The sequence below is a fragment of the Chroicocephalus ridibundus genome, chromosome 7 (assembly GCF_963924245.1).
Source record: "Chroicocephalus ridibundus chromosome 7, bChrRid1.1, whole genome shotgun sequence".
NCBI classification, from domain to species: Eukaryota; Metazoa; Chordata; class Aves; order Charadriiformes; family Laridae; genus Chroicocephalus; species Chroicocephalus ridibundus.
Genome location: NC_086290.1, coordinates 38,768,813 through 38,840,901, shown reverse-complemented (window position 1 = coordinate 38,840,901; position 72,089 = coordinate 38,768,813).

Here is a 72,089-nt window from a genome sequence, read left to right as displayed (position 1 = left end):
AGTTCTGTTTTATACCATCAGTTGAAAATTTCAAACACACAGAGGATTTGCCCCACTCATTAATGAACATTTTAGTTAGTATTAAATTGCAAATCTCTCAATATCCCCTACTGTACTTCTGCCTTTGAGTTTTATACAAGACTTGTAAGGAGACAAAGTCAAAGAGTAGATGGACTTCAAATTGACATTGGAGAGATTTATCTCGAATGGAAAGCCTTGTGATTTCATTATATACACGTTGAGAAGAGCTATTAAAATGTACGGAACTATAAGCCACTGCATTATCTTCACACCATGTTGTGTTTATACAGTAGCAAACATACTCCATTTCTGTTCAGATATTTTAATTGTGAGCTCTTTGGGTCAAGCGTTACCCTTTGGCAGCATGCTGTCACAGTTTTTAGCCCCAAGAAGACAATGACCTTGACTGGATACAAACACCACACATTATACAAATTATCCATTAAGAATTTAGGGAGTCTCTCTTTGGCATCAAACAAATGCCCTGATCATTTACATATTTAAACATCATCACCATGTTTGAAAAAATAAAAAAGTAAATGTGTCTCTTACCCACAAATAACTTAACAATTAATTTTTTGCATCCGAATTTTCATTAGTGATCATCCTCTAAATTGCTATGTAAATCTACCTCAGTGATGCTGTTAAACACAGTTCACCGACACTGAATAATTATGTCTCCAGCATTAGGTGATTAGTCTAAAGTTCTCACATAACACTTTACCTTACTTATGAATACTTAAGCTTCTAACCTAATATGTATCAACTATACCTTCAAAATAGATGTTTCTTAATATTTTTAAGGAAAAATCAGTAAGTTCAAAAGCAAGGAATGCTATCCTGAGCAGCCACGTGACAATAATGTGTAGATTGTAAGACAAAGACTCCAAAAAATTTTTTACCTTTATGTTCCTACATTAGTGTATGATATTAGACACTACCCCTCCCATAAGTTTTACTAAGCTGGAAACAGCTTGGAAGATGAAGAAAAACAATCTCTAAAAGCTAAACCAAGGGGCAACCAAGATGATTACGGGACTGGAGCACCTCCCTTATGAGGAAAAGCTGAAAGAGCTGGGACTCTAGCCTGGAGAAGAGAAGGTTGAGGGGGGACCTGATTAATGTTTACAAGTATCTAAAGGGTGGGTTTAAGCAGGACGGAGCCAGGCTCTTTTCAATGGTTCCCAGTGACAGGACAAGGGGCAATGGGCACAAGCTAGAACATAGGAAGTTCCGTTCAAATACATGGAAAAACTTCTTTACAGTGAGGGTGACAGAGCACTGGAACAGGCTGCCCAGGGAGGTTGTGGAGTCCCCTTCTCTGGAGATTTTCAAGACCCGCCTGGATGCAGCCCTGAGGGATGTGCTTTAGGCAATCCTGCTCTAGCAGGGGAGTTGGACTAGATGATCTCTAGAGGTCCCTTCCAACTCTGAAGATTCCGTGATTCCGTAAAGAAATATAATTAAAAGTGTTGGCTGGCTCTGTCTTTTTAATGTTTTCAAAGACTGAAATATAGTGTCTAAAATTAAAATACTGATTTGAGCTGTCAACAATGCCAACACATGCAGGTAAAACTACTTCTCATATAACAGTATCTAATTCCTGCTTCTCTCTGGGTTTTGGACACAAAACTAAGTGACAGAATCCGTGCTGTAGTTATATTAAAACATCACCTCCAAAAGCACAGATATTTCTATTTTTTTTATACTATTAAAAGCTAATAGTGTTAAAAACTAGCACATATATGAGAAAAACAATGGTTTGAGACTATTTATTTTGCCAAGTTTAGAGTATGAATCACATAAAAGCATTAGAAACTGATACTGCAGCACTTCATAAAATCAGAAAATGCTAGAGTGAAACACCTGCAAATTTAATGCCTTTATATATAGATATTGCCATCATCTACTACTTGAAACAATGAAAACAGTAAAAGAATTTTACCTTAAAATAAGTAGCAATCTACACTGGAATCAAACTGAATACATATGTCAATCCTGTGCACTATTTGAATTTATCCATTCAAATGATATTTAAAGAAAATCATTAAATCATCAACATTCTCAAATTGAGGAGGGAAAATTCATTAAATAATCCCTGAGTATATACGGTATTGCAATTAATACAAGTAATAATATGCTTATGCTTTTAATCAAGTGTAGGCTTTTTTTTTTTTTTAAGCATACACAAAAGAATATGCAAGAGGGAAAAATTATCACAAGCTGAAATGCTAAGCTTGTGTGGTCTCCTCAGTGTATTCTAGAAATCCATTACCATGCAATGGACAGGCTTGGATACTGCCATCATTCTTATTTCTCATAGTATCTTTTGGTGAGATCTTCCTAATCACACTCAGAAAACTAATATGCTGCTGAGTGTATTTTTTTTTCCCTATTACAGGTGATGCTAACATGTTTGAAGGATTCTCTTGCACACTGTCTATTAAAGTCCACAGGCCAAACAGCGGCAGACACTTGAGCTTCCCTATATGAAATTGTTGATGCTATCAAAATTTTTACTGTCATCATACCTTACATCCCACACAAGTTAATTACTTTACTATCTAAAGTACAGTAACTATTCCAGATATTACATGGAAGGACTAAAAGGAAAGATCTTTACCTCTAGATTCCCTGAACTTACATGTCAACTATCCAGAATATATGAAACACTGAAAAATGTCACTTTTCAATGGAAAACAAGAGGGAAGGATAGACAAAGCAGGTTTTGACCTTAATTCTAGGATGCTTTTGAAAGTAAACATCTGCAATTATGATGCGGATGGCATAACATACTTGGGGCTTTTATATCATATTAGAGAGTTTCATTTTTTGTTAGAAATTGTCACGTTACAAGGCACTCCACATTACCTCAGCAGCTTCCTATAATTTCTTTCTTTATTCAGACTGCATAGATTTTCCACAATGGAGGGAAAAAAGCCCCACCCAAACATTACAGGATGGAATGAAATGTAGGAGATGTAGAAGAATGGCAGGGCTTTTTCCTTGATACTAATATTTCTGACAGTCCTTAACGTGATTTCCTACATCAATAGGAACCACTAACGTAAGTATTTCCCATGTTTATGTTTGGAGTTTTCACTGCTAGAGTTTGTTACCTGTTCTTTTCAGTTCTACTGAAGGGACAGGTAATGTAAAGGGCATGAAGGAAAACTGCTCTTTGCTTCTTGTTGTTGGCTGTCCACCTGGTACAGGATATTTGCAGATATGATCAGACAGTATTGGTGGGGGGTGGGGTGGGCAAAGACTGGCCAAATTTCTATTAGGAAGGGTTCCGAACGCAATTGAGATCAGTCTACAGTAGCTCAGAGTGTCACTCTTAGTCTTACACAGGGATATATCTCAGAGATCCAGGTTCCTCTTATCCCTGTACCCATCAAGCTGCTGGCAATTTTGAATTAACGTCAAAATGGAATTGCCAAGGGTTTTTGCATTCTTAAATATTTTATCCCTTAGCACTTCCATCATATGGCAAAGAGATGAGAACTATAGGTGGTCTTGCAAAGTATTTCCAGAGTAAAACAACAGTGACCTATTGATGCACTTGAGAAAGCATCACCCACTTAATTACTGATGCATTTGAGAATGAAAATATATCACAGAGGCAAAAGACACCGATAAGGGGACAATTCATTTATTTGAACTGAGTATGCAGTTTGAGTGTGGAAATTTTATCTGAGTTTAGAATAAAGGAAATTATCTGACCTAAATGTTTATGGTATTCTTATGATTACTATAATCAGCAAAAAAAAGCTGAAATATAAGAATTACCCAAAGACTAACACAGCGTTTACTAAACACAGTAAGAACACCAGACTAATGATGCCTGTTCATTCTCAGCCAGCATCACAAACAAACCCTCAATCTGAACCAATCTGACGCTCAGCGTTGCTTTTTGTGGCACTTTCTACATCCGGTCTCTCTGGTGTTTTTTTAATCAACTTAGCATTTTTCATGAAGTTATAGGTGTAGTCAGATAATGGAATAAAAAACCCCAACATCTTGCTACCAACCAACAGCTGCCAATTTTTTCAAAACTAAAAATGACAGGATCCATTCCAGTAACTGACAATGGAGGGCAGCAGAGATTCCCTAATTCCCACCCCCCCACCCCCCTCCCATTACACGCTCTACTAACAGGGCATGTCTAAAATAGGCCATCATCCCTATGCTTCCCAAGTTCCTACAACATATCACACCCTTTGAATCGGGGTGCTGATGCTGTGCCCTGCCCCTGCAGCCTTTGAGGAGCGGAGAAGTTGCAAACCAAGATCTTTTATTTCCCTTAGGAGCATCTAAAGCTCTCTTCTATTGTACAGGCATCTATCTTGTGGCAGTTATAATATTATTTGAGGTTATCTCCCTATCGGTCTTATCCGTCTCCTTTTCACAGGAGAATTAAGCTACTTAATGTATGGGGCAAAAGCCTGCATATATTTGGCTAACTCACAGCAGGAAACATCAAGGCCTTTTTAGGATTAGCCATGTCATTTTAGAGTACTATCTATAAAAGGAACCAAGAAATTGCTTGGACTGCTTTTGCACTGTAGAGCACCTATTAGTTTTTAGGCTAAACCTGATGAGTAAAAGGGTTTCCAGTCTATCCACAAGATGTTAAATATAAGTAGGCAGCCATTCCAAACATTATGAAATGAAACGTCCTCCTCTATTCTGCATAATGAAACCAAATTGCTACAATGGTGTCATTAAATGCTAAACGCTGCTAGTATGAAAAATTGGAGCAGCCTGGAGATTTTTCTTGGGTTCTGTCAGCAGCACACGTCTGCCTGCAACAAGGGATACCTATATCCGTATGCTGTCTGTCAGCCTTGATGACAAATGCAGCACAGCCTTTGTGCTTCCAGCAAACAGAAAAAGTAAATGATATATAAAGCCCCTCTTTGTTCTGATTCATGGATAGAAGGCATTACACAGACAAAGAAAAATGTAATGTCTGCATGCCGATCGGGGATATTAAACTACTGCAGCTGTGAGGTGATTTAGAAAAACCACTGTTTTATTTTATATTTATGGATTTGAATCCAAGCTAAATGTATTTGTAAATGACTGGGGCTCAGTTGTCACTTGGCCTCCATCTACTTATGCAAGCAATACAACACTTGGTCTGGGCATGACAGTGCTGTAAGCTCTCAAGCCTCACAGCAGCAGCGATTCCCTGCCTCGCCACAGCTGAATCAGCGACTGAGGGTGAACAAAGGATCCAAACTCTTTGCTGTTGTGGACAAGCAACCTCCATTACCTGGAGTAATGGGTGGAAATTGGGAGGAGGCTGGTTCCGGGGGATTGCTCTTTCTTTCTAATGATTTTCCAGTGGTGTAGGACTTTCCCTATCGCTATGTCTAAAAGGCAAAATTTTCAATTGTACAATGCCAAACACCTGTATGATTATAATTTTTGCAAGGCTCAGCTTCCTGTATTGTAATGAAGGAAAACAAAAGGCCACGCCAAAGTAAGGTCTCTCTTGTGCTCCTTCCTACTTGCTCTGTTCCCTTCTACTTCCCACATTCTAGCGAAGAAAAATTACAGGCTTCTGTAGAAACATATGCTGATGTTAGAAAAACATTTTATACACATAAATATATCAGAGGAAATTAACATTATTAGGCTCATCCCCAGAAGAAAGGTAGAATTCATGTCCCTTGAGTCCTCTAGATAATTAGAGGAAGATAAGCAGCCCCTAAAGGAAATTATGACCCACTAGATGTCTTATAGACTTATTTTACAGCAGTGTCCATAAAGTTCTTCCAGTGATACCTTATATATTTGGCTGACTTGAGAGTCTACGTAACTAAGTTACGTTAGAGGTTTCACCTTACCCTTTTTAGATGGCTAAACTTAAAGAGTTATTAAACCAAAAAAAATTAGGCTTTTAAACTCATACATCGTGTTCATCATTGAACCACTATTTGTCTTGCTCTATTCTAAAGCTGACTTCAGGTAATCAACAAGCACACAATTTCAGAAATAAAATCTCATAACTGTTAGGCAACTGTGGCAGCAATGACCATTCCAAAATAATGCCACTGAAACAGGAGGTGCTATTTGCTTTTTTATCATGGGGACTGTTTCCATAAAGCTCCTATAAAATCCATATGCACAGTAACCCATATTTGCAAGTGAAAACAGTTGCTGATGTGTGCAATTATTTATTCTGAATACAGAACAGACATCTGCATGGGTAAATGGATGTACATGCAAATTTTCTCCCAAACTTATAGAGACAGGTTTGATGCAAAGCCACAAAGCTTTTTGGAATATTCCTGTTGATTTCAGGGATTTTGCCCACAGATATTATTTCCACGCCATTGACATTACTCCATTGCTCCTAAATATCAAGAAGCAGCTTAACTTTTCTTTTACTTATAGCACAGTTAAACTGATACTGAGTCAAATCAAGCCCAAATACTCTTAAGGAGGGATAATCTCAAGAAGTAAGCTTGATAGTCACTATGTAATTAAGTGTGAATCGTACTGTTACGTATCTTCTCCTGCAGTGGATATTTGCAAGCAAAAATCAGGGATTTCTTTCCCCCCCCCACCCCCTCCAGGAAATCTGTTAAATAAGGAAAAGCTCCAAACTTCTAAAATCCATGTGTATATGTTAAAGCTTTCCACTAAAAAGAAAAAAAAACAAAACCCCTCAAAAACTGAACACCCTTCATAAAGCTCAAAGCTCAAACACCTTTCACGGTTACATTTTGCTGCTGCTGAAGGATCAAAATAACTAAGAGTAAAAATAAGATATTCTGAAAATCTTTTGAATTCCATAATTGTGTTCACATTGCAATGTGGGTTTTTTTGTTTAAATCCAAAGGCTCTCAATAATTAGAAAGCTTCCAGGTTGTCCTCAGGCAAAAGAGTACCACCAACTCTCTATTATCATTCAAAGAACCAACAAACACTTGAGGCATCTCTGTATTATACATTTGGTACCATACAGGGTTTGGGGGCCCTACTGTTCTGTGGGCACAGGGGTACCTTCTGCTTAAAATGTTCCCAGACACCACAGGGCAGCACATCTGTGTGAACCAGGATCAAATTAGTGGTCAGGTCTCAAACAGAACTGAAATGTGCCCAAACCAGCAGCAGTGACCTCTGGCACTTCACTGGGTGGCCGATCAGTGCAGGAATGGGCACTTGTTTTGCTTTGACAAATCCTCTCAATTTCTCTTGAAAACCTCAATTTTCCACTCTTTTGGATTAAGGCGCCGCACTTTAAAGAAACGAGTTGTTGTTAGAATCATAGAATAGTTTAAGTTGGAAGAGGCCTTGAAGATCATTGAGTCCAACTGTTAACCTAGCACTGCCAAGTCCACCACTAAACCACGTCCCTCAGCACCACATCTACACATCTTTTAAATACCTTCAGCGATGGTGACTCCACCACTTCCCTTGGCAGCCTGTTCCAATGCTTGACAGCCTTTTTGGTGAAGGAATTTCTCCTAATATCCAATCTAAACCTCGATCACTTCCCTAGTCCTGCTGGCCATGCTATTCCTGTTGTTCTTGGTTCGCTGATTGATAAGGTTTGAAGCATGTTTAATTTGCATTCAGTTACATGTAATCTTGCAAGGGGCTAGAAGGAATAATTTCTAAAGGAGATAAATTTGTATAGATTAGCCAAATGCCTACTGAGTGAGAATATACCCATCTACAAATATTTAGAAGACTTAGACAGCAAGGAAAAATAAATATTGTTGAAAATAACACATGTAGTAGGCCACTGTAGTATAACTAGTTATAAATTAAAACAAGCAAAGAAAAAGGCTAAGAACACAGAGGAAAGGCTTAGCAGCATAATCAGGTAAACAGAGAAGGGTCATAGCTCTATATCTATACCTCTGTCATCACTCAGTCTAAATTTATAATCTCAAACGTATTATGCCTTAACTATAAGATGATAGCTAACTACTTAGATTAATGACCTTAGTGGGTCTACGTTCCTAATTTTCAGCTGAGCAGCTTGCGACATACCTCGTCTCTCTCCATTTACGCTACCCGTGTTAAACTAACAATAAAAATACTTATTTCTCTTTCCTCATACTGTGTAATGTATTTATATTTTGTCTTTGGGTTAACATGTATTTAGCTACAGATTAAGACCAGTACCTACAAATGTCTGTTCTACCTGTATGTTAGAAAACTCTATCTGGTTAAAGTAGCATACCAGCTCACACCTAATTAAAACGGATGTTGCTACACTTCAAAAATCCTTTTATATTAACAGCATGCTGAAGATGTCAATGCATCTGTGTACTGCTTTATATTCCTATCACTCCCTGTGGACAAACCTATATTTGCATTTATATACATATATATGTACACATACTCACTATATATACCCACACACTATATATATGTATATATATGTATATATATGTATACATATGTACACACACCTCATGCAAGGATTGTGTGGTGTACCCATCACTTACCTTGGAAAAGCAAGCAAGGAAGCTAGATTCATTATTGTTAAAATAATGAACGGTTCCAGTCTGCCCCCCAATTCCAACAATTTAAGAGTGGAAAAAAAGTATTGCTCTCATTCTGAATAAATCGTCATGATAAAGAATGGCTAAGCACAATTTTGCTAGTCTTTCCTACAAAATTTGCACTGCTTTTGTGGTGAGTTTTTTCCCCCTCTCTCCTTAATGGGGGAAAGAGGATCTCCAGACAACATGACCCAGCAAGTGGACATTTATTTAGTGGACCAAGTGGGAGATGGGCTGGACCAGGGCAAGCTTCACTCTTTGCACGGGTGCAGGGGACTGGGACCTGCCCCAAGCACTGCTCGGCAGTCAGCACAGCGAAGCCCTGGGGAAGCCCACGCTCTTTCCCCGTCAGTGTTGGCACCATCTCAATCCCAACACGCAGCCTCTCACTGCACACACTCTGCTCTGCACCACATCAGACATCTCTGCATGGTGACGTCACACACACACGCTTGACTATTACTGGGGGTTTTTCTAGCAGGATGTTGGCACAGATTGCCACTCGCAAACCAGTCCTCACTGATATCACTCTGCATTTTCCAAAAAGAACTCTGATATCAGACATGCCAAAAAGATTTACAGGCTGCCCGGGTTTGCACTCAAGCCTTTCCTGAAATTGCAAGAGGAGCTCATCTTGTACAAGGAGATTGTCACAGCATCTCTTAGGAGAGAAGTCTGCTGGTTTTTTAAAGAAATTAAAATTGTATCCCCTCAAGAAGTAATCACGTAATTATTGCACTGTATCATATCCTTACTTCTTCCCAGACTGCAGAAAAGGTTGTACAGAGAAAACCTTTGTAGCATCTAAATACTTCCATCAGTATTACTTTCAAATTTTTTGAAATAAAAAGATAAATCTACTTACTCCTCAATTTTCCACTTCTGGATGAAAAGAAGACTGAAACAACAGGAAAGTGCTAAAAAAAAAATGAAAGAAATATTAAGTGTAAGTGAACAATGTTGATTTCTCCCACTAATCATCTCATGGGATTTTGAGAGATAGATATTAAAAGTATACTCTGTGAATAAGAAGCATCTCTTCGGTCTTTCAGAAGAGCAGTGTTTTACTGACACGAGTTCTTATCTCTCTATTATTTATGGAGGTCTGAGTGGGGTAATTAATTTATATTAAAAAATGGTTTTTCGTTCTTATTTTAATTATTTGAGTAATGCATACTTTGTACAGTTTTCTTTTTCAAATATAAAGTCTAAAATCTCTGGAGTACAAAGAGCTCTGAATAATCCCAGAGAGAGCTTGACTTCACATTAATTGATCTGCTAAATCACAAAGTGGTTATTGCCTGTATATATTTAAAAATAGATAATAAGATCTTAATCACTACTCAATCTTAAAGTTCTGCTTTCTTGGGTAGCAAAGTCTGTAATCCTATGTGATTTATGCCTTATCTCTTACTTCTGAAAGTTATTAGATTCCCTCTCAGACAAGTCTGGCTTGTTTGCTTTGTTTTGCGTAAGTATATGTAAAAACACACTAAAATATCAAAGAGAATTTAGACGTTTTTATAATATCTTTAGAAAACTCGTGACTATTTAAAATAATCTCATTATTCTCATAAAATCATAATAATTTCCATTTTAGGTCCTTGTTACATGGAACATGTCAACTCTACTTGATAGAAAATATCTATTTTAATAGGAAAGAGACCAAAACAAAATTCTAGCATAGGTAGCCAGCTAAACTAGACAACATTTCAAATAAAATGGTTCTTTCTCTCTACTGTAGGCACAGCCTGAAAAAAAATTATATATCTTTGCTGCTGCTGTTTTTCATTTGTCAGCATGTATTAAATTCATGAATACACGGCAGAGTATTCCTAGCCCAAAATGACTTTTATAAAGCATGATTTTGTCCTGCACATTTGCTCCAATCCTGTCTTTGGTTTGCCTGTTATTTTGACCTTATCCAATGAATTCCCAGGTTATGATTGTACTAAGTAATTTACTGACAGAAGTTCAGAACCAGTTATTTGACCTTTCCAGATTAAGTGTATCTAAATTAAAGTATGAGGAATTAATGTGGTATTTAAATTTTCCACCTTCCCTTACTGATTTCTTTCCCCCCTACTTCAGTACTTCTATTAGTACCAGTTAATTTTTGTTTGTCTCAGAAGTTAATCTCTAAATTTCAAAAACCAACATAGAGGAATTTTCTGAGCTGATGTTGTGAGGTGAATTTTACAACCAAGCATCATTATGATTTCGGTCTGATTTCAGGGAAAGACAGTTCTACAGACTGCAACGAAGAACAGATCGTTCCATAGACTAAAGACCAAGCCCCAAAGTATACATGACGACAGCTGCAAATAAACCAATATATTTTCAGTCTATGCAAAACACTAGCTTTTCCCAGCTGAGTAATGGAGTAAGAAGTTATGGGATATATATTATGCAAGTACGTTTTCAAAGTCATAAAGAAAATATCCACATTTCATATCACTAACACTACCGCAGTATACCAGAATACTTCTATTTGATACGGAGTCCATTCAGTAAAAAAGGTAACGATATTTATTGCATTCAAACTAATTTATGGAATTTCATCTAAGTATTTTTAAGTGTTTCACAGAAGTGGCTTATATTCCAGCCTTTAATGGGCAAGACTACATGGTACACACTTCGAAAAGAAAAATCCTGGCTGTACTGAAGATGATGACAAACTTACCAAGAATGCTAAGACTTTCAAAGGGAGTTGATATTATTGACCCAAAAAGACACAGAGCTAGACAAGGAAATCACATTCTTCAATTCCTAGTCTCATCTAAAACCATTACAATACAAACTTACTGGCTGTTTTATCTGCGTGTCATCAACTGAACCAAGAAGATGGCCATCACTTTATCCCACTGAAGCACATGCTTCCATAGCACTTTTAAATTATTAAAATTTTAAATTGATAAAAACATACTCTTGGTACCACAGCTGTTAATTTAAAACAACAATCCATTTGAAGATTTACTGACACCTTGATGCAGTGAAATGCCGAAGTTAAGACTCGATAGCCTTGGTGACTCTTAAGCAGGTATTCTCTATTGCAGCGCCGGGTGCACAGGGGATTGCTCCACCTAATGTGCGCGCCGACTGATTTAGAGGTACAGTTTAAATACATACTACGTATACATATTCACTAGTTTTCCAAGAAATGATTACTTATTCATTAACTCATTATTACAGGCTACTGCCCACTCCCGCATGCGCACTAGAGTCTCTCGGTGGTCTTCAGAGGCATCTGGTGGTCATTTACCTCCCCCACTCCTCTTCATCGTTGTGACCTTCTGGTGAACTGCAGGCCTCTACTCCTTTATTCTTGCTGGCGCATCAAAAGTGTTAGCTTTGACTAACCTCTGCATACCTCAGTAATCCTGGATGCCTTGTTTTGAGAGATAAGCTTCTACTACAAGGTTATATTGTCCTAAAGCATTCTGTCTTAAAAAATAAGAGATAAGTTCTGACACTTAGTACTTCAACTGTTGCATCTGCTCTTTGTACAGCCTTAAGGCGCCTAGTCTCCTAAATTAAGCTCCTACTCTAATTTACAGTTCTAATATATTAAGCCCCTACTTCAATTAGTTTACAGCTTTAATATATCAAACCCTACTTCAACCTAAAGTGCTGATAAACCTTCATTCCCCGTCATCTGTTTATGAAAGGGATTGGACAAATCAGACTAGAACCCTTTAAAGACACTAGATCAAAATCAAAATGGAAGGGAATTTTTTCTTGACATGTTTATTCATTTATTCAACTTTTTCATTAAAAATAAATTGCATGTTTCTTTTCCTAGACAGCACCTGCTGGATTAATAGTTTCAGAACACTACAGCTAATCACAAAACCAGCTAGTTCAGACATAGTCTTTTTTTCCCTGGGCTGCATCAAAAGAAATGTGGCCAGCAGGTCGAGGGAGGTGATTCTGCCCCTCTACTCCACGCTGGTGAGACCCCGCCTGTAGCACTGCATGCAGCTTTGGAGTCCTCAGCACAAGAAGGACATGGACCTATTGCAGCAAGTCCAGAGGAGGGCCACAAAGATGATCCTTAGGGCTGGAGCACCTCTCCTATGAAGACAGTTGGGGTTGTTCAGTCTGGAGAAGAGAAGGCTCTGGGGAGACCTTATAGTGGCCTTCCAGTACCTAAAGGGGGCCTACAGGAAAGATGGGGAGGGACTCTTTATCAGGGAGTGGAGCGATAGGACGAGGGGTAACAGTTTCAAACTGAAAGAGGGGAAGATTTAGATTAGCTATTAGGGAGAAGTTCTTTACACTGAGGGTGGTGAGGCACTGGAACAGGTTGCCCAGGGAAGCTGTGGGTGCCCCATCCCTGGAGGTGTTCAAGGCCAGGCTGGATGGGGCTTTGAGCAACCTGGTCCAGTAGGAGGTGTCCCTGCCCAGGGCAGGGGGGTTGGAACTAGATGATCTTTAAGGTCCCTTCCAACCTTTCCAACCCATTCTATGATTTGAACTAGTAATTTAATTTGATGCTTTGTGGGTGATGAATTTTTACCATCTTTCTTAGTTATGGTACTTACGTACCAATTCATATTGCCACCATGTGTTTGCTCTGGTGACATCTTTAGTAAAGCAACTAGTCTTTATGAAAAGGGACTTAGAGACAAAACCAACGATTGTCACTGGCTGGAGCTGCACTCAAAGGGACGCGCTAATTTATCTCAGTTGATTGTTTTATTTATTCTGTATTTTTCTATTAAATTGGTATGAGATAGACTCCTTTCTTTAGAACTGTCCCTCTCCTAGAAATTAATTTCACCTAATTGTTGATGTTTATCAATAAATAAAGAATCAGCTAGTTTTTAAGATACTGTTGCAACCAATAGCAAGCTGTTGGGAAAGCCAACTAGGCATAATAGAAGCCGTGCTTTCTAAGTGAAGATAAAAGCATACTCATTTATTCAAAACCAACGGAGAGGAAATAAAATGGAACACTATAACATACCAAGTGTCATCACCATTAAGTTAACATTACACACACTATCTGTGATGCTGAAATGCCTGAGCGTGGAGAGCACAGTTTCTCATAAGTATTTAGAAATATTTTCTGTCCACTCATGTACAAAATTCTACTTCATGTTAAGCTTTTTATGTTATATGTAAAAGAAAATTTCCCCCAGAGAATATATGCTACTCAGCTTTGAATTACTATAAATTTTTCAAGTTCATTTGTTTTCCCGTTCTGGGATTGTATGGCTATCTTTTCATTGCATGGTCATTTTCACCATGCATTGTTTGTTACACTCATCCTACCAAGTCATTTTTGATTCACATCAAGCTTTAGATAAATTCCTGGGGTGATTTTTCTTCCTGAATTCACTGGGTTTCAGCAAAAAAAAAGCATCACTTACTACATTTAAGTGGTATCACTTGCTATCTTTAGGTCATTTAAATTGCTAGGAGGCAGGGGAGAAGATTTCTGAAGCTGCTGTAACCCTTGAATTTTTTTTTTTTGTGTATCTGCATGTGTCACAAAACAAAAAAAAGTGCTGCAAGATTCAGAAATCAGCCTTTACAGTAGTAGGAATTCCATCACAAAAAAAATACCGGAAGCAATCTTCCATTACTGATACATTTGACAATTCAAAAGCACCAGGAAATTACCTCAGTTGTCGAGTAAGAAGATGTCTTTCATGTGGGGAAGGTCACAACTAGCAGAGAGCTCCAAAAGTCTTCCTTACTGTGCTCATCTGCTTTATTTTCATACCTTGCTATCTTGCTCAGTAATAGCTATTTTCACTTATGCATCTCTTAGTTCAGTTTTCTCACAATACATTCAGTAGGATGGCATCATACACAGCAGCTTCTGATCAGAATCAAAACCCTTCACTGTACTGCTCCAATCATTTTTGTGTCAGACATATCCACCCTCCCACTTATTCCAAATCAGCTGGACTCCCTCTCCCTCACTAAAATCAACTTGTTTCATAGGCATTGCTTTAGAGGAAGATGCTATAAAACCTCTGAGCCTGTGCAATTTCTCTGCTTCTACAGTTCTATCACATCATCGATCCCTGAATAGTTTAGATGCTAGTAGGTCAAATTTCTCTTGCCCTGACAGAACACCTTGTAATTTTCCTGAAGGAAAGGGAAGAAAGAAGAAGATAAAAATGATTCTCCAAACAAATATTTTATAGTCTTACCAAAAATGGTGAGAATGGGTCTGAATTGCCAAACTTTAGGTGCATTACTGCTTTTAATAATACAGCCAAACTTCTTAGAACTTGACTCTTCAAAATGCAGATTTGTACACCTGGAAAGTGGGTGCAAAAAGGAGCAACATGGGAGTCTACTTACTGTTTCTCTGCTTATTAGTTTTGGGTTCTTATGGAACTTACATCTATCTAAACAAGCAGACAGTAATTGAAGTACTCTCTAACTCTTTGTGGAAGTCATTTAATGTAAATTTGTCTGAACTTCCACAATGCATACTATCACCTTTCACTTCCCAGCTTTCCAAAAGTATAAAGCATAGCATAAAAATACTGCATGAGGGTGTCATGAGGGTAGTTGCACGAACAGATTTGTGGAACGTGTGTAATAAAGCCTATTTTCAACTGTAGCAAATGCTTCTCTTCCCTATTGTTTTGTAAGCATAGCCTTGAAAATAGTAACTTAGCTAAGTATTTGCTTTCCAGGATGGGAAGATATGAATCTAAATTACGACAAGAAACCAATTTTGGTCCAGAACTTCAGCTATTGAAAGCTGCAGATTTTGCAGGACCTTTCAGCTGCTCTTGCTTGAGGGCCTTTCAGTGACCTATCTGAATGGTTGGGCCATGTACATCAAGATGACTTTGCCCATTGTGTACATCCCACAGGAGCTTTTGCTCTGCAAATAGAATGCCCCGTTTTTCCTTCCAGTGCACTTTCACTACATAATTACTCATATTCCAAAAATCATTTATACATTTCCAACAAGACAGGACTTGTCCTCCGGCATGCACACAAGTTCTTAATGTGAACTAAGAACCTGATGAAGTCATATTTCATGTTTAGTCTCACATTGGAAGGGTCAGGGAGGTTGATGAGGCTGGGATCTGTAGCCAGGTCAGAAGACACTGACAGCCAACACAATGAGTCGTAAGACCAAGAAAACGAGAAACACAAATGCTATATGCAATCTTATTTCTGTTCTGCAATTCGACACAGTATCAAATCACAGATTCAACCAAGTTCACCTTGAAGCACATGTTTTCACCTGTATTCGATGCTTGCCATATTAATAACAGACTGGTATCACTTGTGAATGAGGCTAAGGATGATAAAATATGATAAAATATGAAAATACCCTGATAAAATATGAAAGCACATACAGCAGCCTGCATTATTGCTTAGAAAGACTTTCAGTCTGGCACTACACCTCAGTGTCACCACTTGCCAACTTGTAACAGGTGAACATCTTACAGGGCAACTGCCCTTATACACGTAAGATGTGCTGTGTGTCCCAGGACTTTCCCAGATTCCTTCCTCCCTCCAAAACAAAGGCTGGATGTCTGAAGAGGCAAGCAAGTCAAGAGGCACACAATGGTCTTATAGCCAGTTGGGCCAACAACCATCATGCAGCTGACAGACAAATGCAAGGGTGGTGCGGCGGGGTCATGACTGTTGTCCTCAGTGAGCAAGTTTTCAATTATATTCTTGCATACCCTACGGAGCAGAAACTTTCAAAAATTCTGTTAAGTGTTGATTACAACAATCAAGCCTTATTTCAAGCCTCTAAAGCATGTTCAACCAGCAAAAGAATAAGTACACAAACCAAAATTATTTAGCAAGTGGAAAAGATATTCTGTCCCAGATTTCTGGTGCTCCCTGTTACTATGGTGAATACCAGTACCTACCGACAGAAACAAGAGAAAATATGGCTTTTTCCCAAAAAAACCTACAGCTAATATTTTAAAACCTTTTTTAAAAAATACTAACCAATCTCTCTTATATATCTTATGCTGTGACCAAGCTTTTGATAAAAGGTTCTAGAAATCCTATAAAAATTGTATTTTTTTTTCCCAAGCCACCTGTATTTATCAAAGAATTGAAGCTGGTTACAGATTAGCTAGAAGCACCAACCAAAGCTTCACTATTTTTTTCCCCTCTGTCTGTTATGCAGACAGACTCAGTAGAGGTCAGTTTCTGATAAAACCTTAGAAGATAGGAGAGTTAATGACTCACATCTGCAATTTTAAATTATTCAGTTACCACTCGAGTACTAACCACAGGCGCAATAAACAGCAGCTAATACAAGTCATGCATGTTTCATAAAGGGAAACTGTACCCTCTGGAGGATATTACATTTATCTCTGAAAAGAGCGTCAGTGTTTTGAAAATCATTTAAGACCAGTTTTTCCTGCTACTACTTTAACTTTCTGCAGTAAAACCTCCCATTGATTTGAATAGGAGTTTTATTCAGATAGAGGAGACAGATTGCAATCTATTAAAAAAAATATTTACTGTTAAAGTCATAAGTACAGGGGAAAACTTTTTACAAACGGGTTGGCTCTGTTTCCCTGTAGCTTATGTAATTTTCCTTTGCCTGGGCTGCAGATCAACAGGCATCATGTCCTTTGAATTCTGCTGGGACATCCAAAAGACTGAGCACCATCCAAAAGTCAGACACATTCACGAGGAACAGGGTAGCTTTCACCAGTGTTACAGCGACTTTGCACACTGCAAGGAAAGGCTTTTCTTCTTGGGTGCCTGGGAGCAGTCAGGCACTCATCACCCTTCAGCAGGGAGCTTCTTGTGTTGCCTGAGGAGACTGAATGTGACCTAAGTACCTTCTCCCGCTGTTAGAAAAGGAGTCTAGCATAGAAATACTCTACAGAAACCCAGAAAAGGGAAGAAAATAGAAAGTACTGAAAGGTGCATAATTAAATACAATTTTAGGCAACTCACTGGCAGCTAGTAGTCTTAGGAACCTGGGTCCCTTTTATATGCCCCATTCAGTCATGATCTTCTTTAAATCAGGTATGACTGAGGAAACCTGTACAAACCTTACTACAGTTGTTATTTAGTTATCCAGGAGAACTTACTAGTGAGATTACTTGCAGTGAAGTCTCTGCAGTTACTGTTGGCAATATTATTAATAGCAAAGCTTGTGAGACAGAGAATAGCAAAGCAAACAAGCAGGATTAAGAGATAAACCCCAAACATCCACAGAAGTGCTTGGCACGAAATAACAGTCTGCTAAAGCATAACCTAAGGAAAAAAGAACATTTCACTTTAAATAAGCACATTGTGAACACCTCAGATAGACAGAGGCAGGCACCACCAGAGTATAGCCGCAGGCTGTTAACTCCAGACCTGTTTTTAGCTGGACCTGGCAAAGTCACTATTTTCATAACTCTGCTACACTGAAACTGCAGCTCACTGAGCTGTTAGCCATTTCCTTACACTTATCTTTTTTTTTTTTTTTTTGTTCTATAATTGGTTCCCTATCCTTGACTTGGGAAGATAGTAACATGTAACATCATTCTGCCAGCAGAATATTTGTTCCTCTAAGGAATTAATGGTACTAGTGTCTATAAAAACATCTCTATTGAACCAATACAGCTGCTCTTTTAACTCAATTACAGAGCAGTCATCCAGGAATAGAAGATGACTTCTAAGGCAGGAGAACTCATGTCCCTCCAGAAATGCTACCTTTTCTTCAGCTGTGGAGCCATGACCCCTCAGGATGCAAGCCATTAAAAAGCGCCCAGCTATCACAGGATCTCTCATCCGATTACTGCACTCTGTCTTCAAAGGAGCTCTTTCATTCACAAAGATATTAGCAGGGAGTTTAAGTGCCATCAATTTCTCTCTGCTATCTCTTGGACAGGGGTTTCGTCTCTTCCAGTTAATAAGGTTAAAGAGGTAGAGATTGTCAGTGAAGTCACAGTAAATTAAAAGTGAAACTTCTGCCATCAGTGCTATTGCAGAGTTTCTGCCAAATTCACCATCTTATCCTTGTGATTTCACTTTAAATGAATGACAATGAAATTTTTGGACAAATAGCAGCATTTCATGCACATTTAAAACCCTCATCCTAACCTTTCACTCAAAAAAATGTGTACAAATACTCATGAAAGAGCTCAAAATAATTTTTATTTTAAAAATGTGCTGCTTTTATAGTAAGATCTTACAAAGACTCCAGCAAATGACATTATTCTGCAAGCCCCTCTCACTAGTTTTCCTACTTTCTTCATGGAAGAACGTGTGTCGCCTTTCAACGTAGCCATTTCTAACTTTGGCAGGTTATTCAGAGAAACAACAAGTCCCTATTTTTAGCCTAGTCATATGACTATCCATGCATCTGTCCACAACCAAGGTCCCTATAACAGCAATAGCACAGGGACTGGGATGGGTATGTAAAATACCCATCTGCCAGTATATTTCCTCTCTTCACTTCCCCGCTCTTCTCACCAGGTTGTCAAGTAAATGAGAAGTTCACAGGGGACAATATTACAGAATCAGCCAATTGCCTTTTCCCTTACTCCAACCATAAAGACAGAGGAATTTACAGGGAAATCAACACATGGATTTAGCGTTGATAAATAAATTCATAGTTGAACACGTCTCCTCAAAAGGTACATATCCCTCTTCAAAGTTTGACAAAATTCCAGCTAGTTTTAAATTGTTTACGTGTAAATAAAATGTACACTTGTCTCACATCTTTTAGTTGGAAGTGGTGAGTCTCTACAATGACACAATGGATTTTGTTCACATGTGGCTTGTTTTGCTGTTCTGAAGAGCAGAAAAGCCTGTTTACTAGTTTTAAAGTATGGAATCCTGGTGGTTCCTTCCCAAATACGTAAAAACCAGAATTTTATTCAAGATTTCTTTGATGAGCTTAAAACTCAACAGAACAGTCTTTGACACATCTAAGGAGGTTAAAACAAACCAAACCCAAAACAACAAAAGAATGACAACAACAATCCTCCAAACCACTGTGGCACTACAAATTGCTTTACTCCATTAAGCAAACAATTTAGGAACTCAGGCAAAGGAGAAATGTCCTTTAGTGCTATAAGTTTTGCTTATGTAAATAACAGATATGGTAGACCAGAACTTTCCTGAATATAATTTTATTCATACCTTTACAACATCTAGTATAGTAAACCATTATTTACTATAGTGATCAGTCAACTTAGGTTACTGCCTAAAGCGGTGAAATAGTACTATTCTCACTATGCCTACAAAAAATTTGAAGTGGTTTTTGACACATATTCTGACAACACAGCATATTTTTTTAAAAGGCAGAGATAACTATCAAGTCTGCATTAAAAGATATTTTTGTGATCATGATGCTATCACAGTTTCATGCAGAAATAAAACTAGCATAAGCAGAGATGTGATTATTAGCATAAGCAGAGATGTGATTCTTATTAGCAGAACAGGCCAGACACATCACTACTGCCAACACCATGAAAAGAAAAATCAAAACTGCTGTAGGTTAAACATGTGAAAGAAATTCATGAAACTAGGAAAATGCCTTAATACTATAAGCAGTAAAAAAAGAAAAACGTACACATTTTAGAAATGGAGATTAAAGATAATCTAAACAGAGCTCAAATTAAATTAAAATATCACCTTTTTAAAATACCAATAAGGTGGAATACAAGTGCAAAGTTATACAGAAGAGGAAGACCAGAGAAGCAAACTACTGCAACCAAATTTGAAACAACATGGAAAGAGGTATTATGCAACCCTTCAAGGTAAAATAATCTGAGTCCATGAACCTGGAAGAACTGACACGTGCTTTTGCACATGCAGTAATAAATTCTGCAATAAATATTTTAAAGAGGAGGATTTTTATTTTTTTACAGCTAACTAGTACATCAAAAAGATCTGGAAAGGGTTTGGGTAATTAGTTTAATGTCAAACATATGGAAGACCATAGCGGGAATTTTGGATTATATAATAATTAAAGATATAGATATAAAAGGAATGTTTTATAAAATGCAACAATAGGTAAGCGAAAATACATCATTTTGGACTAACTAAGCATCTCTAAAAGAAAAATTTCCCCAATTAAAGAATAGAAGGCAGATATTGCCCGTCATGTGATACAACCACTTTTTGTCATTTTCGCAGTCAGGTGGATGCCCTTGAAGAGAGCAAGATCTATCTCAGCTACACAGATTAATCGGTGGCAAACCATGACCCAGAGGTATCATCAAATATGACTCAATGGTGTCATATGTAATAGTTCTAAATGCTGCCTTAGGATTCCTCAATTAATTCATTTCCAATAAATACTGGGAAGTAGCAGATATTTTCAGGTATTATAATGTTTTCATTTACTGTTAAAACCTTATCCAGAATTCTCTATGCAATTCTAGACATTTAACTTGAAGGAAAAAAGTGAATTTGAAATGAAAGCTTATGCCAAGAAGGGTCACTACAATAATAAAGAATTTGACTGTGGAGAAACCAAATAATTTCTGATTAATTTAATCTACATTTTGTCCATTCTTCAAAATGTTTTAATGGACATGAAATTGTATCAGCCCCTACACAGTAAAAACAGCACCTTTTTTTTATTGTTAAGTACAAAATTCCCATCTCTAACTTGATTCCTTCCAAGTAGGCACCACGTACCACCAACTCATACTGGTCGTTGCAAAAAAATCTGCTACAACTATTTCCTGAATTTCAAATTCAGACCTTCTCATAAAAAGTGTAAACAAACCCCTGTCCTTTATTCTCCTAGTGCCCCTACATCAAAAGTAAGTACACTGCTAAGACTGCAATTAAACTTTAAGAGTTCTCACCATCTATTTTACAATTCACATACCTTAAAAAAAATAATCATATATCAAGTCTACTGCTAATTATGACCCATAGCCATAATTTTTTTCCCTTCTATCCAACATAAACCTTGCAGGACCCATTATCATAGTAAATTATTTACAGCAGAGCTGCTGAATACAAAAGCTAGGCTTATTGGAAATTCTGTTGGTACACAAAATAGCTTTACAATATATTATACCTTCCTACTTCTATTAGACTTATTACTTCATATTTCAAGCAGAAGTAAATATTTCCCTTGTGGGAAAATACTATTTGTGTAAGACTTAATGACATACGGTAAATTGTGCTGTTGGCTCGAGTTAGACATGCAATACACTTCAATAATGTGCTATTTCCTTTTGTATATGATGCAATCCTAAAGAAAACATGATTAGAAAACCCATTTGTGTTTGAAATTTCCTTTGATTGTTTTAAGGGCTATTACTCACATCAACATTGTACTATTTTTCCCTCAATAATTTCCATTATCAGTTTGATTTAGGGTAATGCTGTCCCAGTAGGTTTCCCAAACCGATTTTAAGTGAATACAGTGTTCTGATAAAAAAGCAAAGCAAACAAAAGCCTACTGATTCGATACATTCTGAAAGACAGTAACAAGAATAATATGAATTAATATTGCATTCAATGATCTTTGTTTCACATTTTCATTAGAACACATATTCTTTCCTCAAAAAAGAAGAAAAATGTCACTACATGTAAAGACTTCTCAAATCTTTGCAAGAAATTAAATTTTCCCCAGAATTTTCCTTTTTATTAGAAACTCTACAAACAGGAAGACGTATCCAATCTCACCCAGTCTTTCCTTTCCACTGCTTATTTACCAACATTTATAGCAATGAACATTTGCTTGGCTTTCATATATCTAATGTTCTCTCGTTACAAAAAGAAAAGCGCGGTACTGGAAAAACACACAAATAAGGGCCATTGCAAACTAATGGACAAGTCTGTTTTCCAAGAAACCCATGGAAGAACCACAAGGTGACTATCCCGGTGTGTATTACTGGTTGTTCACCTAAGAGCTGGTGGAATGAGGCAGGAGAAGCAGAAACTCCAGAAAGGAAACGCTAGCAATGAATCCCTGAAGGTGTCACCTGATCTAAGCGCAGTCAATAAGCTAGATGAAGTGAGGGCTCTCTGAAGAGAAATTATTTTCCTGTCAGCATCTCCAATAGCTATTTAACCCACAAAGGTTAATAGTCTATGCTGCTTTTAAAAAGTCAGTTCTGAAATAGCTCTTTATTTTTTCTTCCTTTTTTTCCTTAAGAAGTGATTACTATTCAAGACAAGATTTCACGATAACAATATGTTAACAAGAGATGTTTACTATTTTTCATACTCTCTCTCCAGTGATGAATTTTGCCTAGCAGATTTTCTTCAAGTTTATTCTGACCAGAATTAATTTCTTTCTCTGTTTATTCATCCATTTTTCACTACAGGTCACAAAGCAGAAAGGAATAAGGAATTCAAATCCTACAGAATGTCCTAATACACAGCCAAACAAAATGGGTGTTGTTGGCATATCACTGCCTATTGTTCATTACTTGAAGAACTAAGAGCATAAAGTTGAGAATATAACATAGATGCTCTCCTAAGCACATCCGGGCAAAGTTTGTTACTGAAGTCAGAATAAAAGAAACTAACTCTGACAGAAAGTTGTCAGAAATGCTCTAGACAGGGTTGATTCACCTCTGAGCAAAGTTTACAGTCTCCTGTCAACATCAGAAAAAACACTGGTCCTGGGCCAGGACAAGGGACTGTCTAATCCTGTGCCCTGTTCCTGTTACCAGCCAGAAGATGATCTCCAGGAAAGTTATAAACATATGGCAAGTACTTATTGTACCTCCCCAAATCCTGTACCAAATACCATCCATTTTCAGCTAAGCAACTGTAAGAAGCTATCATTCACTCATCCACTAAAGGAAGGAAAAAAATAAAAAATATATATATTTTAAATCATGACAACTGAAAACAAGTTGTGCATGTGTGTAGAATTAGAATAAACGCCTAGAGCCTCCTAGAAAATGACTTTAAAAGACTAACATCATCCTGGCCAATCTGGGGCAGAGCGAAGCCAGTTTCAACTTCTCGAGAGCCATAGTTCTTTGGTCACCAACTGTTCTCATATTTCCATAGTACCATATACTGGGGCCAGATTAACAGTACTTGCTTATAATGTATATCACATTACAATCTTATGCAGAGTCTCCTACAGTCTGTTCAGGGTTGCTTTCCACCTGTTTGATAGTAGCAGAGAATCATGATTTCCATACAAGTTTAACCTTGAAAAAGTACCATTTGGAGATGGTGTTAAGGTCAATAGAAAAATCACCCTTCACTCAGAAACTGCTCCGTGCACTGCTTTGTTGGGATATGAAGCTCACTTTTGCAGCATCGAGAGACCTCAAAATTTGTTTATAGTTTTGGTAAGCATCTTTCAAACCTACTAAACGGACAAGATTGCTCTGGACTGCTTCATGTTTACCTACCTGAGCCTTGTGAGAGTTTCCTGTATCCAGCTGCTACAGGGCAAGTTCCACTTAAACGCTGCAGAAGCAGTCAATCAAGTCATGTACGTATTTTGAAGAACTAATGCTTCTTCCTGGAGGACAGTTAACACATGGAAGGGGAAAAAACAAACTCATACACTAATAGTGTGAAAGTAGGACATCCCTAATAATATCTTCAAGAAAAGTTTAGACACTTATATGACTGGAAGTCAAAGTGACATAGTCCTTTGCAGTTCTGAGTTTCAGTAGAATAGTTTCCTATTAGAAGTCAATTTAACCTAAATTCCTTTTTCCAACTTTATCCTTTGCTAACTGGAAACACAAGAGTAAATACAGACTCCAAGCCCAATGCAATATTCTGAAAGGATTAAATAAAATCTATCTCAGCAAACATAATATCATTATACATTTCTCAAGAAGGCTGAAGGATTTTAAGTGCTCTATGATTTTCTGACTAGAGAATCAAGCTACTTTGGGACATGTCCCAGCCTACATTACCGGGATTTTTATACATTTGCCTCATCAACTGGATTATCAGAAAGAGTAAAGTCACTTAGAGAGAGAGATTTATTTTTTTAAGGTACTGCAACAGCAAAACCAACAAAATCTAAAAAAAATTTAATTTATAAAAGCTGAAAAGATTTTATACATATGAACAATTGGCAATACGCAGTAATCTGAGGGGTTCTAGACCCATGTGATCTTTCATAAGATTAAGTGAACAACGCAGCAAAGGATTGCTTTTTGTTGTTTTGGAATTTGCTGTTTTAGAATTATAGAACCATTTATGTTGGAAAAGACCTTTAAGCTCATTGAGTCCAACCTATCACTGCCAAGTCCACCACCAAACCATGTCCCTAAGCACCGCATCTACAGGTCTTTTAAATACGTCCTGAGAGGTTGACTCCACCACTTCCCTGGGCAGCCTGTTCCAATGCTTGACAACCCTTTCAGTGAATAAATTTCTCCTAATATCCAGTCGAAACCTGGTGTAACTTGAAGATGTTTCCTCTTGTCCTGTCACTTGGTACTTGGGAGAAGCAACCAACACCCACCTTGCTACAACCTTCTTTCAGGTAGAGAGTGATAAGGTCTCCCCTCAGCCTCCTTTTCTCCAGGCTAAACAACGCCAGTTCCCTTAGCCACTCCACATAATACTTGTGCTCGAGACCCTTCACCAGCTTTGTTGCCCTTCTCTGGACAAGCACATCAATGTCGTTCTTCTAGTGAGGGGCCCAAAACTGAACAAAGTATTTGAGGTGTGGCCTCACCCGTGCCCTAGTACAGTGGGACAATCACTTCCCTTGTCCTGCTGGCCACACTGTTCCTGATACAGGCCAGGATGCTGTTGGCCGCCTTGGCCACCGGGGCACACTGCTGGTTCATATTCAGCTGTCTGTTGACCAATACCCCCAGGTCCTTTTCTGCCAGGCAGCTCTCCAGCCACTCTTCCCCAAGCCTGTAGCATTGCAGGGGGTTGTGACCCAAGTGCAGGACCTGGCCATGTTGGCCTTGCTGAACCTCATACAGTTGGCCTCAGCCCATCGATCCAGGCCATCCAGATCCCTCTGCAGAGCCTCTCTTCCCTCAAGCAGGTTGGCACTCCCACCTAACTTGGTGTCATCTGCAAACTGGTTGACGGTGCACTCAATCCCCTTGTCCAGATCATTGATAAAGATATTAACAGAACTGGCTCCAACACTGAGCCCTGAGAAACACCACTTGTGACCAGCCACCAACTGGATTTAACTCCATTCACCACAATTCTTTGGATTTGGCAATCCAGCCAGCTTCTCACCCAGCAAACAGTACACGCAGCCATGAGCAGCCAGTTTTAAATGGAAGATAACATTTCTGCTTTAGAAAAATATGACCCAAATATATCAAAATCACAAAAATGTTGCTGAATGTAGCACTTATGCATTGATTTATAAAATAGGAAAAGTTAAGAATAAAGATAATTAAAATTATCTCCTCTTGAACTGTTTTCCATATTCAGATACTTCCTATGCTCGATGCAATCTGAGGTATAACCCAGAATGTGAGTTTTGGGAACCAACAAATAAACTATTTCATGGGATGAGAGGCAACTCATTTCCTTTAAGAAACACTGAATGGACAGCCATTGGAGAAAGTCCATTAACCACTTTTTAAAAGAATAAATCCACTTTGTAAATACGACACGTAAATACAAACCGCTAACTGTTAAATATTCACTAATTCATATATAATGAATTCTTCTTCTAGTATGTTATCTATTTTTGTTTTCTTCTGTCTTTAAAATTAAAAAGCGGGGGGAGGGGTACTGTAGTCAGGAATCTAGACCTTCCTTTATGCTTTAAATGTTCTGTGCAGAAGTAAAAGCAAACCCATGCCCTTAAGGTACAAGAAAACAGGAGGGTACTCAAGATACATTAGAGATGGTTCTGGTCATGGCACTGTCAGACCAGTTAAAAAGATGATGGTGATGATAATGATAGCCCAGCATCAGTGCAGGTGGTAAGATGAATGGGAGCTGGAAGACAACTAACGAATGCAGCCATCTCCCAGAAGTTGTGCACAATCAATGGACGCCTTTAGACTGGAGCAGTTTTGGGGCTCCAGGCCTGGCCACTGGTAATACAGCTGTTAATTATACTGAATTTCCAGGAAGCCCTGCAGTTATAAAGTGTCATGTACCTGTACAATTTTACTGCAAGAATCTTTTTTGCAGACCCCCATTCAGTTTCTTCTTTTACCCATCTCTACCCTACCACATCCTGAGATTCAAAACCCAGATAATACCTTCCAATACTTGGTTTCTCCATTGGCTGCCTACGGCAAGGGACTGCAGCAAGTCTGAAGTGGCAGAGGCCAAATACTGAAGATGCAACTAAGGCATCTACAGTGGATGAGCATATTCTGCTTCCGTATCTTAAAGGGAAAGGTACTAAACCCACCCCCTCCGGCGTTAAGTTTGGAATCACTATGAGAGAAGACATCTGTTAGTTATTTAATATCCTTATCATTAGTTTTACAGGAAGGGGTACTACTAAACTGTCAAAGACAACAATATACCTTACTTTTACAAAAAAAGGGCTCAAAAATTAAAATCCATTTTCAGACTATTTTTTAAAGATAACACTTTTTTTTCCCATACATTATTTCAGTTAAATTTTAATTGAGATACGGTCAAGAGAACATCTATTTTGGTGAAAAAAGTTATCTTTTTTGACCACAAATTTCATGCAACTTGAATTCTTATTCAAATCAACCCACTACCTTAAATTAAATTTAGTTCTGCTGTGTTAGAAATCTTCTCAGAACAAAAATTGGCACCAGAATGGTTTGTGGTGAAGACTATTCCTAGGCCTGCATGAACACTTCATTTGCATCTGTAAAAAGGAATATATTATATTCCACTAGAATAATAATCAGAATTTTTGAAAGGATAAATACTGGCAAAAGACCAAATTTACACAAATTGCTCACTAATATTTTAAATAAGAAATTAAGTTTCTAGTCATATGAGAAGTGAATCACATAGGGGTGGGTGCAGCACAGATCTGTGAATATTTCTGGTCACCCTTCATTACCCCCAGTTTTACAAGATCAGAACTGATTGCTCCTACATAGAATAAATTTTTCAGGTCTTTGTCAGCATTTTGTTTATTAAGAGGTTCGTCAGTTTAGCTTTTCTGTAAGTTTGTTCAGGATTTTATTCTTTCCCCTTTTATAGCAGGTGCCAGGAAGAAAAAAGGCAACTGTTGGGTTTTTTTTTGATGTTTTGATATTTGCTTATTCTCACCTTTTTTAATATGTCTAAAATTTATGACTGCTAGGTAACTTTCCCCTGATATGAAGAAAAATTTTAGTGACCCATAAAATTCGGAATTAAAATTCATTTATTTTTGTTACCATTAATTCCTAGCGTGACCATCACTGCTCACTGCAATTTAACACATACTGAACACTTTAATATAGCTGAAGCAATGGTCTCTAGGATCCTTTGAACAAATGACCATATTGAATGGTCTGTTCAAGTGACTGACTTTTCTTATTTTTTCTTAGTCATACAGGGTACCACATGTGAAAAGACCGACTGAAGACTGTCCTTGGACTCCTGAAGCTTACAAGATGCAACATTAAAGTAGATGACGCTTAGAACTCGTTGGTTTCTTTTCAAAACCATTGCCAAGCTATAAAAGCCAAAGTATAAGCATTTGTGGTAAGCAGTTTTTCACTTTTTAAGAAGAGAAACATTATTATGTGCACATTTACTAAACTTAATGAAAGATTCCTCAGCGCCGCAAGGAAAAACTGCTCAGTTCTTGGGGTTTAAAGTCCAATCAGAATTGGAGTGCTTTATTGATTCACTAATGACATAATTAACTGGAATTGGTGAACTATACCTTCAGGATCAATATCTGCAATAAAAGAGCTAAACCACACTATTCAACATTTACAAGATCATAGAATCATAGAATCTTCATGGTTGGAAAGGACCTTTGAGATCATCAAGTCCAACCAAACCCCTACAATCTCTGCCACTAGAGCATGCCCTGAAGTGCCAAATCTAGAGGTTTCTTAAATACCTCTAGGGATGGGGACTCAGCCACCTCCCTGGGCAGGTTGTTCCAGTGCCTGACCACTCTTTCAGTAAAGTAATTCTTCCTAATATCTAATCTAAACCTCCCCTGCCGATTTCAAGATCTGGGTATCAACACAAACTTGATTAGTATTAGATAATGAAATAAGTGTTAGTTTTATTTCCAAAAGTAATTAAGGTAAATTAATCCTCAAAATAAATGCAATGCTTTTAAAGAAAAAAAAAAGTAAACGCACGTACCAAAAAAGTTTCAGTCAGCCTCAGCCAACTTTTTCTCCTTTTAAACTTTTTCAGATAGTGTACATTAAAAAGGACTGCATTTTAAGTTGTTTGCACAACAAGTATGAACAGGATTTCATATAAATATATATCAGTGCAGGGAAAACATGTTCCATCTATATATGAAGTTCCAGCACAGCCTGGATTGAGTAATAATAAAGAAGTACTTGTCTGACTTCCAGGCTGGACTGCTTTTGCTGCCAGCATCCTTGAAAACAAGAACTGCATTGCTCACTTTGCCGCAAACAATTCTTCAATTCGTAGGAAATCTGAATGTTAGTTTCTATTACATTAAACAACTTCACTACCGTATTCCCAAACTTTTGACCTTCAACAAAAATAGAACCAAACATCAGAATGTTTGCCTGTGCTATATCATTTCAGGGTCCAAAAAACATGTATTCCTTCATTTCTGTTAGTAAAATAAATCATTATGTAAGGCATCAACAGAATGCTATTAAAAAACTAGCATAGCTTTATTGATCTTATTGCCTAAAAATCAATTATCCTCACAAGTGTCCTGTTTTAAGCCTACTTAGATAATAAGATCTTAAATGGCCACTGACAGACGTAGCAGCCACGTACCACAGCTACCTATATACACAAACACATGTACATCCATCTATGGACTACAGTGGCCTATACATTGCATAATACCATATTATGTTTATGCAGCTAAGTAGTACTGAACTAGGCAATAGGAAAAAGATTATCAATTCGTAAATAGCCATACTATTGAAATCCGTGCCAGAATAAGACTGATCATAAGGAATGCAGCCAAGAACAAACTGGCGGTGGTCATTTACCTTCCCACCCTACACACATTACTGGAGAAACCATACAAGCCTGGGAGGTGGTGGAGATGCCAAGGAAGTTCATAGTCCCATGAAGAATCCTTAGCAGTCACTGTGGTTTTTGCCTGACAGTCTCTTTGTGGTGCCGATGTAGCCCACAGGATCTGACCTTTTTATTTTGGGTGGAATGGCTACTATGTGTAGTAAAACGACACCACACTGCTCTTGCCTGCCTTCCCAGATGCAAGGTACTTTTTTTCTCAGTGCAAAAAGTCTTTCTGTTTAATTGGGGTCGGGGGAAGGTGTAGCTTTTAATTTACTGATCTCCCATCCCAGCAGCAGTTTGACATTTCCCACATTTCCACAGAGCTGAACTGGCTGATAGCACAAACATACAAAAAAACCCACCGTAGACCAATTTAATCCCAGTCAAAGAAATGATAGGCTTCCACCTACCTCTGCCACAACTTAAATGATGTTTCACTGGAAGTTAATGAGTAACTAGAAGTAAAAAATGCCTGTCCAAATGGGTATCCTTTACCAAGAGTAACCTGTCTGCTATGAAGAATCAGGTATAAAACTACTATCTATGGTTTCCCTACAAAAAAATTTTCTATATATTTTTGTGCTACAGTGGACTTCAGAGCAGCCCCAGACTACAGATGTTGGCAATCAAGAGCTGACTTCCGTGCAAGAAGAGTTTGAAAATCTTGAAAACTATTACAATTCTGAGGATGGGAGGTGATGTAAGAGGTAGCACTCATGCCTGAGTCCTGACACCTGGCCTAAACCTTAACTTGATCGATTTCTTAGTGTTGATCTTTTAGGTTGCTAGGGTACAGGAGACTGCAATAATCAATTACACACAATAGAAGACTTCACCAATGACTGAAAGTATCTACCCTATGTTTATATATAACCAGCTCAGAAATTAGCAAAATTATTAGTTACTGGGTAAACTACAAGTAATTAATTCATAGTCTCAGAGAAGTTCACATCACAGGGCTAACTTCACTGAATCAAATATGACAGAGTTTCCCAATAAACTTCCAAAAACTTTAAAACAGATCCCCATGTGGCAGGAGAGATATAAACTGAATTCGTTTTTTCCTTACCCATTTCCATCATCCCATGGGAGTGAAATTTCAAACAAAATAATTTGGCTGTGTGGGACAATTTTCTTTGTTATTTAAGTTGCATTTAAGAATTCTACATTCTACAGGTTACTTTATTAACATAAATTTATTATTGTGTTCTGGAAAACAGCTTTGAAGTCCGTGTCTACTAACATGCAACAGACCAGCTGAGGTTTTTTTGCAAATCTAGCTTGATATAGTTCAGATTAAAGTCAAAATGCCATAGAGACAAATCATACCTCTTGGCCAACTCTTAAAAGAATATAAAAATCAAGCACAATTAAAAAAAAAAAGAACCCACAAATATAACAAGTAGAGCTCCTATAGAGTCTAGTTAGTCAGAATACAAACTTGTTTATCTTTTTTTTCCATTCTCCTACAAACTTTCAGGTGCCTACCTTAGACAGTAAGGTTTCTGGGCTATTAAGTGTGTATTTATGGTAATCTGTAAAGAGTATGATCTTCCACTGTTTAATTTTCTTTCATGGAAATTCTAAACATCTCCTTAGATTAAACTGCATGCAAATGTAATAACCTGATGCAGTACGTGGTTATCCAAACGCTGATCAGTCCTAGCATTTCAGAGTAAATTACAACAGGTATTCTGCATTGAAGGGATATTTGCAATCAGCTCTACCTTTGAAAAGCAGGAAAGGTAAAAATAGCTAAGCCTACTAAGATATGTTCACTAAGCATAAAATGGGGATTAGGGTGGTGAAAGTATATGCCTAATTCAATAGCTACTACACATTCTGTTGTCCAGATGTCTTTTTTTTTTTTTTTCTATTTTATTCAAACAGATTTTTAACCAGGCTTTAATTAGCATGTTTGCAGTTGGTATGCCTATTTTTCTTTTCAAAAGTCAGGTTGCATGGATTTGGATTGATGGCATTTCTGACAAGAAATTGGTCAATTTCTTGAAACTTACAGAATGTGTTTTTTAATGAAGTTGGGAGAAAGTTCTTGGACGGAACCAGTTAGGCCACTCGAACTCTTAAAATGCCTGGAAATAACAACACATTTCAGCTATACTTCTTGACTTGTCCTGCCATTTGTTCATACAGACTCAGTACCCCCGCTAATCTGAATATACAGAATTCTTCTATTATTAGTACCTAATCCACATATATAAACAAAACAGCAACCACATGAAAAGTTACCAGAATGGAGAGACAGATTCTTTTTCTTTTCTATGTGACTTTTAAAAGAAAATATAACAGAAATTATATTTATTATATTGATGTGGATTAAAAATAGTAGCTGCATCAAAACACATATACTGTTAGAGAATATCAATTCAAGGGCAGCTTTTACTGAGAAATTAGCACAAAAAACAAAGCTACTAAAGCAGTGAAAGCTACATAAAGGAAGACCTCAAAACTGTTCAACATATTGTACTAAATTAAAACATCTGTGGCCATGAGCCTGCAATTTCATACATTTGGACAGATTACTGTACTTGTGTGAAATGCAATCAGCTTACTTTTAAAGACTTCTCTGTGGTTCACAGATGCTAAAGCAATCATAATTAACATCTGAGTTATCATTCCTTACACATCAAGTTTGTATCAAAATCAGTGATTTTAAGAATTCAAGGTCAGGCCTTCAAACACTGAAATCTCGTCAGTGAATATCTAGCAGTGATTAAACTAAAATTATTAAACACCTGGTTAGACTAAAATACAGTTGTTCAAGGAGTCTAAGAAAGAACAGCCACTACAGGGGTGGAAAAAAATAGAACTGATTGCAGGTTTGTTAACCTGAGGCAGTAATTTGACTGCTTATCACTGTCTCATCAGCACATCTTTATATGTTGAATAAAGCAGACACTAGATTACTGCTTTAATCAGCATCATAAAACACCATGTTTCTCTCTGCTTTCTAACAGCTGGTTTAAGAGGAATAAAGGTTTATTTGATGGGAAATTTGGAAGATCTCCAAGGGCCCTCTAAACTGCTACATTTCTACAGTTGGACTTTCAAAGCAAGTTGAGTCTTTACAAATACTGTCAGCTTAGTTTTTTGGAGCATGAAGTTTTCTACAAAAAAAAAAAAAAAAAAGTCAAGATAAACTTGCTGCCTCCAGCACAAGAAACTCCTTGTTCATCCTTTAACATAATAATGGCAATTGTATCTTCTTGTGCCATCACTAAGGAAAAAAAAAATTACTCCCTTTAGATACATCAAATTAAAATCTAATTCCATAAAACAGAAGAAAAATTTCACTACCTACAAATCATGCTGCTAAATTCTGAAGTTTCACGTATTTCCCTATTAAATCATTTTCACAAAAAAATCCCTCTATCTCTCATTTTTCTTTCCCCTTGCTGTGGAAGAGACCCATACAAGCAGAGCAAACTCACCAAGCCTATATGTAAGGGAATCTCTATGACACAGATGTGAAAAAGAGCCTCCACTGACTGCAGTATAGGACCCAAGAAACTTTATGCTCGAGAGAAAATGAGATTTTTAGAAGGTGTTTTTGTCAATCTATTGGTACTCCTACTGAAATAGGTTACCCTAATGTTGAGCACCTTTAAAAATCCCAAAGTACATAGCCATACCCCTCCCCGCCCCAACAAAAAAAAAAAAACAACCCAAAACTAAACACGCACAAAGAAAGTAGTGTTAAGAAAAATAGTTCTTTCTGGTATTTTTTTTATAGTATATGCAGAATTACATCAAATTATTAAAATAATAATAATAATGATGAGGTAATTCAGCTGAGGATGTCTCTAATCAAGGTTTGCACTACCTTTTTTACCAAAGTTTGAAACAGAACAAACAAATAGCACTACCAAATACCTACCAATTTCGAGAATTTTCTAATGATGATTGTTGGTAGAAAACTGAACACCTCTCCTAATGTCACACATTTTATTTCATGCAAATTTCACTGTGGCATGCATCTTTAACGTGGCTGTGCAAAATAGTTCTAAAAGTCATATTTACAGTTGTGGTGGGGTTTCCTTCTAACGTAAATGCTCTGTGCAGTCACAGATTTGCTTCCTGATTCCCTCAGTTTGAATATTCGGTTCCTCTTTGGTGACAAGCTTTGCCCTTGCACTGCCAGAGTTAATTCTGCTCTTGGGGAAATTGAATTATCATTACTCTACACATTATCTTCACTTTAGTCCTTGAATAAATACAACTGAGAAATTAAAAAAAGCAAACCCTCAGTCACCTGGTCATTTCAGCTTGAGTTACTTATTCACAGATGAGGAGGGAAAGGTAAAGTACAATCCACTGAATGTTGATATTTAAAACATGCAATTTGCAAAACGGTCATTTGATCTCTTGGTAAGTGTTTTCATTATAGTGAGAAAACAACTTTCAAGTAGAATCACAACATTCAAGGGTACGCTGACCTTGGGCACGTGTGCCATGCTGCAAAGATTTCTTATTCTGCTACAGAAGTTAACAAGACAGTCATAATTAAATTAAATTAAAACAGCCTTGCAGAAATCCCTAAATTATGTCTGGGAGCTCTCCAGTGCCACCAGGATTAGGCAAGCACAAAACTGTTTTACAGATAGTCTACCCTGCCTATTACAGATACAGCACAGCACCTCCAGCAATATTGACTTTGAGGACATGCTTTATATGGAAAAGAGGCACACAATACAATATATTGTTCAGTGATCCCATACTTATGTATAAGAACGTTTAGCACAGATATGCAGGAACCTAGGACTTCAACCCTCTACACACACCCCCACATGCCCCCTCCCCAAGATCAAAGCCGCAATCTAACAGGGACAGCAGTTATTGGTTTTGTCTTTGTTCTGTTTGCTCCCCTCCCACCAGTTTTTGTCTTATTTACAAGTCCGTATAGAGACCATTTATGGACTATCTACAAAATCACTGAGAAGTCTCTGGACTGACATCCAGGCAAGAATTGCTATAGATAGCTTATTGGAGTAACAGTGAAACGACAGGTATGCATTTTGGGATGGTCTAGAGAAGCACAGCGTAGATGTGTCCTCCAGACTTCTAAAGCTTATGTTATTGCTCCCCATCTTCACTCAGCTGAAGTTAATACTAATTCAGTATGGGCCATTTCCAGATACAGTAGGGAATACATTCAGTTACGGGAATATGTTGAAAAGCCAACACACAAAAGCAATTTATTTGCTTTAATGAGAAAGAATAGCAAACTGAAGACAGATCATTCTCAATGCAGAGCTTTTACTAGACAGAAAAGAAATCAAGGCATCCACTACAATGAAATAATATAGCGAGACTTGAAGAAGAGGAAAATCCATTTGAACTCTCAACTCACGAAGCTTCAACCAGAGACACTTCAGGATAAGCAGTAATGCCTCCTTCAGGACAGTGAGCACAGGAAAATTAAGAAAGCAATTAGCCCCCTCTCTTATGGAGATGCTCTGTACTTTGTCTCATCAAAATCGTGCTAGAGTAGGTTTTATCCATTAAGATAAGCATCCTGTGTTAAAGGACTGCCTGAAGCAATAGTCTTAGTTTTCATACGTACAGCTCCAAAGCAAAAGAAAACCCCAAACAAAAACAACAAACCAAGCCAAAAAACCAAGCAGAATACAAAAATGAAGAGAAATGGCATTGCATGTCCAGGAATTACACACAGCACCTTTTTTTAAAACTCCAGGAGAAATCTCTTGTCACATCTTAAATAGGATTTGTACCGTAGATGGTCTTTGAAAACCAGATAGCTACCAAACAGCTACTCTGTTTACTGGCTGTGTTACAGCTACTACTGCATCAACAAAACCAGTTGGGGTGTTCTCTTCATCACTATAATGCTCTGTTTTATTTGGCATTCTTTTAAAAAAGACAGTGTTTTGGAGGAGGAAATGCACCAACCAGGTGACCACAATTTGGGGAAACATCAACTTTTTTGGTTTAATGAACTACATACAAGCACATATTTCTGTATGGCTTATGGTATTATCAACACAAACTGTGTTCAGTTGGCATTGCATTGTATCAGACCAAATACAAATCAAAAAAGATTTCTAAAAAGAAAAAAAAACACAAACCAAAACAAACCCAAAGCCCTTTCTAGAAGAGAAAAAAATATTTCCAGAAGACAAAGTACAATACCTTTTACTTTTCATTTTATTTCTCCTCCTTCCTTTTGGAACATTAACAAATTAACATTTTGACTTTGGAATAATGCATCATGTAACAGTACCTACCTACACCTGCAGTATATACCTAACCTATATCATACATACCTGTGATTATACCCTGAAAAACAGTGAGACGCTGTGTATTCTTTCAGCAGTGACCTACATATGCTAAGAAGACTGATAAGATGGCAAGAGAGAGGTTACACTGGGAATTGTTTGATTTTACTGCTGGGGACTAGGAATAGTTGTTGTTCTCCTGTTTATATGAGCCAACAGTTTCTATTCACAGGCACCAAAACAGAAATGCTTCTTGGTTTGATGGATAGCCAGGTGAGTTTTGTAAACATTTTTTAGATTATAATAAGGAAGATGGGTTTTGTTTATTCTTTTTTAATATTAGAGTGCACTCAGGAAACAAACAGGCCCAAAGCTAACAATATTCATTTATTACTTTAGTACGTAAGACATCATTAAAATTTCAAGAGCGAGAGACCTATGGCTTTTATTCTGCCCAACATAAAAATCTGGAAAACACACAGTCATTTGGAAACAGATATATTACATTTTAATTAATCCTGCTATATCTTTTGCTACTTCCATTTGCAAGTAGGCACATTCTATTAAGTCGAAACAGGAAGGACAGCTATTTGTGTGGGGAAAGAGAGGATAAGGGGCCCGGGGTGGGGGGCAGTATTTCACAGAGCTGTTTTCTGCATCATCTTATCTACTGCAGCCCCAAGAAAAGAAACAGCATAGAATAAATAGAATGAAGTAGTCTTTCTAAAGACTAGGGACCATGACTATTCTCAATGGGAGAATTTTGCACGAAAACCAGGAATGACAGTTTCAAGTGAAAAGAATTAATATGCAGATTGGGGTTTGGAAAGCTCAAGATATTAAATGTGAAACAGCTGTTGCACAAATAGATCTTCAGAGCAATAGTCGCAATTACCTCTGAAGCTCTTGACATGGTTTTGCTTTTGATGGGAAGCACAAAAAAGGCAGCAATTCTTCTGTTGCATATAGCTCCAGCCCAACCTGTGCACGTCCCCTCCTTTTCAATGTGACCTCAGTTGTCACCTGGACTGTTCTCAACCCATTTCAGCCATTCAGGATTCCATAGCCTTGCTTCCAGTTTATACGATCTGATACTTACTTACAAAAAATAATTCCGGATTAAGGTTGAAAGTGCCATCAAAAACTAAGAAAATACTTGGATTTGTGCCACTTGAATTCTACTCCTTGCTTGTACAATGGTGATACAATTATTAAAATACTGGATTTCCCCCCTCTTTGAAACCTGGGGTCTAAGTGCCCACAACGGATGATTTCCATACACTAAGAAGGTAATGACCAGTTCAGTGCACTATATCCACATCCATATCCTGCACTGAATACATAAAACAATTACTTTCCTATTTTTTTCCCCAATGCTGCAATTAGTATTCTTTACAAACAATTATCTGCCTCCAGTACATTAGCACGGCACAAGCTGTAGCATCTTGAATGAGAGTTTTGCACGAAATCTACCTACAGTTTGACAGCCATAAGATGCCAACCATAGAAGGAACAGAGTAAGCCAAACAGATTCATATTCTTGCCTTGAGAAAGCCAAATGCTTAAAATCCTATGTTCAATACAATTCATTTTTTATAAGAGACACTCTTTGTATAGTTTCTAAGAAATGTACTGTGCCAGCCAAATAAACTCTTTTTCACTTGAAGGCAGAAGTCAGAGCGGATCATATTAGTGACATTGTGATAATTATTCATTTACCATAAGTGATAAATCTCAAAGTACCAAACCCAACCTTTTACACTTTGTTTTTTAATAACACCAGTGTACCAATTGAGAGAGTCACTATCAGGGGAAGAGGCCTAATGCTCTGTACAGTCAATTTTTCATAATTAACTGTTCTGTGTAATATCTAAAGTAAATCCATTTTTGAAGAGGGAGAAGAGACAGAAATTATGTTGGCAAATAAAGTTAAAATAAAACAACATAACCCCCCCAAATAAACGGCACTGTGTTCAATTACATAAAATTAGTAAATATGCTCCCACACATATGGGGAAAAATTAACATATGATCAAACTAATAGGATTATGCAAAAGAAGCTTCTAATAATAGGGCCGTAATTAATCTTTTTTAGTCTTAGGGCTTGCCTATAATCATTCTTCGTGTGCATAATTTAATTTGGGAAAAACCTAATTCTATTCAGAGGACACATCTTACAACAACCCTCCAACTGTGAGGACTACTTTTCCTAATTTAGTTACGGTTCAGCAGATGGTACACAGTCCACTCCTGTGCAATGCTTAGCTTTCTTCCACTCTTTTGTTTTACTGACAAAAAAAAGCGGAAAGTTTCATTGGCACCATGAAAACACCTTGGTATACTAAACAGATAAAATAGAATTGAGGTGAATTCTCAGAAAACCTTATGACTTCTTCCTGCTGTTGCTCTTTCACATGAGTGGTGACGAGGTGGCAACACATAGCCCAAGAACAATCAAAAGAGAATTCAGGGCCTTGGGAAGGTTAATAAGGGAGCCTGGAGTGCAGGTTATCTTTTCTTCTGTTCTCCTGGTTACAGGCAGGGACACTGTAAGAAACAGACATGTGCAATCTATCAACGTGTGGCTCTGTGGCTGGTGCCACCGCCACAGTTTTGGGTTTTTCGACAATGGGATGGCCTACACGGCACCAGGCTTGTTGACATTGGATGGGGCTCATCTTTCTGAAAGGGGGAAGAGGGTGTTTGCTCACGAGCTAGCGGGGCTCATTGACCAAACTTTAAACTAGGCTTGCTGGGGGAGGGGGATGCTACCTGGCTTCCTCGTGACAAGCCAAGCGACGATGCTCCAAGGTCTGAGGGGTGAAGGCCCTCAACCTGTTGCTCCGAGATGTGCTGGGTAGGCTGCAGCACAATCAAAGCCTTATGGGGACGAGCCAGGGACTCCTGAGGAGATAGGAACCGGGGAGTCACAGATAAAACACCCCAGGGGAAGACCACCTGAAAAGCAGCATGAAGGAAAAGCAAAAGCTCCAGACAGTGAGACAGCTTCATTGGGCGCCCAGCTGAAATGCATTTACACAAATGCACGCAGCATGGGAAATAAGCAAGAAGAGCTGGAGATGTGTGCACGCCTCCAGGGCTACGATCTTATTGGCATCACAGAGATGTGGTGGATTAAGATTGGAGTGTTGGAATGGACGGATACTTACTCTTCAGGAAGGCCAGGCTGGGAAGACAAGGAGTGGGTGTTGCCCTCTATGTCAATGTACAGCTGGAGTCCACGGAGCTCCACCTGGGGATGGATGAAGGCCCATCAGAGAGCTTATGGGTCAAGATTAAAGGGAACACAGGGGCAGGGGACATTACAGTAGGGGTCCGCTACAGGCCACCTGACCAGGACGACAGAGTGGATGAGGCCCTCCATAGACAGATAGGAGCAGCATTGCGTTCACAGACTCTGGTCCTCCTGAGGGACTTCAACCACCCCAATATCTGTTGGAAGGACAACACAGCGGGGCACAAGAAAGCCAGGAAGTTCTTGGAATGTGTCAATGACAACTTTCTTCTTCAAATGGTAGAAGAGCCAATGAGGAGAGGAAGTATGCTGGACCTTGTACTTACCAATAAGAAGGGGCTGGTGGTGAGTGTCAAGCTCAAGGGTAACCTCGGCTGCAGTGATCATGAACTGGTAGAATTCAAAAATGCCAGGAGGCCTGCGTGGACTAACAAAGAGCTCCTGGACAAGCTCAAAAGCAAAAAGGAGGCCTGTAGAGGGTGGAAGCAAGGATGAGCTGACTGGGTGGAATACAGAGAAACTGTCCGAGTGGCCAGGAATCAGGCAAGCTAAAGCCCAGATAGAATTAAATCTGGCTAGGGACATCAAGGATAACAAGAAAAACTTCTATAAGTCCATCAGGGATAAAGGCAAGACTAGGGAAGATGTGGGCCCTCTCTGGAAGGAGACAGGAGACCTCGTCACCCAGGATATGGAGAAGGCTGAGGTACTGAATGAATTTTTCGCCTCGGTCTTCACTGGCAAGGGCTCCACCCACACTGCCCAAATTGCAGAAGGTAAAGGCAGGGTCTATGAGAATGAAGAACCGCCCACTGTAGGAGAAGATCAGGTTTGAGACCATCTGAGGAACTGAAGGTGCATAAGTCCATGGGACTGGATGAAATCCATCTACGGGTCCTGAGGGAGCTGGCAGATGAAGTCGCCAAGCCATTTTCCATTATATTTGAAAAGTTGTGGCAGTCTTGTGAAGTTCCCACTGACGGGAAAAGGGGAAAAGTAACCCCTGTTTTCAAAAAGGGAAAAAAGCAAGACCCAGGGAACTACAGACCAGTCAGTCTCACCTCTGATCCGGGCAAGACTATGGAGCAGATCCTCCTGGAATCTCTGCTAAGGCACATGGAAAATAAGGAGGTGATTGGTGACAGCCAACATGGCTTCACCAAAGGCAAATCGTGCCTGACAAATTTGGTGGCCTTCTATGATGTTGCCACAGCATTGGTAGATAAGGGGGGAGCAACCAATGTCATCTACCCGGACTTATGCAAAGCGTTTGACACTGCACCGCATGACATTCTGGTCTCTAAATTGGAAAGACATGGATTTGATGGATGGACCACTCAGTGGATAAGGAACTGGCTGGATGGCTGCACTCAAAGGGTTGCAGTCAATGGCTCAATGTCCACGTGGAAACCAGTGATGAGTGGCGTTCCTCAGGGGCCGATACTGGGACCAGTGCTGTTCAACATCTTTGTTGGTGACATGGACAGTGGGGTTGAGTGCACCCTCAGCAAGTTTGCTGATGACACCAAGCTGTGTGGCATGGTCGACATGCTGGAGGGAAGGGATGCCATCCAGAGGGACCTGGACAGGCTTGAGAGGTGGGCCTGTGTGAACCTGAAGTTCAACCAGGCCAAGTGCAAGGTCCTGCACCTGGGTCATGGCAACCCCAGGCACAAATACAGGCTGGCAGAGAATGGCTTGAGAGCAGCCCTCAGGAGAAGGACTTCAGGGTGCTGGTGGACGAGAAGCTCAACATGAGCAGGCAATGCACACTTGCAGCCCAGAAAGCCAACCTCATCCTTCGCTGCATCAAAAGAAGTATGGCCAGCAGGTCGAGGGAGGTGATTCTGCCCCTCTACTCTGCTCTGGTGAGACCCCACGTGGAGTACTGCGTGCAGCTCTGGAGTCCTCAGCACAAGAAGGACATGGACCTCCATAGCCTCACCTCCATCCCTGGAAAGATGATGGAACAGCTCGTTCTGGGTGTCATCTCAAGGCATGTGGAGGAAAAGAAAGCTATCAGAAGCACTCAACATGGATTCACCAAGGGGAAATCAGGTCTGACTATTCTGAGAGCCTTCTGTCATGGCATGACTGGAGGGATAGATGAGGGGAGGGCAGTGGATGTTGTCTACCGTGACTTCAGCAAGGCGTTCGACGGGGTCTCCCACAGCATCCTCATAGAAAAGCTTAGGAAGAGTGGGCTTGATGAATGGACAGTAAGGTGGATAGATAACTGGTTGAAAGACAGAGCTCAGAGGGTCGTGATTAGTGGCACAGAGTCTAGTTGGAGGTCAGTGACGAGTGGTGTTCCCCAGGGGTCAGTACTGGGCCCAGTCCTCTTCAATATATTCATCAATGACCTGGATGAGGGGATAGAGTGCACCCTCAGCAAGTTTGCTGATGACACAAAGCTGGGGGGGGGTGGCTGACACACCAGAGGCTGTGCCGCCATACAGAGAGACCCGGACAGGCTGGAGATCTGGGCAAAGAGGAACCTTATGAAATTCAACAAGGGCAAGTGTAGGGTGCTGCACCTGGGGAGGAATAACCCCATGCACCAGGACAGGTTGGGGGCTGACCTGCTGGAGAGCAGCTCGGTGGAAAGAGACCTGGGAGTCCTGGTGGACAACAGGGTGACCATGAGCCAGCAATGTGCCCTTGTGGCCAAGAAGGCCAATGGCATCCTGGGGTGCATCAAGAAGAGTGTGGCCAGCAGGTCAAGGGAGATCATCCTCCCCCTCTCCTCTGCCCTGGTGAGGCCACACCTGGAGTACTGTGTCCAGTGCTGGGCTCCCCGGTTCAAGAAGGACAGGGAACTGCTGGAGAGGGTGCAGCAGAGAGCTACCAAGATGATTAGGGGACTCGAACTTCTCTTACGAAGAAAGACTGAGGAATTTGGGTCTCTTCAGTCTGGAAAAAAGACAGCTGAGGGGGGACCTTATCAACACTTATAAATACTTAAAGGGTGGGTGTCAGGAGGATGGGGCCAGGCTCTTTTCAGTGGTGCCCAGCAACAGGACAAGAGGTAACGGGCACAAACTTGAGCATAGGAAGTTCCACCTAAACATGAGGAGGAACTTCTTTACTTTGAGGGTGGCAGAGCACTGGAAGAAGCTGCCCAGAGAGGTGGTGGAGCGTTCCTGTGCAACCTGCTGTAGGTGACCCTGCTCTGGCAGGGGGTTGGACTAGATGATCTCCAGAGGTCCCTTCCAACCCTACCATTCTGTGATTCTGTGACTGAAAGCTAAAAGCTGCAGTAGTTAATTCATGTAGCCATAGATCAAAATAGTATACAGAAACTGTCCCATGTAACAATAGAAAGGAGAACTAATCCCTGGCCAAACTGAAGATAGATAGCAGACATGCAAGATGCAAGATGTTTCTACAGCTACCAGAGTTTAAAAAGAAAAAAAAAAAAAACAACCAGAAGAAACTGAAGAGCACTTTGAAAAATTAAGTGGAGTAAGTAGCATTATTGAGGTTAAAGGGGTAATTTAACAACTGTTTTTCATGTGGAAGAATTAAAATAAATCATCCATATGATTGCATCCGCAAATCCATAAACAAAAGAACAGTCATCAGCAATGCAAGATAAGGATGGGTATTTCACCTTAACAATAAAATAGTAATGTTTTCATTATAAAAAAATGCAGTCAAGGGCAAAATGCATCATAAACCCAAAGTCAGTGTCCATAGAGCTACAATGGCACCATTTAAAAGAAAACTCTGTTTGTCCCAGAATCTTCCCAGAAATCTTCCTGAAGAGACGTGCTCTATCATGAAGCAAGACCCTGTGCCTGGCAGCATGCCTGCTAAATGGGCTTGGAATACAGCGCATCTTGGTCTGTCCCCAAACTGCGCTGGAAGCTGCGGTGGTGCAAAATCTGTTTGCACTCTGTTCATCTCAAATACACTGAGTCAGGCACAGAAACACAATTTAGTTTTTTATACTACACGTACGTATGTGTGTAATATACAGATATGGTTCAAAAGCATCTCTGTTTCATCATGTATTCCTTCCTTTCTCCCTGTTACTCAGTCACTCTTTACAGACATATCATTGCCCTTCCAGACTGCTATCTGCTTGCAGTCTGTCAAAGCAAAATCAGACAGAAGTCCTGCAGATTTAAGAAGAATGCTTATAATGTCTCGCAAGCTTCAGTGACTCTGTGGATTAGATGTATTTAGAAATGCTATGTAATCTTCAGTGTTCTGCAAGTAACCATGGCTTGGGATTAAAATATATAAAAACTTGTCAAGACTCTGGTATACTTAAAATCTGCTTAGTGACATCTCATTTAGAGAAAGGATTCATTAACCTCAAAATGCTATTGTTTTTTCATAGCAGCAGCACAAAATGTAAGTTTGAGCTGGTGCTTGTTTATAAAGAGATTTTCAGAGTCACTGTCTGAACGGATTCAGATCTCAGCAGCCTAAACTTTAGTACAACCAGGTATCAGAAAAACACTGAAGCCATTAAATAGGTTTGCATACTGGAACCTCACAAAACATGACTATAGCCTGAGAGGGGGGTATTTCTGGTCCCTAAATAAGAGGTCCTAAATTAAAATGACTAGAATTGGTCTACCAAGTATCCTCAGAACAGGTCTTTGGGTGTCGTGGGGAAAACATTTGAAATGAGCCAGATATTTTTATGCAAGAATGAATATTAAGTACTGAGCAGGTGCAGTAGTTAATTTTCATAATGCTCTTGGTTATGCAGCAAATATAGCATTGCAGGTTTCATTACAAGGTAAAATAGGTTCTAACAAATTTTGTTTTGACACTAACTGCCATTCAAATAAGTAAAAGTACCCTCATTTATTTTAATGACAGCTGGCTTAAAAAAACCCCACGCAAATAAGACAGAATTACATAAAGAAAAAAAGTCAATCAAAAAATGAAACATATAAAATGCTAAATATAGGGATGCTAAGGTCTTCACCACACTTAAACATCAAAGAACAGATAATGAATAAACATAGAAAAGAAATAGGGACAAAGTAGACACGTGTGTCTGTGCTGTATTTACACAGAACATATTTGTAGCTCCCTCAAAACAGCACCTAAGTAGCTGAAGAAGAGAAAGTGCCAAACTTCCAGGTAATGAAAGCAAGCCCAGCCTCTCTGGGATTTTTGCTCAAGCAGCTACCTCTCGACAACTAGAGGTTCTGAAGTAAGTTTTTCGTCTTGCCCAATTCTTCATTCATCAAAGATAAAAAAAAAAAAAAAAAGTAGTATGCCATTGCTCTGGTCAGGAGCGGGACTGAATCCTATTTTGTCTCCTGTGCTCTTATTCTTGTTTCCTCAAAATTCCCCACTCTTCAAATGTTGACTGAATCCCAAGCAAAGACTCCAGGAGAATGGAATTTTTCTCTTATTTTCTATCAATATATTTCCAAGCGCTTTTACAATGCTGTGTAAATAACAGCATCATTGTATAAAACAGTGTAACTGAAATCTTGTAATTAATTTTGATAACTGTAATTATAACATGTAATTATCATGTAACTGGGGAACTATAATCAAGGAGCAAAGCCCAATTCCATATTTGATACATTTTGCAGCAAGAGCTCTGTGGTTATGCATCTAAATAGGAGAAAACTCTACAAGACAGAAGATTAGCTATACGGTGAGTACACTTTAAAAAGTCGTTGTAATTAGAGATGCTCAACTGAATAAAAAGGGGAAGGAGGGGAAAAAATTGTGCTTTGCTGGTCTTCAGAGAAATTTTTGACATTTTCACACCTTTTAACTGTAATTGTGATATAACTACCTAAAATGCACTACAGACATTACAGAGAAGTCATTCATAAATCTGTCTCGGATTCCTTCAGCTGTCTATACTATACTGATTCCCCAACAGTAAAGCAGAATTTTTAATCATTTATAAATCAACCAGGGCAACTCTTGAGGCTATGATAATATTTGCTTGGAATGTCACAGCAATATTGTGACAGCAAAGTTAAATGAATACTGGAAAGCCTCTGTAAGAGAGGAAGCTGATCATACTTAATAATTAATTAAATAAAAAATTAAATAAAATAATTTATACTTATTTTCTTACACCCACACATTTGCAAGCATAGAAGCAAATACATTGAAGTAGCCTGTCCATTGCCACCTATACTGTCATGGAGCAGAGACACACCAGGTACCAACATTTCAGGGCTGCTCTTACAAAGGAGAGGATGTGGTTGCACTATTCATACCTTTTAAGAGTTGACAGGGATTCTGACCTTTAAACTCTCCATTCTATCCTATCCCTAAGGGAATAAGACAACGTCAGTTATTTCCTCAGTCTTTTGTCTCTTTATTTGGATGTCTGATGGTTGCAGTCCTGTTCTTAATCTTCCCTTCATCATTTCCTAACAGCTTCTGTCTGTCCATTGTTTTTCCAGTCTCAAGATCTTGAAAACCTTTGTGTAACTGTGCTGTGATCTTGCTGCTCTAGGCACCATCAAACCTTGCTTCAATTATCCTTCTTTCATCGTTTCTTCTGGTGCTTCCACAGCCTTACCTTCCTATTCATATTTTATTCATACAAATCTTATAATTTGTATTACAGATCTCTACTACAATGTGTTTTCACACGGGTCCAAAACTCAAACTCTGGTCTACACTGTTTCCTTTTAGATTAAGTAGTTCTTATCTGCAGACTCAGATCATAGAAAAAATGATCTCTCTCAATCCATCCAAAGGATTTGAGCCTACAAAATCACCTGAATATTTTTAATTACACTACTTACAGAGTGCTTCGCTGGGTTTTTCTTAAAGTTCACACGACAGAACAACAGTGAAAGAAAACCTGCAGGAGTAACCACGTTCACTCCTACACAAACGAGAACTAATTTTGTTCTAGCACTCGCGTGGTTTGTGCTATAATGAACTTTTCCATTATTCTCCTGTTCTGTGATGGTATAATTATATTTAGCGATATTCATGTAAAACTGGCATTTTATCTGGTGAATAATTTACAGGTTGGCAAAGTTTAAATACATACAAATGACATAATTATCATTAATGTCAGTTAGACAAAAGAGAAGAAGTAGGAACCTGAGGAGATTACATGCTGTTGCTTCACCACCTCGTGCAAGCAAGATTAGCAGGGATTCTCAATGTACTCGCCTACATTTTCCAAACAGCTGATCTCATACAAGTCAGGCATAGATTGATTTTAAAAAGACCAGCAAGGAAATTCCATGGATACCACATAGAGTGCCTTGTGCAGCGCCCTGACAGCAAGCGTGAAAGAAGCAGATCAAAGCTGACATGTTGATACTGATCAAAATGGAAAAGATCAAGTATTACATGATCTTGTTCACAAAGATGAGTTGACTGAAAATAATTTGTACAAGCTCCAGCTATTACAGCTGTGCTTAAAATAATAAAACTTACATAAAAATATAAAATGTTTCAGCTGCATCACAGCCTACTGAAAAACCCCTCACTCTAAAATGTGAGAACATTATGGATTTGATCTATGCTATATATCACGGACAATCTAATACCTCCATACTTGTCTTCAAAACACTTAACACTCTAATATACACTGTCAACCTCAAAAAACATAAACCATTTCTTTAAAGTCGCAGGCAACAGAACTTCTGCCTTAGTAAAAACCAAGCAAGTAGATTAAGGGCAAGGAAATCTTTACAGCAATCCCATTTCATACATGCCCGGTAACCTGATGGACGGATAGAGGAAACAGCTAAGTATTATGAGAGCTACAGACTGAAGATAAACGCATCTTTTTAAGAATTCCCTCTATATAACCATTTCTCCCAGCAAATCCAGCCCAAAACATAATGAAAATATTTCCATTACATTCAAAGGAGAGGTTAAACAGTCACAATTTTTTAAGAACATGCTGCCTGGAATGCTAATTATGATGTTCCATTTATGAATATTTAATTTTCTATTGGGTCATATGTCCTTGAGCTAAAGCCCATAACTTCTATCAATATTAATGACAATTATGCATTCAGATCCACTGAGATCAGAGGAGTTACCCAGAGATCTTAATATGCCCAGTCTTGTTTAACTATATTGATTTTTCAACTTAATTTTTAGCTGGTGCTATATGATAAGGATAATGAAAACATACAAGTTTTCGGTCCTTTTTAGAGGGACTAATGATGACAACAGTAGTTCTCACTAGCATCTAACATGAGTTAAAAGATTAATCAATTTGAAAAGAGTTATTAACTACTGTTCTTAAAAGATGTAAGACTTACAAACTTGTGAGAAAGAGGTACTGCAGAAACTCCAGACATCCAAGGTAATGAAGGCCCATAAGGGGAACAAGGAGTATTGACAAAAACTATTCCAGGGCAGGAAGACACGGTGTGAACACAAAATGGTTTATACTGTTGCTCTGGTTTACAAGTTGTCTGTACACAAGATAAGAAATTGCAAATGCTTAATTAGAACTAGGTAGGGGAGGTGAGGCTAAAGCAAGATAATTATGTCCAAAGAGCAAATAACAGATGAAATGCAGCTATTGTGAACCATAGGGTGAGAAAGGAGTCTTGGGTTGCAAAGCCACCTCCATTTGGACAGCTGTAGCTGCAGCTTATCTTGGCTCCCTAAATTAGCATCAGAAACGCTGAGTTTGGGTATCAATATAACAGAACTGGGGTACCTGAGGAAAAGCTAGAGACAACCCTCCATCAGGCTCACATCTGAACGACTCTGTGTGGCCTGCATCTCCTGGGAGGAATAGACTTGTACCTTAACACTCAGTGCAGAAGGAAAGGAAATACCTGGCAACTTAATAGCACTCACATATGTCATTTATAAGATTTCCTTATCAAAATATAGTCTGTATCAATTCTACTACTAATAGCAGTTTCATTGTTAGTGAATTAGGGTATCATTAATTTCTTACAAATGTGTTGCTTAGTCAATAAACATCATAACCATCCTGCTCAGTTTCATTTTGAGTCTGCCACCTAACAGGAGAGAGTCAGACTTGTAGAGCAACAAAACTATAGTCAGTCTGCTCCAAAGTTTTAAATGAAGTCCATCAGCTACACTACATTACATTGTGCAATGGAGTCAGGAAGGAAACACTGAAATATAAGACATGCTTTGGCTGAGAAATAGGCATTGGAAGATACAATTATGGAAAGATATTCTGCCCACTAAGTAACTCAACCTATGTGTCTGAAAGTTTGAAATGAAAAAAGGAAAAGAAAATTAGAGAAGAGAGAAGCAGGGGGAAAAAAAAGAAAAAAAGATTAACTAAAAAATTGAGTCATACTTTAGTATCTGTCAAAGTTTAAGGAGAAAGATTTATGACTTAGGTCTACTACTCACTCCTACATTGGTACAGACTAACAAATATATCCAGAAAAAAACCCTACCCTGTTCCCCTAAAGTCAAAGGGAAAAATTGCTGTCGAGAACCAGGTGAAGCAGGATTTCATCCAGTGGGTGGTTTTTCAGATCAGAAGAAATTTCTGCTTCTGGAGAAATTTGAACGTATGCTAAACAGTTTTTAAAATGTACGTTAGCAAAGTGACAAAACATGCACTATAATGTTGGTTAGTAAAAATGCTCTTTCATCAAGTGAGCACACTTCTACTTCACCTACAGGTTTCTCCTCTCCTCCCATTTCAAATTAAACTAGTGTATTCTTTTGTGTGGTAGATCCCATCATCCCCATAAAACTGTTATCTTGGACCCTCCAGGTTCACCCACAGATTTCAGCAGACTACACAATTACGTAACAATCACATCAGTTTGAAGAAGCTTTTTTTAGCCATTGTAATTCCAAAGAAAAACATCCTGTAAACATACAAACACCAATCAGAACCCCAGTTCTTTGTCTGGAAACACAATCTGAGCCTTTCAACCCAGGCCTTCCCCATTCACTCACTCTGGCACTCAGCAATAACCTTCACTAGCCAGCTCCTCTGCCAGTTCTCCCTTCCCTGCCAGGCGCCAAGCTTTCCAGAACTTCCCCTGGGTGTTTCAGTTTGTGACAAATAACGGCTCTGGATACAATTACGTGCATCAAGTTTTAGCAATTTGTCAGTTTCTCTCTGATTATGTCAGCATAAGATGCTTTCCTTACAAAGTGCATTAGGAAAGCTTTGAGGAAAAACTACATTCATTCCAGTATGTTTGTTGGTAAGGTTGACAAAAAGAAATTTTTTTTCATCTTTGTTTTCATAATAAAAAATTTCTTACTGGATGACGTTTTTTAGATTTTTCAAAGCAATAAAAAAAACAAAACAAGGGGTAGAATTCCCTTTTTTTTGGAAAAAAGTATCTTTTTTTTTTTTTACCCAAGAAGTTGCTTTTTGGGATTTTATTTCTACAGAAACACGCACAAGCCCACAATCTTTATGAATTCCGAAAAGCCTTAGTTTGGTCAAAAAAAAAAATAATCAAATTGAAATAAGTTTGGGAGGTTTGCAGATCTCTAGTACTGGGACTTCCTAGTCTGAATAAGATATTAGAAGATACCACACTGTGCTATATCGAGCTCTTCATATTTCTCTTTATAGTTCAAAGGTTTTGTTACTTGTCTGCAGCACAAAACTATGTGCTTTTCCAAGTGAAATTAGCTCAGAATGACAGACCATGAGCATAAAGAGCAGCTTAAAATTCAGAGACTAGAATTCTATCAACATATTTTTTACGCTTCTCCATCAAAAATATCTATTTTCTCTGGAAAATTACCACGGATACCTATTTATCTTGTGTGAAGTACAAACGTATTTCAAAGACCACAATTTATCAACAATTTTCTTTTGCGTGTGGAAGATCTTGAGGGTCACATTCTTACATTTTCTAAAAGCACTGCAGCCCAACTGCTAAAGTCAAGCTCAGTTTGCCTGACATTTAAATGGAGCTACAGCTTTTTATGCTACTTAAAAGAAAGACAATGGCAAAAATCCATCATTCTTCAGTAACCTCCCAAATATCAATACACTTTGATATATCACCACAACAACTTAAAGATAAGCCCAACAAACGTATACACAAGATAACTATTATGAGACACTACACAATTCATGTGCCCCTCTGCAAACAGAGCAAATGCCTCCTCCAGCCTCCCAGAGTTATATTTTCTGGTTTTGGTGGGCTTTTTTGTGTTGTGGGTTTTTTTTGGGTTTTTGTTTTTTTTTTTAAATTAAAAAAATATCAGAGGAAAATTACTGTATTGCTGACAGTTACTTTTCAGCAGAAACTGGCGTGCCACTGCTGGGCAGAAGCACAGAACATAGACCGTCAAAAGGCTTGAATGAGCACTAGAGTCTATTAAATAAAAAATTTCAGAAGAGCTCTAGGAAATATCTATCTTAGTATTAATTTACTGATGTACAAAGCAAAGCGCTGGCAAGAACGGCACAAAGTATTGTTATAGTGCAACATAAAGCAACAGTTCCAGATCAGTGCAGTTACATTGCACAGCAAAGTCTCACATCCACATTTTTCAATTGTCGCTACCATTTACCTTTTCACATATTAAACATTTGCAGTTTAATCTTAAACTCTCACTTTTTTTTAAAAACTCAAAATCAGATTGTTTTTTATTTCAGAAAAATGTAGTCCTTCCTATTATGAAGCTAGATTGTAAAGAAACATTTCAAATAGTTAACAACATGAAGATCATATTCTCAGCAAATAAAATCATTGTGGCGCCATTAGCCTGCGCTGTTTTAAATGTATGAAAACCAAGGCTTCTTCAAAAGGAAATGTATGTTTTTTAAATACCACATTTTAACATTAAATTCAGAAGGTTAGGGTTTAATCTTGAAATTTACAAGTTCCACAACAAAAAAAAAACAAACATAAAAAATTATAGTAGTAATCCTTCCCACCTTTTCATTAAACCAAGAAGCAAAACCAATCAAACCAAACCCAAATAAACAAGGGGCAAAGAACTCTACCCAGTCCCTGAATCAACCATCAGTGCTTTCCTTCTCCTGGAATGGACTATGTTATTCTTCAGAGATGCTGAAAACTGGATTTGCAATGGGAAAATTTACCTCAGCTACTGAAGTCTGGAAAGTATATAATAGCAACAACAGCGTGAAATTCATCCTTTACTCTGGCTTGAGGTGCTATTTGCCTTGCTGGTTTGTAGTGTTTGTGCTCAAAGCTTCTTCTCCACATACACAAATGCTTCAACGCGTACACTAAAAACATCATAGCAAGTAATTAGATCTCAGATTAAGAAGAGGAGGGAAGCTGAAAAGCAAATCTTTAACTGTTTAATTTAATTATTTTTTTTTTTTTACAAATTATTCCAAACCTGACAGTGTAAATGATAAAACTAACTGAGAAGAAAGCATTGACTCAGAGAAGTTCAACTCTACCTGCTGAAGTTGCACAAGCCTGCCAGCACATGAGGACTCAGAGGGTTACAAACCCCAGAGAGGGAAGAAGTTTGCAGCAACTTTCAGGATGGCCTCATCATCGCCAGAAAAAAAAAAAAAAAAAAAAAAAAAGAGCCTACATATAGCTAACTGCAAACCCTGTATCCCGTCTGCTACATGCGTCATTTTGTATAAAGTATTTCATATTTTAATGCAACAGAAATCAGCCGTGGATCTGAAGTGGGGAGAACCAGAACAGAAAACAGAAAGTAAAACAGCACATCCAGTCGCTCTTTACTTTTCTCTTCATCCAACACCCCAGCACACAAAGGGATAATAAAAAGCATGTTCCGTTACCATCCTCATCACCACGGCTTAGCTGATCTGCACATAATTTCATTCTTTCTGCTGCCAAAAGGGCTCTTGTACTCTGCAGAGAGGACTTCTTCTAATTACTGTATCATTGCCTTGTTAACATACATAAAGCCTTATGGCATATGTTTGTCAGCCAAAAGTAATGCCGTGATAGAACTAAGATCTTGACATCACAGCGTATCATCACTCACTGTAATACATAAAGGATTTTATGTATGTATATGTGTGTGTACATCGTAAAAAGTAGAAGAAGAGAGGGAACATGTATACCTAAAAGGAGAAAGAACAGAGAAATTTAATACCTGCTAACTATATTATACCAAAACCATTTCTGCTAAAGCATTTGTTAAATTAGAAAGTGGACTATTTATCTGAACACCAGAGTGACAATCACATATAACATAAGAAACAGCTTTCAGAAATGCAAGGGCAAGAATAACTCTTATTTAGGTTTAGAGATAAATGCCAGTCTGATCCACCTGATAGTGATAGAAACTTGGCCAGGAAGATAGAAACTAAAAGTAGGGCCTCTGTGAAAATGGATGACTAACTTTCTATTGATTTCTTTCCACTTCGTTAGGAATCAAATTGTTGTAAGACTGTGTTTGGAGCTCCCAGGTTTTTGCTCAGTAGCTTTAACTTCGACTCAGTAACCTTTGTGACACATCTGTTTCTATTTATTATATTCAAGTCTAAAATGGAATTTGTGCTTCCTTCATGTCCTCGCATTGATTTGATTTTCTCTGGCTACAAGAAGGGTCATTAGGTTTAACGCAGGTCACCAGGATGCACACTGATTTGTAAGTGAATGTAAGGCAAAGTGATATTAGGTGTTACAAAAACACAGCTAGAGCAAAGGGGACTGCAGAGAAAGTAAAAAAAAAAGAGCTGAATATTCTTCTAAGAGAGAAAACAACAGCAAGGCATAAAGAATGCACCACTAGTTATGTTCTGCTTTCCAAAAATAAACCTCTCCATATAGCAATACAAAAATAAATAAAATAGAGGTTATAATTGAGAACAGTGGTTTTGGGTGAATGCACAGGAAGTCTACTTACCAAGACAGAGGAAGAAAGCCTGGCCCAAAGGGAATACTGAAGCCATACATCAATGGAATCTCTGTTTATACTCACTGTGGACCCAATTCAGCTACTACAGTGTTAAATAAGAATATTCATATGAATCTGGATCTCTGCAATCTTACAGTTACCAGTCTGGTCTATTACTGCCTTGAAGCGTCTGAGCATTACAAAAACAATGTCTGTTTAGACTAGGAATTTTCTAATGTATAATTCTAATGTGGTATTTTAGCCAGAGGTTCTGCAGCAAATTTCAATAAGTAGTGAGCGTTATACCATTTTCCTAGCCAAAGTCCAGCTAACTACCTGTTCTTTCTACCTAAATCCTTCTTGTACTTTTAGATGTGCAAGGCTCTGTTTTGAACTGTCATGAAATCACGCGTGCTGCTACATCCAGCTGGGGGCAGCCTTCTTGCACATCCCAGCTGGCTGCGTTGTCACGTCACCCTGAGTGCACACTATGCAGTCATTTTGCACGATCTCCTAAACATTTCAGTATCTTTTGATGAGTTCTGCATGTGTTAGTTACACTCAGTACTATTTTGTTGGTGATCACTTTGCCTACTAGTCAGGTAAAATCTAAGAAACAGGTCATAAAAGAAATAAAAATATCAGTGGAGCACTTGCTCCAGTACAGATATATCATTAGGGGTTCCCCTACAGCAGAATAAGCAACCTGTAGCCATAGCCAACAGAAGGATTAGACAGGAGATAAAACTAACTCAGACTGTATATTTGAACAAATTTATAATAAAGGTAGATTATACCAAACCCCGTAACTTTTTCTGTCACTCCTTCTGACAGCGTGAAGAGTCTGTAACACCCTTCTAACGTTAGTAGAGGATTTCCAGAAAGAGGGAACTTCTCATATATAGAAAGGATTATGTATTTAAGATACTGATACTCGTTAATTCTGATTTTCAGTACTGACTCTGTCATAGACTTCCAAATTATTTCAAGAGTCCTTAATGTTTCCGTTTCTCACTGTTTCTCATACCATAAATTATTGCTTATCTCTTACGCAGCCACTATGCAGGTGTAACCATAAAATATTAAAGCTAGGAAGGCGGAATTTAGTGCAGTGGTTCTGCAATCTCTTTGTGTCAGGACAATTTTCTGGGGCCATATACATCTGATTGTAACCTTAAAAAAAAAAAAATGTATATCCGTTTGTGTGTGATCCCATATGTGTACACATATATTTATGTGCACGTGCATGAACAGATCCCCTGCACCAAAGCACAAAGGAGACAGGGTCCAGTTTTGCTCTGTGGCCCAGATTAGGCAATTTAGGTTGGATTCTCTATTACCTGATCATCTTTACAGCTGCGGAAGCACTGGGAAATGTGCTCTTAAAAAATTCTAAATTAAACTAAATGAGACATGCAATTATTGGATCATACAGATAATTATACTGGGAGGAGGAGATATCACATTACTTTTGGTATGTCACTCAAAGTTCATGGCCACAAAACAGGCAGCTACATCACTGTTACGTTTTACTTACCTTAACCAGTCTCATCTATGCAACTGAACTTATTAAAAATATTTCATCAACTCAGGGGCTTCTTCAAATCATTCCAAGAATTAAATCTTTGCGTCTTTCCCTCCATCTTTGTCACGCGTACCTTTTTACCAAAAAAATCATCCTATCTGCTGTTAATAATGAAAAGCAAATCTCAAGTGGTTCACGAGTACTCAGCACATCTTAATGCTGATTCCAAAATTAAAAGCCAGAGGGACTTCTTTTCCCTCTCTCTGAGGTCTTCCAACAAATTATTGATTCTTGCTGATCTCCTTCCATTAATATGTTTCTTTCTTACAGCATGAGTGATTGCATTAAAGTGCTTAGTAACTCTCTAATCATGTACATCTCCTGGGGCTGGAAAGAGCTTTGGTTTTAAAAGTAATTTGTTTCAAATGAGGCCTTATGCATCCTAATGTGAGGGTCAGGGGCTCAGGGAAAAAAGTTTTCAGGGATTGTATTTGTAAGATCCAGAAATTTAAGACATTTAAGGTTAACTTAAGACATTTAAGGTTAATAACTCAAGCCCGTACCTTCTGAAAATCAACTACCATTAATAACCGCCTATGAAAAATCTACTAATATAAAATTGAGTGGTTTTGAACCTTCCTGTTTACAAAATATATACTACTAGAAAAAAAAAAAAAGTGTAAATAGACTCCAGCCTTTGGTAACCTTAAAGTCAGACATACTGTCAACACAAAGTGTAAAAAAAATGGAGCCATAGTATGTAAGATTTTTTCCTAAATATTGCAGCAGCAATTTATTCTCATCCTAGAAGTCCATCTAAGCTGTGTGATGCCCAGGATTTTTCCCCTCACCGTCCAGGCAGGGCCCCCACACTGCTGGCAGCTTGTGAAAGGAGAACATGCCATCAGCACAACTTGTTTCACCTAACTCAGGTTATGGATCAAGCCCAGGTCCTTTATAGTTAAAATTCAGTCATGATAACAAACCATAATAATGTAAAAGTCCCACAGAATACTCCAGAAAAACACAGTCGCACCTATTAAGACACTGGGGTTGCACATTTTGGCCATGCAGGTTGAAAAGAATGTATTCCACAAGTATCCTACCCCCTACTAGACACAATGTTTTGTGCCTTCTGAGCTAAAGTGAAATCTTAAGCTTTTTTTTTTAAAAAAAAGAACATCTCCCTTCAGAATTTTTAAAGGGTTTTAAGACAGGTAAAGGAAGCACAGAAAAATATATACATTGAATTTCTGATTTGCTTTAGTACAGAGCCTTTCATACCAGTTAAGCTGCAATTAAGGTACCAATTAAACCTCAAAGAGATGGTGAGCTCAATATCCCAATGGAACAAGCAAATGCTTTCACTTTCTGTAATAAGATCTTTATGTTGCTTGGCATGAATTTGTTTAAAAGTCATCAGTGGTTACAAGCTATATGGAAAGTCCTGTACTCCCATTCACAGCCACAAGCAGCCACAAAATCCCGTGCAGCAAGGTCAGAGGACCCGAGGCACAAGTGATTAGTACTGAAGGAAGGGGGCTTGACCCACATAAAGCCAGATATGTAGACAACATATACAAATACAGAGGATCTTCTGTACATAACATTCTGGAAACATTCAAACTCAGGTTGGACAGGGCTTTGAGCAACCTGATCTAGTTGAAGATGTCCCTGCTGATGGCAGAGGGTTGGACTAGGTGGCCTTCAAAGGTCCCTTCCAACTCAAACTATTCTGTGGCTCTGTATGTTGCTCAAACTCTTGCAATAAGGTCATATACAGGAGTGTTAGTTTTAATAACTTCATATCTGCCAGACCGTAGTTCATATTCTGCACTGAACAGTGGATTGCAAAGTATAATTCATCTCAAATATCAATTTCTATAGAATGGACTTTTGTTTATTCCTCCCACTTCATCTGCTGCACCTGTTCAGCAGCATAAAGTGATTTGTTGGTGCAGGCAGAACAGGGAGAAGCTAGCAGTCTCCACAACAGTCACTGAAGATAAAAGAAGTTTGTACCAGTACTTTGATGGAGCGCGCCTGTCAGAGAAACTACATTTTCTCTCCTAAGAGGATCTGGTTCCCTGAATATATAGGGGAAACCATCTAACTGGTTTTGCTTATCCAGGGGATACGCTGCAACTTCCAATGTGCAAAATCTGATAGGTTGGTAAAATTTCCAGGTGTCCACCGCGTAATGTGTTAAGCTATAGGGTGTGTTGAATATGAGAAGAGGTCCAACCTCTACAACATTAGCAAGCCAGGACAACACTGCAGCTCAGCACAGGTTCCCTAGTGGGGATCCTAAATTTTTCCAGATTGGATTCACTTTGAATCCAAAAACTGAAAGCAAAATTGAAGACATTCAACAAGGAAGCAGGAGTCACTGACAATCAAAATTGTTTACTTTCAGAAAGCTCTAATCTTCTAGACGTGAATGTTTTTGGTTTAGTTCTTTCCACTCAGATATTCAGTAGCTTAGAGACAAGAAATTTTATAACACCCACTGTCTTTTGCCAATAACTGTTAACTTTGTTTATGAGACCATCCTTAGCTTGAATCATACAATAAAGTTAAACCCATTCCTGTCTTTTTCCTTCATATGTCATCACTGTCTTCAGGGAACTTGCTTCTAACTGAAGCTAGTGGAAGTTTCTTCTTGCAAGAAAGATAAAAACAAGCAATATTAATTAAAAAAAATCAATTAAATATGCTGCACAAGTTCTGTTACTGGCTAAAACCTGTATAAAATGATGTTACAGAGTAGCTTTTAGTTACCTTCACTTTTTTTTGTACCACTAAGATCAATTTAATTCCATGCATACAGCAGATAACAGATTACTTGATACATTTTTCACCAATCATTATGCTAAGAAGCAACCGTTTTAGATGTTATTGCCAATCAGAAAAAGATGTAAGAACATGTGTGTGTATATATACGCACACCTAGACATCCCTCTATTGCAACCTTACCTACTTCCCAAGTAATAGAAAATGGGCTGTAACATTTCATTTGTTGCAAAATAACACTTCCAGTTCAACACCAAAGTAATTAACTGGAGCATATTGAATCTACAAGCAGTAGGTTAAGTGCATAGGTTAAGCGCATAGATTAATGTATTCATGTTATTTATATGCCAGTTCTGTATCTTGCCCCTGCACTCACTGAAGCACAAACATGTCTACCCATCGCAAGAGCATCTCAGCCAGCAGCTTGATTTGATCGACATAATTCTTGTCTGCCCCCACAAACACAAGATCACTGAAAATGAAACGTTCCACTTCATTTGACCTTTTCTGGTAGAAATATATTAAACATGTATAAAAATTGTACATTTTCTTCCATTGATTTCAGAATGTATTCAACCTGAAAGCAACAGAACATGGATTTCAAGAGCTGTCAGACACTCAATTTACTGCTGTTCTGGGTACTAAAATGCGCAGGGCTTGGAGAATATAAAAAAACAAAGCTACAGTTACATACTCGGAATATAGAAGATCTAAAAGAGAAGTCAAAGATTTGCCAGCAGGTTTCCCAAGCTTGTTTTTTTGTTTATTTGTGCATTTGCTATGCAGACTACTTAGGGACAGTATTTTTTCTGCTCTCATTTATATATTAATTATTATGTATTAATATATTACATAGTTATATCTGCATAAAAGCTTATATGTGTTTGAGCATTAACATGAGTATATAAATATTTATGCACACACCTGCCCAGTAATTGAGGCTTTTCTTCTACATGTTTACACAGAGGCTTAAATGCAGAAGTGATCTTATTGACTTCCAACCAGACTACTCCCACATTTAAAATCATGTATTTTTACTACATATCCTGACATTAATATTATCCCGTACATGGTATACGCAGATTTTCAGGCTTTGCAGATCACCTTCTTACAGAAAGGGATATCAGTAGCAAAGGGCACGGAAATATTCTACATGCAACTTGTTCTTATTTGCATAATAAATACCAGCCTTGGACAGAGACAGTCAAGTGACATGTCTTTCACCTCCCCGGGAGCCTAGCTCTGTGCTTACTTTGCTGACTAAATTAACTCAGATCAAAGAACAGAGCAGACAATTATATTCCTGCCACTAAAAAAAAAAAAAAAAAAAAAACAAAGTAAACACAGAACAAAAATAAAGAAATAACTATCTTCCTTGAAACTTCAGCACACCACATGGTGCACTGGCAAATAAGAGGAGCGCTGATCTGCCACTGCTGACAGTGACACAGAAGCCTCTGTTAACCCAGGACAGCACATCAAAAAAAAAGTATCACAAGATTTCAATAGTAGGTTCAGGAATTTACCGATACTATTTTCATTTAATCTGCATGGGGTGGTCTCATCAGGATTTAACAAAGACTCTCACCATCACATTACCTGTGATCCATGTTATAAAACTCTCACGTGCTTCTGCAATAGTGCAAAGGGCTTTATTTAGGTTATTTTAGTATTCCCAAAAGAACTTTTCTTGTCTTTCCAATGAGGTATCAGCTATATTAGCAGGCATAGAACTTCAGTTTCTTACATTTGAGATTCTGGGCTTACTGCCCATGGCCTTCATTCTTCAAGAGAAGCTTTCGTTCGGCAGGCCTCTGGTCTCCAACAGGAGTATGCCCTGAAGAAGTTCTGAGCAAGCACTGCACAATGTAGGAGAAGGAAGCAAGTATGGCAACCTTTTCTTGTAAAAAAGACATTCATAGTTTGCTGGTTTTTTTTTTTTTTCCTTTTTTCAAATATAAATCAGTGGCATTTTAAACATTATAAAATGACAGCTAATTAAACAAAATAAAACACCCTCCAATAATTCCATGCTTATTTCAACTTGGATTTGGAGTGAAAGGTTTATTCTGGAACTGCAAGTAGCTGGAGTTCCTTAGAATGCTGAAAGGCACTCATTTCCTCCCACAGGGGCCCAGAAACAGGTCTTCAGGGTTCTTAAAGCTTGTGGCTACAAACCTCCAGTTTTTTTCAGGCTTCTGATTAATTCTTGATTCATTAATTGTGTGATAAGGAGCTGCTAGTCTGGTTTGGAGAACGATCAGTATCTGGGTAACTTCAATCCACATCACATTTCATGTGATAGAAGTACATAAAGAGTCTAGTTTCTTCAAAAAATGTAACAAGAATGTTTAAGTGCACAAACACGTGCTTTAGTCCAGATGAGGCTATTGAGTGGTTTCAGTAATCACATTGCACAGGGACTACTTACGGTCACTAGATACTCTTCTCTTCTTTCAAATCATTCTCTACAATCAATACTATTTTTCTTGGTCATATTGGTCAATTACTGGATGGCTTGTATAGAACTATAAGTAAAATGGGCACTTTAAGAACTTTGGATCTCTTTCATCTAATTTTTGTAGTTGGTCCTGGTATTTAAAATTTTTATGAAGAAAAAAATCTATTATCTCATCCAAATCAGTACTTACTGTTAAGTTTACTATTAACTTAATATCTAAAGACAAGCCTCAGGTGAAATTAGAAATCCTGAATGATGAGGTCTACTAATTTTACACTGTTATTTCTTATGTGAAACTTCAGTGTGTGTCAGACAAGTTTTTTTTCTAGCAGGGAATAAATGCATCAAAAAACTCCCTTGGGAATAAAATGTAGCTGTCACATTGAAGATAATGCATTTAATCTCTTTGTTACATTACAGCAACTTTAATAAGCTTTATTGTGCTGTTTTTCTGTATAGCAACCCTGCAAAAAAATTCATTTACTAAGTAAGCAGCAGCATGATGGTCTGTATGTTTCTACTCACTTAACAATTAGATTAGTGTTTTCAAAATAGTCAAAAGCAGCAGTAAATTCCTTTAATAAAAGCTGGCAAACACAAGCAACCACGTCAGTCATTCCTCAAAGCAAAGATAACAGTTACTTTCTAATCTTCACTGATTTAGTTGAATCTGGATTCAAATTCCATATGATTTCTAGCCTTGCTTCACTCAAGACCCATTGTGCAGGTATTTCATCTTTATTTTAATGCTCATATTGAAACCTTTTCTATTACCAACATGAAAGCCTTAAAAATGCTGACTACGTATAGAATGTGCTCTATTTTTCAAATAATTATTTAAAACTTTGCATCTGCAGGCCAGACATTAATTACATGTATAAATGTAGCTGTAACACGCAAGTCAAAAAACAACTCTCTGAACAACACTTTCCTCGGTGTCGTGGTTTGGCCTCAGACAGCAGCAAAGAACCACGTGCCGCTCACTCGGGCCTTCCCAATACGGGAAGTATCAGAAGAAAAAGGCAAAACTCGGTTTGAGACAAAGGCAGTTTAACAGAACAGCCAAGGGAACAAGAAAACAACAATATACAAACACGATTATGGAACCGCCGCTCCCCGCCGCTCACCCACCGGACCCTGGGATGCCCCAGTCCGCTCCAAGCAGCACCTTCCCCGCAGCTCGGGATGAGCATGGCTCATATGGCATGGAATACCAAGAAGAATTAACCCTCTCCCCGCCGGAACCAGGACACTCTGTCATGTTCAAGTGGCTGCTGCAAACTTGGCCCCTATACATGCTTATAATGAACAGCAAAGTGTCTTATAAGCATACGGCTGTTAGAAGATTAAAGTGCTGATCCCATGCAGCCTGTGTAAGCATCCATTTATCTAGTACAAGCATTCAGATTTGTATCACTAAACATTTCACTGATAGAAGTACAAAATACTCTTTAAACAGACCAAACAACAATCCCTCAATGTACATTAGGATCTAGGGAATATCAGTACTCTTGCATTTTATTTAACTTGTCTTCCTTTGTCCTTTACAAAAATAGCACAATTTTAACAAATGCTTAATTCACAGACTAGAACAGCCTATACATCATTGAGTAATTGCTACAGAATATTTTCTGTATTAGAAGCACAACAGTAGCTACCATGATAGCATCATTAAGCCAAAGCAGGACACTTCTGCTTTGTGTAGAGGGGTGCAAAGATACACTGACTTTTCTGCTATTTCTATTTTTTGGTAGTATGTACAGCTAAAATTCCCCATTCTCGTTTAAGCAGGGCAGAAACAATCTTGTATATGATCTGAAACTGCAGTAATAATAAACAGTCATTTGGGACTTTATAAACTGCAACATATTTAATGTTAAGAGATGATTATCTCATATAAAATGTTACAGTATAAGAGGAGACTGATGAGACAGAATGGAGCCAGCTGTCATGACCATATATCTAAAAGTGAGACCTCCGTGACAAACCAGTATCATGTCAATCATTAGTTGAAAACCAACAAAGAATTAACAAATATAATTAATGAGGGGAATAATATGGATGCAATCTGAAAAAACCCACAATATAATTAACAGTACAGGACTCTTTCTCTAGTTCAGAGTAAATAAGGAAACTAGTAAGTTAACTGTAAGCAGTTAAATACATTCAAACACTGGTTTTGCTAATAAAACTTTCAGACAGCGCACACTGCTCATCTTGGAAAAGACTGCTTAGAAAGACGAACTTTGTAATATTCCCCTGAAGATGAGCAAACACAAGTTTTGGCCATGCATTGGGAAGAAGGAAATTTAGAATTCAGAGACCTCAAAATGCTTCATGGTTTCTTCTCCACCTATAGGTCCCCAATTACAGACAGATGTTAAGCATATGCTTCAGTCTATTTCAATTTAGGAAGTCAGCGAAGCATGTGCTCAAGGCTCACATTTGGCACAGGGATCATTGTAGAAGTAGGGAATTTCGTAATAAGTAATACTTAACTCTTAAGTAGCAGCTTGCATTAGTGATCTGAAGGTGTTTAATGTAGGAAATCACCGTCATTAGCTTCATTTTAACAGATGAAAGAGCTTACCCACAGGAGTGAGTGATTTGTCTCCAGACATACAAAAGGCCAATAAAAAAAATCTGGGGGAAAAAGCCTGTATTATCTGATTCTCAGTTCAGACTAACAGTCTTCTCCAGTCACCTAATACAACTACCCCAAATGTCATATTTGACATAAAAAATCAGCACTATATCAATATAGCTATTGTAAACCATCAGATGGTGCTCTGAAAATAAGAGGTTAATGTAATACAAATCTGCAGTAAATCTAGTCCAAAACAGTAAATAGATACACTCATTGATTACTTTTTTCTAGGGAATTAGAACCTGAATCTGTCAAAAATTCGGTGGTCCATATCAACTTGAGATGTCTTCCTCCATTATACTCATGATTTTGGAACTGTTTCTGTATAATCTACATATCTATTTTTCTAGCCCAAAATAGTTTCCCCCAGGGACAATAAACCGGATATTCGCAAGACGTTTTTGACAAATACGTTTCCAAGAATTTCCTCTGCTTTTACTGAATTCTTGCCCAACTTCAAAAACACATGCAGACTTATTTGAGTTATTACACACGCATGAATGAAAAACTGCCAGTCAACTGCAGGGTTTCCCGGCCCCTGTCATACAACACAGAACTATCATCAATATCGTGAAAAATGACCAGGACTGACAACTCTTTCATTTCAGCCTTCCTCAAAGACTCATAAGCATTGTTACACTCATCCTCACGTGCCATTTCCATTAGCACAGCCTTCAGGTCCAAACCAACTCTTAAACAAGCTAAATGAAATGATCTCCTGTTTTGGCAGTAGCATGTACACAAGACACACGTTTGTTACCAAAACTCTGATGCTCCCTCACTGCTTTATCAGCTGTCAAATCTTATCACTTCGCTGTTTCACTAATGCATTCCAAAAGATGTGGCACAGGACCCTCAGCAGCCAGCAAACAGGTTAAACTATACCAGCATTTGATCACTATCCCCGGCAATGAAAATCATACAGAGACTTGCAGACATCAATAGAGCAAAGCTGTTTTAACAGACATAGTTGATCACTAGACAGATTATTTGTATTCTGGTTTTGTGCATGTTTTAAGCCAAGGGACAGTATTTTTCCAACTGCTATTTTACTACAATCCTGAAAACAGCATGTTAACAAAACTATGCTGATCTTCATGTTTGGACAAAATCGGATCCTCAGAGTTTCATTACTTATTTTGTAATTATTTTAACTATTCCCTCAACAAAAAGTATTTTTGCTTACTTCTTTAGATTTTGCAGTTTATGTACAGAATTGCCTTTTAACTGCCTCTCTCTGGGCTCCCACAATCTTAATTCATTTGAAAACTATATAAACCTCTGTGCCATCTGGTAACTTTTTGCAATGTAATTATCCTGATAAATGTATGCATGACATTAGACATTTTCCATTACAGAGGTGACTAATGTTGCTTCTATATTTACAAATCTGTCTACAGATTTCTGTTACAGGTCCATTTGAGGAGGCTAACAGACTTGTTCATTTAAATTTATATCTTACTGAAACTTGACGTCAAGGTTTTTTGCCAAATGTTATTTAAATTATGTACGACTGTTTATTCATATCAGTTTCCTGTCTTGTAAATTAGGTATACAAAGTAAAAAAAAGTCAGAGAATTTGCTTTGCCCATTTTTTGTATGCTGCCAAATGAAATTTTGAATAAAATCATTGTTGCACAGTGAGAAGAAAAATAATGATTGAAGCAGCAGTTTTTCCCTTCATTTTGGAATGTTAGGAAGTTGTGTCTTTTATGTAAGTTCAAGAAAGATAGCTGACTTTGAAGTTTAATTCAAAGTATTGTGCATGATCTGTGTTACACAAGACTACTTGAAAATATTATGAAATCACATGTAGCACTTCTTATCCAAACATTCAGCCTGACAATACTTGATATGTTACATCATAGTCTTGTTCATCCCAAAGAGCAGTGACATTATTGACCTGATCAGCACTATCATGACCAAAACCACTCCAGAAGTAGACACGCTTGTGCTTCTACCTGCGTAGGTATAAATAACACACAGTCAGTATTGTCAGACACCCTGCTATGCTGAAGGGAGGCACAGCAGCCCTTCCCTGTGGGAGCTTGTGTTTGCTGCTGCTCCAGATATTAAAAAATACAGCCTGCACTTGGTGAATTGAGAGCTGATAGCAGCCTGCCTTGGTTTCCTCATCACTCCTCACATTTCTTCCCCCTTCCTCCCTTTCCACATCTCCAGCCATGCTATCCCCTCCCATCCCAGGGTTTCTCCGTGCTTTCGTGGTAGCTTCTGGCGTTTACTCTGCTGAGTAAATCCAAGCCCTGCCTCCAAGGAATACTCATTAGTATACAAATTAGTTTTCCCACCCGAAATAGCCCAGAACTTCACAAAGGGAGGATTCTCTAGGGGTCTGCAGACTGAAATGAAGAGATTAGTGTCTTTAAAAGGTAGCTCAAAACACACAGGGACTCAGCCTCGCCTATGCCCCAGTCATTCACTCAGTCCACAAAGGTCAGTGTCTGTAGTCCATAGAAATTTGGCATAGAAGAGTTGGTCCAACATAAGAAAAGTCTTGTGGTCTCAGACTAGCCACTGCCAAATTTCATAGCAGCTACAGAGACAGACAATTTGTGAAATTACAAAAAAGCGAGACTGATAGAAGAAAAAGCTGCAGTTTATCTCCATTTAGAGAATAACAATATTTTGTATACCCAGTTTATTTAACATTTGCAAAACTGAGCCAGAGGGAACTGGACAAATGGTTTCTGCGCGTTTTATAGCTATATAGCTAGTCACAATATTAACTAAGGTTAGTAAATTCCCTTAACATTTGTCTTTTTTGGCAAGTTGATGTTATAAGGCTCACAGAGCAACATACTTTGCTTTCAAAAGTGCTTTAAAGCAGCCACTCGATGTGCTTATGAATCATATCTAAAGTCTTAAAAATACCCAGGCTTTTTTAAACTTTTGAAATATAATCACTTACGTAAATATAAGACATCTACTAATTTCCCAATATATGAAAATTCATTAAGCTAAAGATATTACTCTTTATATGAAATATATGTAAAATATTTTGTGAATTGCTACGTCTGTGCTCCTTACTAGCAGCAAATTACGAAGGCAGCAGAGAAAGGGTTTTTCATAAAGAGGTGCAGAATCATCAGTTGTGTAGATTCCTGCCAACAAGCCCCACTTTCTCAACTTTGGCTCTATTTCATTTAGCACAGTGGCACATCACATCCCTCAGTTTCGGTACCTACGTTAGGGTTCCCCAAGGAAAGCTGTCTTCCAGTGTTTTTCTTACCACATACCACTGCAGATTGCCGCAACGCAGGAGGCGGCAATGCTGGCAAATCCTAAATCAACAAACTTTTTATTTAAAACTCAACATTTTCATTTGAGCTGCTGACAAATAACTGGGTATCATCAGGCAGACCACCAAACTTCACAATTAGACATGCCAGTATAGAAGTACCCTAATTGCACAGTATAAGATTTTTTTTATACACAGATATACACAGATTTTTTTTATTCTAAACTCTACAGAAAGGGGAGCAGTTGGCTAAATTAGACAAAATTAATGAAAAAAGCAAACACTTAATATTAGACAGGCACATTTATCCTTCTTCAATTCAACCATTAGTAGTCTGTTTTGCTGATGAGTAGCAACAGGCTGGCTCAGCACTAATTAAGCCAGTCATTATCACAGCTAGGTGTTAACAGCCTTTAAACTTCTCACTCATTTCTTCTCCCATTGGTTCCCAGGAAAAGCATTTGCCCTTTTTAATCCAGATAGCAAATAGGCCAGAACAAAAAATTATCCTGTTTAGGGCTGTTAGCCAAGAGGTTAAAAAGAGAAAAGCCTTCCGCCTCAAGGCACCCCAAAGGATACACCCGAGCATCTGGGCCAGGGTGGTGGAGGGGGGCAGCTGGTTCAGGGGCTGCTGACATCTGCTAACATGGCAAAGGTACATGATCCCAGGGCGGATTCCCCAAGGCCTGCAGAGACCTCCGTGGAGCTTGTGTCAGTCCTCCCGGTGGCTGCAGGTGATGTTCAGGCAGTTGTTGATACTACACAGACTGATGCATTGCAACTGAAGGGGGAGGGCAGGGAATGTGGTTTTCCCTTGTTGCTGTGTGAAGATAAGCTTTTACACGTTGTGATAACGCAGCACGATGAGGAACGTCTGTTTCATTAAATAACATTATTAAACAGACTGTCTCACAGCCTTGGTGACAGTACAGAGATACAAAGCTTCATTTTAAATGAGTACCATTCTGAAAGTAATTTGAGGAACAAAACAGAACAAGGGAGAGCTGTAACATCCACAGTGTTTCTAATTAAGACTAAGCCCCTATACAAGCCTCCTGCAAGTTACATGTGCCTTTCCTGACACGTCCGAAAGCTGAACTCGAATGCCCCAAACTCTGAAGACATGTCAGGTAAGTCGCTGGGATATCCAAAGAATTTCCTGCAATAATGGAAAGGACTGTATCTTGCAAACTTCTGTATAATACAAAGAGAAAAAAAGCCTAATGAAATCCAATAATAATAATTCAGGAAACAAATGCCACTATCAAAAAAGCTTTCTTTCTTCCTAAATGATGCAAGAATAGTACTTAAGTCTCAGTATGGACGACCGCTCCATATGAAGAAATTAACCCAGAGATATTTAAAATGGCTAAGACTTAAACCCAGTCATTGAATTAATGATTCTGTTGTGGTGATGCACAGAATGTCATTCCTCAAAGACAAGGACTCCCCCAAATGAGTTTCTATTCATCAATATAAATTAACATCATTTAACATGCAGGTTCTCCCCTTGTTTTTCAGTCCAGAAAAACGTTCAAATGTTCAAGCTGACCACCTGAGATATGATAAAGAGCACAGAATTCCTAGAGTACGTCTTAACTGGAGGAAGTTACCAGTCACCAGTATCCACATGATCCAAGCCTTGCCATGTGACAACTGTTCTGAAAGGACAAAAACATTTTCTAAGAACACAGAAACACAGTAGTCCCATAATAAAGCAATGGACATTTTATAAACATCTCTGCAGGCAGGCAAATTGGGGCATACCATTAGGAAAAAACCAGAAGCTTCCTTTATGTTTTTAAAAGACTTCAGCAAATATCTTCAATGGTCTTCCTAATCGTAAAAAGCTAACTTAAGCCATGTTGTTGAATTGTAAATCCCTCTTGTTTACCTGTCTCCTAAGTATACGTTATTAAGAATCACAAAGGAAAACCAGAGATGTGGAGCACAGCAACCAGTGCCGTGTTCATCTCTCATCACCTGAATCATCACGTCTGAATGACTAGCAATCAAAGTGGACACAAGTTTTTAAAGATCACAGGCACAATGAAAAGACAAGCACAGAGAATCCAAATATTTGACAATATAGAACAAGTCTGGGAGGAACAACTGCAAGTTCACTTGAAGATTTACACAAGCCTGACACCAAGCACCTCAATACTGTGTTGTCACTGTTGTGTGAATAGGCATTTATCTAAGTCGAAATGCTGTGTGCCACAGGCTCAACTTCTACTTCTGAGCTCAATCTTCCTTTAAAAGTATCTAATCCTTACTTCTGAATGTACAAAAAGCATACAATGTAACAGTCCCAATTTAAGAATCATAGAATCATAGAATAGAATCACAGAATCTTCATAGTTGGAAAGGACCTTTGAGATCATCGAGTCCAACCAAACAACCTACAATCTCTGCCACTAGAGCATGCCCTGAAGTGCCAAATCTAGAGGTTTCTTAAATACCTCTAGGGATGGTGACTCAACCACCTCCCTGGGCAGGCTGGTCCAGTGCCTGACCACTCTTTCAGTAAAGTAATTCTTCCTAATATCTAATCTAAACCTCCCCTGCCACAACTTCAGACCGTTTCCTCTGGTCCTGTCATTATTCACCTGGGAGAAGAGGCCAACCCCCACCTCTCTACAACCTCCTTTCAGGTAGTTGTAGAGGGCCATGAGGTCTCCCCTCAGCCCCCTCTTCTCCAAGCTAAACATTCCTGAAACACATAGGCTATAAGGGCTTATTTTTCAAGCCTTCAAAAACTACATAAATATCAGTGAAAATAAGGATGTGGCTGTATCAGTGCTGCACTGATATCTGAATCACAGAAGAAAGGGTTTTTTCCTTGCTAGAATATTTTGTTTATTTTCTTTCAGCCACTAACAAAATCACTGGTTATTTATTGCTGGTTCTTTTGAGTTTTTTAAAGGAAAAATTATCCACAGAAGTATCATATAAAAATAACTCCTTTGAATAGTAGAACCATGCAAGTAATTAAGTCGGATGAAATTATTTTTTCTCATTCCAGTAAGTTTGGCAACATTTTAAAATATATTTTCTAAAGAAAATGACATTATTAACAACAGATAAATGTTTTTTAAAAGAAGTAAACCAGCTCAATGTTTTTCTTTGCTCTCCTAAAAAACTGACAAAACTTACATAACTTTGAATGTACTGGTTCTGCTTTTTTTTTCCCAATATTTTTTTTTTAAAGCTTAAAATTTTTTAAAATTTTTAAAGATTTTTTAAAAAATCTTGATACTTAATGTCTGTAAAAATCCTCCAACGGGTGCCATCTGCATATGTATAAAAATTCTTTTCACTGGATCAGCCTTCCAGATCAGGGCCGTTCTCTGCTATAAAGGCATCTTCTAACTGTATCCAAATCAGTAGCTGCAGGAAGAAGCATGGGGAGACAAAATGGGCAAGAGAGAGACATTTCCTATTACACAGAGGCAGTTACAGTAATGATGGAAAAAATGCAGCGGGTGTGCTGCAGATAGTTCTTAGTCTCTCACTATCAGGTATGCAAATATTTGCATATATAAAAAGCACAGCATTCTGGTGCAATCAGTAAACAATGGGACCATTTCCAGACGATTTGTACATTAGGAATGGTACATCTTCCTCATTAGATTAATTGAGAACTAGGCAAGATAGCAATTGTGCAGATGTCACCGAATGCTGCACTGATACGCGCAGCTGTCAGCATCAGGTATGGTGCCATTGTGTTTAATGCTTACATTGCCTGCATGTGACAGTCTCAGCAACGAAATGCTATTTAAGAATACAGCAGAAATATAGCTGCTTTCTCCAAAGAAATTAGATGGCTCCAAATCAGCTAGCTGCCAGAAAATTGTTTGAGTTATAGAACTTGAGATTTTCAGAGCAGCAGGAATAGATAATTTGCCAGAGTTCAGCAAAAACAGTAACAAGGCGCCAGAGGGACCTGAGCTAGGTTTACTTAATGCTCCAAAGGGATATAGAATAGACTGCTTTTCACAACTGAAATGTATTCCTTTGCAGTTTCAGTGAAATACGATTAGCCATGGGAAATCAAGGTTGATTCGTGGAAAAGGACAAATTTTTTGAAATATGGAAAATATGGAAGACCTCAGAGTCATTCTTTTTGCAAGACCAGAACAACAAAGCAAATCTGATTTCTGAATTCTGATTAGACTTTTCAGTAACAAGTCAGGTAAAAGTCTACCAGAAATGATGCAAATTGTGGATTGAAAATTATACAGCTTGTTCAGTAGGTTGTTTTGAACTATGTGAGCAGTATCAGATATGCTTATGCAAGAGAAAAAGCCACACTGATTTATGTCAGATGTCCCAATCGTGACTTATCATAAGAATAATTTGTATAACCCTTTTTCATGTAGGAGTCTCCTGTGTGCGTAACCATCTTTTTTAAACCGCTGTGCAAGTGTCTTAACATCTACACTGTACCCAGTGTGCAAAGCCATAACACTGAGTAAGTAATGATGCGCGGCATTTAAGGTCCACCGTTCTCATGTCAGAATGAGAAATTTATAAATTGACTATGACCCGCAATGGCATAAAAAATATGTCCATAGTGACAGATAAAAAAAAATAGGAACCTATCCCTAAATTCCTCCTAAAATACATAGAGCAACATTCATATTTTGTCATTGCCTACACACACCAATACTTTCCATTCAATAAGATCAAAAAACCTCTAGAATCTGTCAGCACACAAGTCCCTTTACCCTCACATTATGAGAGCCCTGCTAGAGTATTCTTATACATTGCATGTACTTAGAACATACCAGACATAGGAAGAAGTCATTTCTTATAGAAAAGTTAGGAGTTGAAAGGTGAGGAAGGGGATATTTTAATACTAATCCGGTTGCATTCAGCCACCAAGATGGCTACCACAGGATTTTAGGGATCCTCCTGAACTTAACACTTGTATATTCCAGGATAATGGTGAAGTTGTTCCTCTAAGCCCTCATGGCAATGCTGCCCTTTTCTGTCTACATAGCTTCAAATACTTCTCCAAACTTTGAAGATGGTTCCAACTTTATCATGTTTTCACCAATGACCAATTTCTTATCATAAGTCTATCAAGGAAAGCAGTTTATTTATCAAGTCACAAATCACTCCTCTCATTTTGATGACTTCTGATTTAATAAACACACATGTTCAGCGCTGATTCTCCAGTACTCATTTACGGATTATTTCATTATCAGCCTAAGAGCAAACATTGAGGAGACTGAGCTTGGTTTATTGTCAAGCTAATTACTTTTCCTATGCTATTGTTTAAATTATGTAGGAATGTGTTGACAACATTGTTCTCTTTCAGTGATTTGTTATTTGATGTTGCTTCCAGTATTAATTGTGCATTATTAAAAATTCTAATAAAAAGGTGACACTTGACTACTAGTACATCCATATAGACTTACATTAATTTAAAAAAAAAAAAAAAAGAACCACCGAAGGCAGTAAATACAACTCCTTCCATCAAATTAGTTAGAATACACTATTTAGTTTGCTGCCTTGGTGAATTGCTTAAATGCTTCCTCTAAATTTTATTGACAGTATAACGCTGGTTCTAACAGTCATCTCTTTGGTATATTAATAGAACTCATAAACGTATATAAAATATTAAAGAAGGTTGGCATTCATTAGTGTTAAAAAATCCTGTATGCATTGAATTGTAATGCAATGGTTAGCAACTCTACCATGGCCAGCAGTGAAGACCTCCACAAGAAAAGCGTATTATGGCCTGTATTTGCATAAACACTTTCAGATCTTTTTCATAATTTTAGACAGATTGTATTTAAATCTCTTACCTAACTATCCAAGAATTATTATTTTTTTCAAGTAGTATTTCAAATGAAATCCCACTCCTCAGACTAACATTCTTCCACACCATTAGTTCCATAATCGTGGCTGAGAATTTGGTTCACAAGTCTTAATTTTAAAAGGACATTCATACACAAACCAACACACCCTACCAACTACTTCAACATATTAAAAAAGCCTGATAGCGCTATGGAAAAGACCGTATCAGTCACATTAATGATTTAATCTAGTACTATACACAGAAGCACAAGAGTTTTAAAAGGAAAGTGCAGTTCTGATTGTTTTATTGTTGGAGAAAAGGAGTGTTAGGATTATTGATTCTAGGTGCAGAAGTCTTTAAACATTTCACTGTGCAGTTGTAGGCACCTTACTTTTTTTTTAAATTTTACTTTGCTCTCAATTTTTTTTAAATGTCCAGGTAAAAGACAAAGACTGTGCAACAAAAGAAAATACATGCAAAAAATGTATTCTTAAATTTAGACTGTTAATTCGTACATTAAAGTTAGATCTTGTCTCTACTGTTCTTGAGTATTTGTACATGTAATTCTGTACAACCTAATGCTCAGTTTTCGTGACAGTTCTTGGCAGCAAATTTCATAAATTGCCATGCAGCATTTAAGAGGTGTGGGGGAGAAAAAAAAAAAAGAAGAGATCAATTATTATTATGTTGATGTTGCCAAACATCAACATTTTTTCTCTCACTATCGTAGAATCAT